This window comes from Schistocerca nitens, chromosome 1 (assembly GCF_023898315.1).
Source record: "Schistocerca nitens isolate TAMUIC-IGC-003100 chromosome 1, iqSchNite1.1, whole genome shotgun sequence".
Taxonomy (NCBI): domain Eukaryota; kingdom Metazoa; phylum Arthropoda; class Insecta; order Orthoptera; family Acrididae; genus Schistocerca; species Schistocerca nitens.
In genome coordinates this window covers 1,003,463,741-1,003,535,829 of record NC_064614.1, presented here as the reverse complement: position 1 = coordinate 1,003,535,829, position 72,089 = coordinate 1,003,463,741, and the positions used below count along the sequence as shown (strand labels likewise).

At 42.8% G+C, this 72,089-nt stretch overlaps 1 protein-coding gene across 1 annotated transcript; it reads left to right on the top strand.

Moving 5' to 3' along the window:
• The first annotated feature begins 14,114 nt into the window (after positions 1 to 14,114).
• Positions 14,115 to 71,291, top strand: LOC126195445 (transferrin). Its single transcript, XM_049934073.1, has 15 exons — positions 14,115 to 14,225; positions 27,677 to 27,770; positions 28,330 to 28,469; positions 30,190 to 30,323; positions 32,062 to 32,206; positions 35,356 to 35,513; positions 37,549 to 37,715; positions 39,455 to 39,612; positions 44,445 to 44,685; positions 51,547 to 51,701; positions 55,455 to 55,649; positions 55,737 to 55,865; positions 65,271 to 65,401; positions 67,700 to 67,843; positions 70,900 to 71,291. The coding sequence occupies exons 1-15, from the start codon at positions 14,135 to 14,137 to the stop codon at positions 71,011 to 71,013; spliced, it is 2,196 nt and encodes a 731-aa protein (XP_049790030.1). The 5' UTR covers positions 14,115 to 14,134; the 3' UTR covers positions 71,014 to 71,291.
• Positions 71,292 to 72,089: the final 798 nt, after the last annotated feature.

Genomic DNA, 72,089 nt, shown 5'->3' with positions numbered 1-72,089 from the left:
CCGCCAACAGTGGTGGATGTGGGGAGAGAGATGGCGGAGTTTTGAGAGCAGATGATCTGGACGTTTGTCCATCAGAGACAGTAAATTTGTAAGACTGGATGTCATGAACTGATACATATATTATGACTTTTGAACACTATTGAGGTAAATACATTGATTGTTATTTATCAAATGGTTCAAATGGCTCTGAGCACTATGGGACTTAAGTTCTGAGGTCATTAGTCCCCTCGAACTTAGAACTACTTAAACCCAACTAACCTAAGGACATCACAGACATCCATGCTCGAGGAAGGATTCGAACCTGCGACCGTAGCGGTCGCGCGGTTCCAGACTGTAGTGCCTAGAACCGCTCGGCCACTCCGGCCGGCTGTTCTTTATTAAAATCTTTCATTTGCTAACTATGCCTATCAGTAGTTAGTGACTTCAGTAGTTGGAGTCTTTTATTTAGCTGGCAGTATTGGCGCTCGCTCTATTGCAGTAATTTGAGTAACGAAGATTTTTGTGAGGTAAGTGATTCATGAAAGGTATAGGTTATTGTTAGTCAGGGCCATTCTTTTGTAGGGAATATTAAAAGTCAGATTGCGTTGCGCTAAAAATATTGTGTGTCAGTTTAGTGTTGATCAAAATAAGTAAAGAGAGTAATGTTTGAGTACTTTCAGTTTTGCTCAGCTGTTTGAAAAGCAAATAATGTAAGAGGTTTATCAGGACAGTCATTCATTAATTTTTGTAAGGGGATGTTTCACTAGAAACGACGGAGAGGCTCCGTCCCCGCCGCAGCCGCAGTGGTCCACAACCCCACGACGACTTTCGCAGTCTAATTCACCCCTCCGCCGCCCCCGGTGGACCCCCCCCCCCCCCCCCGGGAACGTCTCACACCAGACGAGTGTAACCCCTATGTTTGCGTGGTAGAGTAATGGTGGTGTACGCGTACGTGGAGAGCTTGTTTGCGCAGCAATTGCCGACATAGTGTAACTGAGGCGGAATAAGGGGAACCAGCCCGCATTCGCCGAGGCATATGGAAAACCGCTTAAAAACCATCCACAGAATGGGCGGTTTACCGGACCTCGACATAAGTCCGCCGGGCGGATTCGTGCCGGGGACCAGGCGCTCCTTCCCGCCCGGAAAGCCGTCCGTTAGATCGCACGGTCAACCAAATAAAACATGGACTCGAGATTCTGACGAGGAATAACTGTTGACAAAAGAAGTAATCAGTATGTTCCTCTTCCGTGGCAAATAATTTTACTCCAAAAATATTTTTATAATATTGATCTCGGACCAAGAACATCATGCGTTAAAAAAAGTTTTGGTACACTATGAAGAGTTGTAATAACAACTTAAAAGTTTGGTACGATATATCTCTGGACTAATTTCTCATCTATCTTTCGCTATTGAATGATTTGTCGAACAAGTCGGAGCAGTGGTTACCACATAAATCACTCATTCTGGATAAGCTGGATTCACATACCCGTCGCGCTATCCAAATTTCAACTTTTACTTCCAAATTCCCCTAACGTCTTCAAACGAATGGCGGATTGATTCCATCAAGAAGATCGCTCACAATTTTCCCTATCATTCTTGTCCAAACAAAGATTGTCCGTTTCTGGGAAACTTGACGTTAAGAGATCTTTCTGTTTCAAGATGGCTTGGAGCGCGACCTGCAAGTTCTGTAACAATTTTAAAGTTAGAAAAAAAGGTTATCATTTCATCGTCTCCTCCTCCTCCTTCAAAAAAATGGTTCAAATGGCTCTGAGCACTATGGGACCTAACATCTGACGTCATCAGTCCCCTAGAACTTAGAACTACTTAAACCGAGGCAGTATTCGAACCTGCGACCGTAGCGGTCGCGCGGCTCCAGACTGAAGCGCCTAGAACCGCTCGGCCGCACCGGCCGGCCCTCCTCCTTCATCCGTTATCTTATCCTTCTCCTGTTCCCATAATCGGCAGGATTTTGTTGTAAACATGTTAGCATTCGCATTTCGCGAAGCATTTTTATAAAATTGTATCTCACTTTCGTCTTACCATGAACAAAATGAAGGGAGCATCGAGTGTCCGGCCACCGCTTTCTGTTGGTGTTCCTTCATTCTAAATTACGAGAAATCAGTGAGGTTTTACACTTTATAGGACAGATGGATCGATAAATTTAGTTACTACACATACGGGAAAAAGTCTACTGAGTTGCAGGTGCCGATTTTAGAACTGCCGTCTTCATTTTGCAATCTGCGACTGAAACTATTCGACGACGTCAAACAGCTTATAGAATTTTGTATGATATCCAAAATAAATTCCATTGTGGAGTGCGACTGCTTCATTAGCTTTAACCTTAGATTGAAAACGCAATGGAACTTGATGCTCAAATACTTGGTACGAAAACTTGAACAGTTACTGTAATACCGCCAATAGCAGCTCAGAAGTCAGAAAGTCCGGCATTGTAACTTTACTGCATTATCATCGCAAACACTTGTTTTTGTAGTGCAACTACGTTTATTATAAACACATAACTGATAGAATTTCTAGGAAAAGGTGCTTACATTTAATCTGCCTGTTTTTCACGAATAACGTCATTTTAACTAGGAAAGAAACGTCTAGAAAAAGATCTTCAGCTGAAAATGACTGCTCTTGCAATATGTTGGTAGTAGCTCTCTGCGCTGACTCTGACCTCAAGGATCCATCTATAAACATCAGGTTATGTCACCGTCGTTTATGAAAGCCACCAGTAATAAGGTGTGCAGTATCTGCCTGAGCATAAAGCTCGATTACCTGTTTGACAAGGAAATGCCAATTTAAGTCTGAACTATGTCAACAACGACGAGTGAACGTTGACTGTACCTCTATGCTGTGTACTATACATAAATATAGTCTCCACCCTATAGAGCAGTAAGCAGTTTAAGTACATTATCAGCTGCGACTTGTAGTCTCCAGTTCAATTTTTTCTTCTTCGTGTAATTACTTCCTTAGTGCCCACGGCGTAGACACGCCGATAACTGGTCATAGTGGAGAGCTATACTACGTTTCATCATTAAGTGGGTTGAAAATAAGCTCTGCTGTTCATGTGGGATTTCTCTGTTTCTCCCGCACAGAAGACGAACCGTGTCTTATTATTGGAAGCGTATCGCTCGTAGCCAGTGGTTGGGAAGCTGTAATACAAATAAATGTTTCCTATAACTGTAGAGGCCGGCCGGAGTGGCCGTGCGGTTCTAGGCGCTACAGTCTGGAACCGCGTGACCGCTACGGTCGCAGTTTCAAATCCTGCCTCGGGCATGGATGTGTGTGATGTCCTTAGGTTAGATAGGTTTAAGTAGTTCTAAGTTCTAGGGGACTGATGACCACAGCAGTTAAGTCCCATAGTGCTCAGAGCCATTTGAACCATTTTTATAATTGTAGCACAAATACATATTTTGCACAACAGGCCAAATCAAGTCCAGGGTAGTGAATGAAAGTGGGACGGAGTCCAGCCGCAGAGGCAACGCAGAATGGAAAGAAAGATATGAAAAAAGAAAACGCAATTCGTAAATATTTCGAAAAACGCAAGCGATTCTGCTCAGAGTTCCTTTTAAATGAGACCGTTTACTTACTGCGTTAATTTCATTTCGGTCAAACTGAAGCTCTACTGAGCTGTAAAGATTCAAGTGATCAGAAATAAAGACTGCAAATCGGAAAATGGTAAGTTTGTTGCGGAGGGAGCTATTTCTTGTCCACTTTTTTTCCTTTCTTGAATCTTAGTTTCTGTGCTACTCTAAGTTAATATTTCACGGCAGCGTTTTCATCGTATTTGATACTACATACTTTATAATAAAGTGCGAATTAAAGATCTTCATAACAACAGTTTTTAACATCTACTACAAACTCCATGTGTTTATTACTTCATAACAGTGTGGACAAGACGAAGATTTATGTAGACATTCCGGGTAATTTCTTTCTACCGAGCGCGCTGACAATAACTCTCGGTCAGTAATGTTCACTTTTTTGCCGATACGCATTGCGTAGCAGTCAGACAGGAACAGGTTCCCAGCGCTTACCGGTACCTTCTTCGCAGTACTAGCCTGACTTCCTTAGTACATAACCAACATTCCTGCTTCTTTAGACACAAAGATGTTAATTATAAACACACAGGACCGACAGACTCCCTCCCTGGTGTACTGTATCAGTGGTTTAACAATTTTTGCACTCACAACTGAAAACGTAAGTTATCTGGTACCGGAATGTAAGAAAAATAATCAATACAGATAGCAAATAATTTCAGTCGTACGCCGCGCGGGATTAGCCGAGCGGTCTTGGCCCCGCAGTTCAATACTTTTTTGGTTGTTTCTATAAAAGTGCCCTGGTCCCGGCGGAGGTTCGAGTCTTCCCTCGGGCATAGGTGTGTGTGTGTACGTCCTTAGGATAATTTAGGTTAAGTAGTGTGTAAGCTTAGGGACTGATGACCTTAACAGTTAAGTCCCATAAGATTTCACACACATTTGAACATTTTTTTTCCAGTCGTAGGTAGCCCATCATCAGATCATTGTTATCTCCACTGATGATGCGCCGAGACGATGCGCTGAGCCTTTGTAAGTGCAAGGAGCACCTGTCGTCAACCTGAAGAATGGTGGGTATATCACTATGACCCCGAGATAAAGGAGCAAATCAAATAATCGAATCATGTGGTTTCACCTCCAATGACATGTTGGTGTCCCAACCATTATAGGTCAAGGTGATGCTGAGCGTTTTATGGTACTGCCTTGGCGAAGTGATCACAGGTTATGCTCGTAACGGTCAAACCGCCACAGGCGCGTACTACCAAAATCTCCTGACGAGGCTATGGGGGCCGTCAAGAGGAAGCGTCTCAGCCAACTGTACAAGAGTGTGTTTCTGCTCCACGACAACGTCCCAGCACAGTCTGCAGAGGACAAAGTCGCATACGCTTCTTCTTTGAGCTGTCAGATTTTATCTCATTCTTCGTATTCCCCTAACGCAGCACCCAGCGAACTCTTTGTCGTTCCTCGGATGAAGGAATCGTGGCAGGCATTTACAAAATGATGGGAGGTGATTTTCGAGGTATAGTGTTCCCCCATCAGCCAAAACTGCGGACAGCTACAACCAAGGTCTCTACCAAGTCTTCGTCGTTCGTAAAGATGTGCCAAATTGAACGGTGGATATGTAGAAGAGGAGTAACATCACCACCAAGCTTCATGGCCGCGGTCAGATTTTTTCGAGTTAAAAAGTAGAACTTCACGACCACTCATCGTTATTACATAGTTTTTGATGCACTGAAGTTCATACATCTCACTCAAATACGACACATAGCTCTTCTCCTTTCTTTCAATATGACGTAAAGTATCTTACAAGGAGACCGTCACACCTGTTAATCACCGGTTTTCATCAGTCAATAATTCTTCGTAGCGCCGCGCTGCCCACGGCAGCGGAGCGGGAAAGCTTTCATTTCGCTGAAGAGATTACACTTGAGCGCATTAACGCAATGAAGAGCCTCCCCTCTTAAACTCATCCACTCGTAAGACAAATGCTGTAGATACCGATCCTGAACAGGAAACAACCAGTTAAGCAGATCATCTTATCCCACACGCAAAATTCAACGCTAATAGAAATTCTCTCAGCCCTTTCGGCTATACAATGTAAGTACGGCCATAGAGTTTCTCAGTTTCGAAGCAAGTGTTATTATTTTGCTCCTTGAACTGCGTAAACATCATACGCTGTAGGTACCCCGAATAAACTTCACAGACTTGATAAATCTGCATCATCACTATCCATTAAATTTCACATTAACTTCTTACCTGGCTATATCTTAGTTTTTTCTTTTCTAGTCTCGTTTTGGATTTAAAAAATTGAAAATTTTTGAAAATGCACAACTTTTTCGTTGTGTCATCACATAAAGCAACAGTGATTGTCATGGAATGCATCGCAGATACACTAGACGACTCATGTGTCAGGATGTGCAGGAGAATAAATTCGGCAACGAAAAAAACCATGTACAAGAAATTTAAAGAAGTTCAGAATTTGAATCAAGTAATAGCTGACGTCACGTCAGAGGTGTCTTTCATAGTTCTTAGATAGGTTACATTAAAGATTCATGGGAAATTAGAAAATTTGATTTTTAAAAAATACCGTTTTGAATCAAACATCAAAAGCCATTGCGTGCGTGAAACAAAACGGAGCTGGAACTGTGAGCCTCGTGCCAAGGCAAGTAGTGCACGGCAGGTTACCAAGTAAGACCGAAAACAGTGCTACAGAACATGGTCGAAGAAACTCTTCTAGGAAAATAAAAAGAAATATTCAGCCACAACTACAAGAAAAAGAGGAAATGTAAATACTAGTGTCTTACGATTGTGTTAAGCTGGAATTTAAATAAATAAATTCGTCAGATCACAAAAGAACCATACTTGAAATTACAGTGCCAGAAAAAAAAAAAATGCAACACCCCATGACTGTTCAGTGGTATTTCGGTGTACTACATGCATACTAAGGGATTAAGATAGGTGTACTGACAAGACTGCCAGCAACACAACGACACTGTCAAGCATGGAAACCCTGGTGCCATGAAGAAGTCGACTGGAGGACGGAATGGCGGTCTGTTGTTGCCAGTTATCAGAGTGGGTTGTCTTTATGAGATTGACTTAGACCTGGTGGGCTGCCTATTCCGTAGTGCATTCGCCCAGAACACACAAATCCCATACCAGGCTTGATGGTGAGGAAGGCCAGTAGTCACAACTCGCGCTCACATGTGGTGTTTCTGCAGAGTTAAACAACCAACGCCAGCTACACTGCACAGGCTGCTAACCACGTACCACAGTCATTTCTTCGTAGGAAAGTGATGTGCTTTTTCAGCGGGCCATTGCACGTCCATGAGCGGCTGCTGCGAAGCAAGATTTCCTCGTTGTGTTAAACCACTGCCCTGCTCAGAAAGATCACCAGATCATTCACCAGCTGGACATGCATGGGACATGATGAAGTGGGAACTTAGTCGTTCCTCATAGCTTGCCAGAACCATTGCAACAAAAGGCGAAAGATGCTTCAGACAATCCATCGCAGGATGCCATTCGGCACCTTTATGATCATTTACATGCGAGAATTCAAGCCCGTGTTGCTGCCAGAGGGGGTACACTGTGCACAGATGCGACCGTTTCAATAGCCATTTGGTCTGAATTTGCCATCACGAGCTCCTACAATAATGAACTACATGCCAGATCAGTTTCCAACAAAATGGCCAGTGCGAGTGTTACATCTTTTTCTGAAAGTGTGTGATTATTGAACAAACGAGCTAATTCTGAACACTTACTAAGGAAAGAGATAATGGTTGAAAGTCACAAGCAGACAATGCCCAAGCAAAACTATGTGAAGGAAAATTTGTTTTTGCAAACGTTCACGTAATTTGAAAATGAAAAAAAGGAGGATTGAGGGTATTATGAGACAGAAGTCGAGCTCTAAAAGAGAAATTTGGAAATGTTGTTTAAGAGGTATTCGTTACGGAACTAAATTCCAAAACATTGTTGAGAGATTATTTTGTTATAAATGTCTTGAGTATTAATTTGTTTTCAAGAAACGTTTTTCACTATATGCGTTTCGCTTTAATGGTAAAGCATTACGTTTATTTGCCTTTCACATGTTGCTATGCAACTGTCAGCAGTGGCTGGAGTAGAAAATTTGATAGCAGAAATGAGTCACTAACGTGTGCGATTATCACCGGCCTCGGGGGCTTTTGCGTCTTCCCCGGAAACTGTCATTCAATATCGTCTTGGCTGCAAAAGTAGAAAACGTATCGTAAAATGTTCACAGCAATAGGCAATACTCGTATTTATGCGTGGTTGAGAAGTAGATTTTGGTAGGAAGTAAGTCGATTCCTGAAGAATCATTAACATTTTCCCGACAGTCAAAGTTTGAAACAATATCTTTGTGAATGGTGTACGTAATTTCTTAGAGTAGTGGTCATTGTGTAAAAGACTAAAAGTGTTTTTTATCTTGCTGCTCGTGCCGTGGATGCGCAACCTTTATAAAAACTCAGCAGAGGCATGATTGACTTTCTTAACGGGAACGTCTTCAGCTCTTACAATCCATTCTCGCTGAGCGCAACATCGGCAGCCAGCCTGAAGCGACCTCTTATGAAGTACCATGTCAGCGGGAACGAACGTAACGATTAACCATGTTTACGTCGACCAAAGTGAGCAACAACTGCAAGAATTAGGAATTCTATAAGAAGTACATTTCCTGACATAAAGAATTTAGGCGAATAGTACTAATAAAGAATCTGAATGTCAGGTACGGGAATATCAAAGATGCTGTTGTTTTGCTGGAGAGGGCATAAGAGTTAAAATATTTCGCATGACAGGCACTGCATACAGGTGGGCTGGTAGTAAGGGGGTGGAGGGGGGAGGAGGGGGGGAAAGGAGAAGAGTGAGGAGTGTAGTGAGTAACGGCGTGCTAGCGAAAGATACCGAGAGCGTGTGCTATAAAGACAAAAGTTAATTCATTTAAGTGTCTCAGAACATTCGGTCGTATCCTCTGATATCACTTCAATGGGGATCACACCATTATTCTCAATTCAATGCATCATTCAAGCTTCAAGACGAAATGATAGTCCATAGGTCTCCAGTCTGAACTTCCTTGGTATTTTAATATGTACAAAGACGAGTGTAAATATGTACTATCAAGGCTTCGTGTATGTGCAAAACGTGTGGGGCGATCCCTACTGCAACTCAGGTTTCTTGGCATCTCCTCGGATAGAACCATACGGCATTGGGAAAAGCATTGGTAAAGAAGTTCAACTAGGTAGAAAATATACAACACAAAATTTACAGATAACAATGAGATAAACTGTTAAATGTCGGAAACGTTACGTAACATCTCTTATTACAGAAGAAGTAGAAGAATGACGTCTGTTGTAATACTGGACAACGCTTACTGACAGAATATCCATCAGAAATGTGAAATAAGTTATTACCAACTGTAGGTACTGTATTTTAAGAGTGTTAATCTGTCTGCTGTTTTACTAAATTCAAGTGGTTCTGAGCACTGTGAGACTTAACATCTGAGGTCATCAGTCCCCTAGAACTTAGAACTACTTAAACCTAACTAACCTAAGGACATCACACACGTCCATACCCCAGACCGGATTCGAACCTGCGACCGTAGTGGTTGCGCGATTCCAGACTGAAGCGCCTAGAACCACTGGGCCACAGCGTCCGGCATTGTTTTACTAACAAAGATTAATAGATTCCACGATAAATTTACATTTTTCCTGAGTGTAGCAGGGTCCTTGTATAAGGCACACATCGGCACACAATGTACTCCAATGGGAAATGAAACGTGAACTGCGATTCTCCTCAGCTTTACTGTGTAAGTGGCACTCTGGAATATGTCTGAACAAAGGTCACTATATACTAGGAATTACCAAACACAAAGACAAACTACTTCTATTTTTGAAACAGTCCCTTCCTTGGAGCACTGGACACTTTCCGTGCAAATGGTTAATACTTTTGCGCGCTGTCTACAAATGTGAACACACACACCGCAGTCACATTAATGTGACCACCGCCTATGTTCAACGTCAACGTGCAATAACCACTCACGGATGGCACGTGGCAGCACTAGTAGCGGTCTCGGGGGACACGGAAAGCAGTGCAGTCGTTGAAACTTCCTGGCAGATTAAAACTGTGTGCCGGACCGAGACTCGAGCTCGGGACCTTTGCCTTTCGCGGGCAAGTGCTCTACCAAGTGAGCTACCCAAGCACGACTCACGTGCCGTCCTCACAGCTTCATTTCTGCCTGTACCTCGTCTCCTACCTTCCAAACTTTACAGAAGCTCTCCTGCGAACCTACAGCATTGAAGCTGTGAGGACGGGGCGTGAGTCGTGCTTGGGTAGCTCAGTTGGTAGAGCACTTGCCCGCGAAAGGCAAAGGTCCCGAGTTCGAGTCTCGGTCCGGCACACAGTTTTAATCTGCCAGGAAGTTTCATATCAGCGCACACTCCGCTGCAGAGTGAAAATTTCATTCCAGTGTAGTCGTTGTCGCAAAGTGGTTACGGAGCGATTCATCTGATGTCCAAAAGGATGTGATCATTGGCTTTCGGGTCAACGTGGAAGCATTTCCGAAATGGCTAAGTGCATAAACTGTCGGAGATGTGCCGGTGAACAGAGGTGTTACCGTCGAGCAACTAACCGCTCAGATGAACCAAAGGGCTACCAACAGTGTGCCCTCAATGACGGTTCAGCGAACGTTGCTGCGTAAGTGCACCTGCAGCAGGCACCTGGTTCACGGAAACTTACTGACTGCTGTTCACCTGCGACGAAAGCAGAAATCCGCACAGCAGTACCGCAATTGAACGTCCACTGAGTAACGACATTTGACCTTTTCAGATGAATCATGTTTTATGTTCCATCGGACAGACGGCCATGATGGTGATGGTGATTATGTTTGGTTTGTGGGGAGCTGAGCTGCACGGTTATGAGCGCCGTACAAAGTCCCAATATTGACACAATCCAATCTCTCCATGTTCACTAATGATGATGAAATGATGAGGACAACACAAACAGCCAGTCCTCAGGCAGAGAAAATGCCCAACCCGGCCAGGAATCGAACCCGGGACCCCGTGATCCAGAGGTAGGAATTGGCATGTACGGTGCGAAACACATAAAAGCAAACGCCCTGCATTAAAGATGGATCGTTATGATCTGGGGAATGTTTTCGTGACATTCCATAGGTGATCTCGTCCTTCTCGGAGGCACAATGGATCAACACAAGTATCTATCAATCCTTGGGGACCATGTACAGCCCTGCATGCACTTTGCTTTTCCTTGGCACATTGACATCTATCTTCATAACAATGCAACGTGTCACACGGCTCACAGTGTACGTGCGCGGTTTCAAGAGCACCAGGATAAGTTTACCGTACTACCTTGTCCACCAAACTCCCTGGACAGAAACCCAGTCGAGAATCTGTGGGACCTCCTCTATCGGGCTGTTCGCACCATGGGTCCTGAACCGAGAAATCTAGAGGAGATGCCATGGCGCTGGTGTCGGTATGGCGCCCCGTCCCTGTGGGCACCTTCCAAAACCTTATTGACTCTCTTCCTGCATGTCTTACGTTGCAAAAGGTGGTTATTCAGGCTTTTCACAAGTTGTCACATTAATGTGACTGGAAAGAGTATCAATAATCTCGCCACAGCTCGCAAAGACTGCTCAGATGTATTACGCTGTAATGACAAACTAATACCTTTCGCAAATACATACGGTCTACAGGTAATTGTTAGGGCGCGTGAGCTTCGTTATTCGTCAGTTACTGTGGCCATATTGGCCAACATGATTCACTTTGTCAAAATAAATATTTGTCGTATCCATGGCTCTAAACGTTCGTGGTTTCTAAAGTAGGCAATTTATCAGACACCTGCAAGTCCAAAGGAGTTTAGAGCTTCTGGATTCCAATGGCTGTTCAAGGCGTAGAGTTCACTGCTAATGTTCTCGGTAAAGTCTCCTAAAATTCACTGCTTTGTCAGATAATGTTGGGCGAAATCCAGTTTAAGGTCGATGATTTGAGTAGAGTTTTCCGAAAATCAGCGCATAGGCGTATCTATCTATCAATGAGCAAGCGACTCAGTTCGAATAAAGTCTCTAAAGGGACTATAGCCATATCAGTCTCAGCCGACAGGTATCAGGCTTCTTATTCTTCGCCGATTGTTCCTTGTCATGCCAGTATATACAGCCAGTTGCCACTTAAGGGTTGGCGTTTATGCTATTGAAATTCTGTGGCCCTGTGTTCTTCCTGCGCTCACACGACATTTATCCGGATGGAGGGACGTCGGGTGAGCCGTATGTCTGGGAATCGTGTATATTCTGTGTCATGACTTTCGTATTTTAACACCGTCTATAGTGTCTTTGGCGATGCACTTACGGGGAACAAGAGCGCGATTTGCTAAACTGCTTAAAAGCAACTGGGCAAGGTAGCAGATTTGAGGCAACATGTGCAGCCCCTCTCAAGCTAGCTCTCTGTGCGTATAGCTATACAGCTAGCCAATAAAAATTGAAATGAGAAATGGTTACCTCGTCACACTCCGTTTACGTCCGATATTTCTAATATAAATTGCATTATCAGTACTAATGGGACCACAGCGTAATGCTGTGATTGACCTCCACCTGAAGTATGAGGTCCTTTTAGACACAGTGATGACAGGAGTTCTTGTGAGCGTCTGCACCGATCCTTCAAGCCAACATCCTAAGATGGGAGTCCAATTGTTTATTAGTCTGAAGCAATTTACGTCTCTGATATTATAACATTTATGACACACGATAAACACACACAAGCAAGAAAGGCAATTCTACGCCAAACATCAGTTTCTTGCTTTGAATAATTAGTTAGCCATATCACTTCTCAGCCTGAAGTGAAAGATAATTTTGTGTTCATCACATTAATCTTTAATGTGTTCCCCATTTACATCACGTACTTCCTGGAATGTTTTACCACAGAGCAGGTACAATACTTGAAGCACGGTTTTGTAGACTTCTAAAATTTCTTTAAATGTGAAAATAAATTCAAGATATGATGTGCCAAATCTGGCGACCAGGACGGATGTTTTTGTTTCTCAAGTCCCTCTAGTTTCATCGTTTCCAAAGCTCCTTTGTGGACAGGTGATTTGTCCAGACGAAACTTAATTTGTTGAAGTTGTTGCAGCTCCAAGTTTTGTCCAATCTGTGCTGGAGGACTATGTCACGTGCTTGCATTATTGTTTTAGTCAATTCAAAGTAATCAGAAAGAGACATCCTGTATGCATCACAGGTAGTTCTGGTCATAGCGTATCTAGCAGATGAAAACCGATTTCGCCTTCTTTTCAAGGAAGTTTCTCCTTTTCTCACCTACAGATTTGATCGCTGTTTCCTTTCTGTCGTGGGGAGGTTGACGCGTATCTGATACAGAGTAACAAATCAGTATTCAAAATCAGTTGGATATATTATAAGGTTGTCCAACCGTTGCTAATAATGTTGTTTCGCATTTGTTTTTGGTGACAAGTCAATAAACATGTACCTATCATGCAGAATGCTTCCTCATCATTAATTCCACATGTAAAACATTTCATATTGATGTAAGACATCCTGTTCATAGCTGTTGAAAGTGAAGGGCCAGGTTTCTTATAAGTTTTCAGCAACTACGGATGAAATTTTATGACGATATGATGTTCTAGTTTATCCATTTGAGCGAAACATATACTACAATAATCAAAACACCACTTTGTTCGTGTGAACACGTTTGTGCCAGACCAAGACGCTGTACCTTGCCCTAAAACGACGAAAAACCTTTTTTAGGAAGCAAATGGAGTTGTTACAAACCCAAACTTGCATGATGATCTTCATAAAAAGCTCTGCTGTCATCTATGTGGAATTGGTAGTTAAATCGAGGATGCGGGTCTGCGATGTTGTCCATATGTCTGGGTGCTTATATTAATTGTAGTCCAATGGAGAAATAGCAGAAAGAAAGAATTTGAAAGGCAGTGGTTCAGGGCAGAGTTAATAAAGGAAAGAAAACATTTGCAGCAGCCTGCACGGATGTTTCAGCTGTTGATGGATGAAGCTTGCCAGTAGCAACAATTCACCCACAAAATGTAAGCCGACGTCAATTACTGTCGTTACGAACAGCAGCAGTCTCGTGTCTGTAACATGCGAAATCGTTAGAGACATCAGTTTGATTGCCGGCCGAAGTGGCCGTGCGGTTAAAGGCGCTGCAGTCTGGAACCGCAAGACCGCTACGGTCGCAGGTTCGAATCCTGCCTCGGGCATGGATGTTTGTGATGTCCTTAGGTTAGTTAGGTTTAACTAGTTCTAAGTTCTAGGGGACTAATGACCTCAGCAGTTGAGTCCCATAGTGCTCAGAGCCATCAGTTTGATTATAGAATCGGTTCTTCGGTGGATCCATTTAGAGTGCTCTGTATAATGAAGAGATGGTCGGTTCACAATGTGATTAATGGTTACACGGTGAGAGATAGTGGAACTGCATCACAGAACGTGTAGGGTGATGGCTGTCGGACAAAGAGGAAAAAGTCTGCAGCAGCCATCATCCGTTGATCGCCCGGCGTGCCCTCTGCGAGTGACGTCAGCGCTCTCGGCGCGACTATATAAGCGCTGCTCGCGGAGTCGCTGGCACACTACTCGGTGGTCCACCATGAAGACTGCTGCGTCGCTACCGCTGCTTCTCCTGGGACTGCTACTGCCCGCTGCACTCCACGCGGCGCCCACGGCCTCAGCGCGCAAATGTAAGTCGCTGCTATACACGCGGCTCTGACACTATCCAAACAAATTGCTCCTTTCCTGTGTTCAAGTTTACGCTGTTCTCTATACCGTTTGTCTCTGGACTTTTGACACGTCAACAAAACTACAGATACAGTGGACTGTGTGAAATATCGACAAAAGTATTTACTTAAGTATTTTATAAATAAGACAGCTTTAGAGCCTTCGGAAGTTCTCCTAGATCGAACGAGGTATCCTTGTAGAAATGTGTTTATGCGCTGGGCATGGGGAGTACTGTCTTTGAACTGTTTGAGGTAAAATACATATTAAGTTTCGCATAATGTAAAGTTTTTGTCAGTTGCAAGGAATGATATTCTACAAGAATAGCATGGAAGCGACGTGGGAAAGAGAAGAGATGAGATAGAAGAAAAAAGAGAAACAGATAGAGGTGATGAATGCTGAGAAAGGTGTTGAGTGTGGAACAGAGGTGCTGGTTTCTGCTGGACAGGAGGAAGAAGTTTAAATTACATTGGGATAGGCGATGATAGTCGAAGGGTTTCTAACCGTGTCTTTGGCTACGATGTAGAGTACTGAGTAGTTTGTTACCGGTACCACAGATGTGTGGATGAAATCGTGAAGGAGATGGAGGAATATTTTATGAACAGGTACAGACTAGCCGCTGAGTGAATGAGATCTTGTATTAGAGTTGTCGAATGAATATAGCTAAGTGGTAGGTGAGAAATGTTCGTGTTTGCTTCAGTGATTGAGAAGCTAATGAAGAAGGCACAGTCACAGTATGTGCAGCGTGCTCGCGTGACTACATAGAACATAAATGATCGTAAGAGGAACAACATAATAAATTAACTAAACGTTACATGCATATAGTCCGGGAACATTCTTAAGTTTTTAGAGTCGCCTACATCGCGGTGGTAGGTGTACGGCAAGACTAGAGACTGGATTAGTTTTTATTTCGTAAAGACAGACAACACATTATTATAGAAAGAACAACAAGTAGTTTCCTCCTCTGAGGAACCATTCTCATTTCTATAAAAATAAAAATAAAATATCTGGAGGGCGTCGAGCTAACATACTATTTTATTAGACATATGCCACTGCTCGAGTCCTGTCATCTGTAGAAAAATTATCTTAAAAGTATAACCCAAATGCAGATAGCAAATGAAAACTAAAACAGTAATTATATCAGAGAGCCAGGAAGTCTGTTTGCCAAATTAACTTTTATTCATGTCGAAGTGTTCAATACAAGAAGTCAGACCCCGTTGTTTCTTTGACATACACTTTTTGTGAGTTTAAAATTGGTGCTAACTGCAGTACCATCCGCCCTTAAAAATCCTTTTCCAGCGTTTACAGGAAATGTGTTTAACTGCTGCAGTAAATTCTAAGATTTTGTATCTTACTTATTTTCGTTCAGTAAGAGCGAGATTCGCATTACCAGTCCTCTGTTGCCCGTTGGAGCTTACTTGGACAAAATTAATGCGAAATTAGAAAGTAAGCGAATTTCAGTTATGCGAGAAAAGCATTAGGCCGCTTAAGCAGGAAAACGTGCACGATAGCTAAAAGATCTTACATAATTGTAGGTTGGAGGAACGCAATAGGTGCGGTTGGAATAAGCTACTAGTTAGCTCAACTGAAATTGGAGTGCTGCTGTAAAGTAGCGGAAAATACCGCGGTTGTCTGCAGAAAAAGTGGCTTTCCCTTCCACAGGCAACGTAATTACTCTGGTGACCTACTTCCACTATAAAAGATCACAAATGGTGCAAATGGCTCTGAGCACTATGGGACTCAACTGCTGAGGCCATTAGTCCCCTAGAACTTAGAACTAGTTAAACCTAACTAACCTAAGGACATCACAAACATCCATGCCCGAGGCAGGATTCGAACCTGCGACCGTAGCGGTCTTGCGGTTCCAGACTGCAGCGCCTTTAACCGCACGGCCACTTCGGCCGGCATAAAAGATCACATATTGGAGCTAGATTTTCGGCGTGGTTATTGGAAAGGTGGGTAGAATGGGGGTCTACTCGATTTGTTTAGTACGGAAATGAGGCAACTGCCAAAAGTGTTTCAGTATGATTATCAAGTACACTGCTCGCAGTATAGTCACGTACTCTTAATTAAGATGCATTATAGACACAAACTTGCCGACACGGCTTTACATGACGACCGGTGCAGCCAAGCCGCAATAAAGTGCGCTGGGAATCCCGGTTGGAACGTCTGCGTTGACAGTAAGGTGGGGCGGCCCTGCTATGATGCAGCAGCCGCAGGCAGTCCTTGGCGATCGGCTTGCTTTCTCTACTAGCAGCGCGGCGCGTCGCACCTGTTCCTCAATGCCACGGCGCGGTCGCGCAGCGGAAGGCCTTTCGAGCCAGAAGCTTCCCCATGGAAGTGTTGATTTGGCACATCAAGATGCTTCTGCTACACTCATGGGTATTCGTCCTCTACATGAGCGTTGGGGAGAGTGGGCGGGTCCTAAAGAATATTTTCGAATCACTGCCTGTTTCCTATCAAAACTTAAACTACCGAGTGTGGGTAAAAAGTTCTCGATTTACTAGCCGCGTAAAGCGGTTAAAACTCCAAAAGCTTTTGACCAATCACTCCTTAGCCATTTTCAAGCGGTGTTACAATTGTACCATTTGACAGTGGGCGAGGAGTGCTTTTGGGGTTTTAACTATTTGACACGGCTAGAAAACGGAAACTTTTTATGCAATGTTACCGCGTTACCGCCGCGAGACTCCGCGTTCTTACATGCTGCACTGTAGAAGTTTTCTTCACCTCGTGGAAGTTGCTGACTTTCACAAACATGTACCTGTGTTTTAATAGCTTTTTAAATAAAAAAATGCAACCTAGAAGGGCAATCATTGCAGCTTTCCCTATCTGGTCATGATATTCCTCCACTAAATTATCTCTAACCTCATCTTACAGTAGTTCTAGCGGAAAAATATGCAAACAATAAGGAAAGAATGAAATAAGTACAGAAGCAGAAATTCAAATAAATGTAACAGGGAAATGACCAGAGATGTAGGAACTTTGATATATTTATACCATTACATCATTTATTAGTTTCAACGTGGAAGGTCAATAAGTAAATCTTCATGTTCAGAGTGGTGTAAGGCAGCGCTACAGTTATTGCTACTTTACATTAAAGTGTTCATCAAAGAAGAGACGTATGAAGTGGAAGAAGAACTAAATGACCCTTCAAAGGCCTGTTGATTGAAAGGAAAATGAACAATGTATAGAATACTAATTAAGTGTAAATGGTAAATATTGAATCGTTCAACATAAAAGTTGGAGAAGAAGCTGTATTGCAAGTGGAGGAAAAACGCTCCTATCTTGTAATTAATATAATACAGGTTTGTGGTCGACGCGCAGGGGATATCAGAAATAGGCACGCAAAGTAGAATCCAACTGGAATCAAGCACTGACCTTAAATTGAGATAAAAATTGCTGAAAGTGGTCGTCTGAACTGTTTCATATTGGAATGAAGAGGCAATATTGGTTACAACTGGCAGCGACTTCACATCTTCATCGCGTCTTTTGCTAGTCCATGTAACCTTGGCGGGAACGCCTTGAAATTTCAGATTTCTAATAAGCTCTTAATCCTTTGACTATCAACGGGAAGACATGTTATAAGAGAACCAACTGAATTTGGTACTTGCTATTGCTATGTATCAGTGTCTCACTGGTAAAGGGAAACTTACTAATGCCTAGCAGAATTCATACACTGAAGAGCCAAAGAAACTGGTACACCTTCCTAATATCGTGTGGGGCCCCCCGCACGCAGAAGTGCCGAACACGGCGTGGCTTGGACTCGACTAATGTCTAAAGTAGTGCTGGAAATAATAACACCATGGATGCTGCAGGGCTGTCCACAAATCTGTAAGAGAACGAGGGGGTGGGGAGTCTGAACAGCAAATTGCAAGCATCCCAGATATACTCAAATAATGTTCATGTTGGGGAGTTTGGTGTATGCGGGAGTGTTTAAACTCAGAAGAGTGTTCCTGTAGCCACTCTGTAGCAATTCTCGACGTGTGGGGCGTCGCATTGTCATGCTGAAATTGAACAAGTCCGTCGGAATGAACAAGGGACATGAATGGAGGCAGGCGATCGACAGGTAGGTTATGCACGTACCACCTGTCAGAGTCGTATCTAGACGTATCAAGGCCCCATATCACACTGACTGCACACATCCCACATCATTACAGAGACTCAGCCAACTTGAACAGTCCCCTGCTGACATGCAGGGTTCATGGATTCATGAGCTTGTCTCCATACCCGTACTCATCCATCCGCTAGATATAATTTGAAACGACACTCGTCCGACCAGGCAACATGTTCCCAGTCATTAACAGCCCATTATCGGTGTTGACGGGCCCAGGCGAGGCGTAAAGCTTTGTGTCTTGCAGTCATCAAGGATATACGAGTAGGCCTTCTGCTCCGAAAGCCCATATGATGTTTTGTTGAATGGTTCGCACTCTGACGCTTCTTGATGGCCCAGCACTGAAATCGGCAGCAATTTGAGGAAGGGTTGCACTTCTGTCACGTTGAACGATTCTCTTCAAAAATGGTTCAAATGGCTCTGAGCACTATGCGACTTAACTTCTGAGGTCATCAGTCGCCTAGAACTTAGAACTAATTAAACCTAACTAACCTAAGGACATCACACACATCCATGCCCGAGGCAGGATTCGAACCTGCGACCGTAGCGGTCGCTCGGCTCAAGACTGCAGCGCCTAGAACCGCACGGCGATTCTCTTCAGTCGTCGATGGTCCTGTTCTTGGAGGATCTTTTTCTGCGGCAGCGATGTGGGAACTTTGATGTTTTACCGGATTCCTGATATTAACGGTACACTCGTGAAATGGTCGTACGTCAAAGCACCCACTTAGTCGCTACCTCGGAGATACTGTAGCCCATCGTTCATGCGCCGACTACAACATCACGCTCAAACCCACTTAAATGTTGATAACCTGCCTTTGTAACAGCAGTAACTGATCTAACAACTGCACCAAACACTTCTTGTCTTATATAAGCGTTACCGACTGCAGCATGAGCAGGTTGTGCTGGCCTCATGTTTCATTGTTAAACCTCGTCTCCGCATTGTCAGATCGAAGTAGTTCTCACCTGCAGATAGGCAAAACAGGGTGCCTTCTCTCCTTCCAGGACACATCGCGTCGATTACTTGCATCAACAAACTAATGCTTGCCATGTCACGAACAAAGACCATATTGAGCATCTGTAATGTGAGTTACAAACATGGGGAGATGCCATGTCGACGGATGTGTGTCTGTTTTCAGAATGTCTTATGGGTTTTCCGCAGTCGTCTTCTGAAACCCTGGTGGTACTTATGCATATGCTGTATGCCCCTGGGAGTACAACAGTGTTAACAGTCTCAACTGCGGACGTCTCCGTCCAGAAGACTGCTTCGGGAAATTCACACCAAAACTGGACTAATGAAGTTGAGAGTATGTAGTATGTATATTGACATGAACAGATTCTCGCAACACAGATAGAAATAAAAGACGATTTAATACCGCTCTGAAGAATGTTGACACAAAGAAATAGCAACATAAATGTGGAATTAGAATTTTCATGACACATAGTGCGTGAGTGTGATGAGCGGAAATTAGGACATCAGGAAGAAAATTAGGGAGAAGTGCGAAAGATGAACCCTGAAGTTGTTTCTGGCGCCACACACACACACACACACACACACACACACACACACACCTGTAGAAACAAAGTGACAGTTCTTCGATGTCTGAGGGCGTGTCCTTTCAACCGATCCCTTCTTTTAGTCAAGCTGTCCCGTAAATTTATTTTTTCCTCAATTTGATTGTCTTCCTGTGCATTTCTTTAGCATTCTTCTATAGCACCACATTTCGAAATCTTTTACTCTCTTCTTTTCTGAACTTTTTATTGTCCGTCATACTTCAATATATACATTAAAGGAAATACCCTCAGAAAAGACTTCTTAACACTTAAATTGAAATTATATGTTAAAAATACATCTCTTTTCAGATACGCTTTTCTTACTTTAGCTCGTCAGCACTTTGTATCCTCTATTTCGGTTATGTAGCCCAAACAATAAAACTCATCTATTTCTTTTAGTGCCTCATTTCGCATTCTAATTATCCCAACATCGCCTAACTTAATTAAAGTATATTCCATTAGCCTTATTTCACTTTGTTGATGTTGATCTTATGACCTCCTTGAAAGGTATGCTACTGTTTAAAATTATTATTTCTGTAAACGAATGTAAAGTGTCAGTATGAAAATGACGTACACTTTCCTAAAGTATCACTGAGGCTGCGAATGACTATGAGTAACACATCAGAACACGTTATTCTTACGGTCTTTTTAGATAATATCTGTACCTACTTTTTACATCAAATTTTAATTTTTAATGCACATTTTAGCTAAATTGCCGTTGCAGGACGTTATACCTTTAGATGGAATAAACAACTACGGTTAAGGAAGTTATGGCGCTCCTTCATTGCCAGAACCGCTGGACATAGACTTGCGAGTTTAGAGAATAATATCGTGCTTTGGAATGAAGTGAAGTGATCGTGTGGCATTGATGGCCGGGAGGCCCCATCCGGATTGCAAATCTTATTTCAGCTGACGCCATACTGGGCGAATTGTGTGTCTGTGATGATGAAATGATGATGAGGACAACACAACAGCCAGTCCACGAGCGCAGAAAATTTCCAAGCCGGCCGGAAACAAACCCGGGCCCGCTGCATGGAAGACAAACACGTTACCACTCAACTCTGCAGATGTAGCTCTGATATGAGGTAACGCACTCTGAGGGAGTGCGCTGTTCAAATCGCCATCCAAGCCACCCAGATTTGTGTTTTCCGAGGTTTTATTCAAATGTTCAAATGTGTGTGAAATCTTATGGGACTTAACTGCTAAGGTCATCAGTCCCTAAGCTTACACACTACTTAACCTAAATTATCCTAAGGACAAACACACACACCCATGCCCGAGGAAGGATTCGAACCTCCGCCGGGACCTGCCGCACAGTCTGTGACTGCAGCGCCCTAGACCGCTCGGCTAATCCCGCGCGGCTCCGAGGTTTTCCTAGACTGTTTAAGACGTATGCGGGCATAGTTCTTTTGAAAGGGGCACGGCAAATTTCTTTCCTCGTTCTTCCTATATCTGAGCTTGTGCTCTGTGTCTGATGACTTCGTTGTCGACAAGACGTTAAACCTTAATCTTCCATCCGCCCTTCCCTTCCGTTTTGGACGTCAGAGACGAATTCACGGATCTCCTCCGCCTCGCGAATGCACACAGAATTGGATTGCATCCACATGTGGAATTTTATGTGTTTTTATAACACTGCTAACGTATCTCCCTTATTTTGTAAGAACTTTCACCTAGAAGTTTCATATAAATACAAAATTATTTAGCTTTGTCGCAGGATTTTGTTTCGTGAGACGAGTCTGTAGCGGTTTTGTGTAGACCTGTGCTGACCCCTCTTGCATATCGTATCTCGGTTGTTGCCACGGTACAATGATATAACGCCGTCCTGACCCTCACCGTGACCGTGGAAGATAAGGGGCTGCCCCTTGGCCTGTGTACAACAGACCTCGCCCAGCCGCATGCTTTGCTGTGTCTGGCCGTCTTTTCAGTGATGAACAAGGACAGCCATATCATCACCGCGCCTACGCTACCTAGACGGCGATACATGTGGATGGCGCTATTGCGAGGAGACGAGCAGTTGCGAGAGAATTACCTGAGAGGAACATCGTAAAGTCTTGAATCGCTATTTCTGATCGCATATGTCACTCTTTGGCTCTAGAGGGAACAGTAGAGAGTTAAAACTATAGCGGAAAACAGAGATCGGAATATATCTAGCAAATCAGTGAGAACGTAGTGTTACGTGCTTCTCTGAGACGAAGCGAGTGGGACAAGAGAGGAATTCGTAGCGGATCGTATCAAACCAGCCAGAAGACTGATGACGAAGAAAAGGCCACAAAGGAAAAGTAGAAGATGGAATATCTGACTGGTATGGATCGTCTTCTTGGGGTGTTGAAACTGGTTCCAAAAGTCATCGAAGTGTTATAGATGATACAGGTGATATCATGAGGATCCAACAGAAGACAGCAGCCTAGTCTGGAGATGCTACGCAGCAGCGAAGTAAGACTACTAAGGGTTACCTGTGAGACAACCAGTTATTGTCACTGTTCTTTTGGAACTGCGCGACCGCTACAGTCGCAGGTCTGAATCCTGCCTCGGGCATGGATGTGTGTGATGTCCTTAGGTTAGTTAGGTTTAAGTAGTTCTAAGTTCTAGGGGACTGATGACCACAGATGTTAAGTCCCACAGTGCTCAGAGTCATTTGAACCATTTGAACCACTGTTCTTTGCGACAGTTACTAACAATAAAATGTTGCAAAATTTAATAGCTTTCTGTAATGTAAAGAAAGGAAAATGTAAATACAAAAATAAATTTCATAATCAAATCGGAAAAACACCCAAACCGAATTTGAACAAGTACTATTATTCAGGACTCAGCTAATAGGAAATAAACGAAATTTTTAATAAGAAGTGTTCTAAGTGTCTGTCTCTATCATTATGGTTCACATGTCGCGCTCCGTCGATGTTACCTGACATTCTGCAAAATCTTTCACACAGCTCATACTGACTGAGCCGTAGACTTACTCACATGGTGTACGTATATTGCCATTCAATGTCCATGTAATTCACAGTACGCGTTGGCCTCCGAATTTTTTAAGCCCTGTAAAGTAGAGTTGCCATCAACCCTAAGACTGGTTTGAATACACCAGTGCTTGTGGCCTTGCCTTCGTCCGATCTTTGAGCTGACTTACCTGGCTAGTTTAGGGGGACATACAGTTTAGCAAGGACGCAGAACCATGATTTTAATATCACTGAATGTGGTCTTTGTATTTCACTTCCCATCCAGGATTTATTCCTCCTTGCATCTTCTACTACATCGAAATTTTGCAGTATTGTTTTGCAACATCATAAACAGGGTGATCAAAAAGTCAGTATAAATTTGAAAACTGAATAAATCACGCAATAATGTTGATAGAGAGGTATACATTGACACACATGCTTGGAATGACATGGGGTTTTATTAGAACCAAAAAAATACTAAAGTTCAAAAATTGTCCGACAGATGCCGCTTCATCTGATCAGAATAGCAAAAATTAGCATAACAAAGTAAGACAAGATGATGTTCTTTACAGGAAATGCTCAATGTCCACCATCATTCCTCAGCAATAGCTGTAGTCGAGGAATAATGTTGTGAACAGCACTGTAAAGCATGTCCGGAGTTATGGTGAGGCATTGGCGTCGGATGTTGTCTTTCAGCATCCCTTGAGATGTCGGTCGATCACGATACACTTGCGACTTCAGGTAACCCCAAAGCCAATAATCGCACGGACTGAGGTCTGGGGACCTGGGAGGCCAAGCATGACGAAAGTGGCGGCTGAGCACACGATCATCACCAAACGACGCGTGTAAGAGATATTTCACGCGTCTAGCAATATGGGGTGGTTCTAATTCCAAGCATGTGTGTCAATTTTTACCTCTCTATCTACATTATTCCGTGGTTTATGAAGTTTTCAAATTTATACTGACTTTTTGATCACCCGGTATAATTCGAACTGTGATGGGAATGGTTATCGATCGCATGTCACTTTAGTAACTAATTCCTCTATCTTCAACGTCTGAATCTGTCTGAAGAAGAAATGAGGTAATGGAATTTTAACTTCAACGCTTCGCCGATGTTGAGGTCTTTCGGGAAGCAAATTAGTTCAGTCAGGGCTTGAAAGCAATTGACCGTTAAACTGACTTTATTCAGAGAACATACGAGACAACTGTACCATGATGGTTGGACAGGTATTTAAAATCCTCATCGCTCGAGGACGAATCAAGTTTTCTTACACTGCCCCAGCTAGTCCGCTTGAAAAGAAACGAGCGTCTTAAGCAAGTTGACTTTCTTTTATGTGTTGTATTACGAAGATTCATTCGTTTAGTTTAAAGCTATATTAAGTGTCACTTTTATCAGGAAAACCTCGTATGTTGAACATATTTAAATATGTCACATTTATCTCTGTCTGCAGCTAATTTAATTCCGCTTGGAAATTAATGCTTGATGTTAAGAGTGTCGTTTTTCCTTGCCGTCATAAGCATGAGCTGTATTGATTTCCTGCCAGCGAAGCAGAAAATTTGTTGATGCGAACGTATCAGATGCTGCTGTGCCCATTTGCGGATTGACAGGCTAATTAATTTACGCTAGATATGGCCTTGACGTGGCCGGCCATGAACTTCGAGGTCGCGGGGCAGACGGCACATGAAACCGTCTGGACTGATGTCGGATCACAATTTGCAGCATCTCGCTTTCCATACACTCTGGAGTAGCTCGGTCGTTTGGGTGCCTTTTTTTTTTTGCCCTTTCGGTACGGTACGCTGGTATTCGCGATGCGTTTTTTTATTTGTATTCAGGCTCATTGTTTAGAAGTCTCATTCAACTTTTGTAACCATATTAATAAATATTTTCTACATCATCACATACATGTTCGGTTCCAAATGCGTAGAACACTTGCACAGTAGCGATACATCTAAAGCCGGCCGGAGTTTCCGAGCGGTTCTAGGCGCTACAGTCTGGAACCGCGCTACCGCTACGGTCGCAGGTTCGAATCCTGCCTCGGGCATGGATGTGTGTGATGTCCTTAGGTTAGTTAGGTTTAAGTAGTTCTAAGTTCTATGGGACTGATGACCATAGAAGTTAAGTCCCATAGTTCTCAGAGCCATTTGAACCATTTGATACATCTAAAATTCACGCTCCTATTCGTAAAAAATTCTGCGGCTGTTTCGCTCGAATTCTGTTTGTTGACAGAAGTTTGTAACAGTTATGTAAAGGATATTGTTAATAAGTTTACGCTGAAAGCCTATAATAATTTTTTCAGACGAATTGTGAAATCCCCCGATTTCATGTTAAAGGATACCGAGTAGTGCAGACACGAAGCAACGGCTGACTATGGTGTGTAGAAACAACAGTGTTGCTGCTATTATATACTGATAAACTGATGCTGGCTTAGTCACTCTCATTTATTGCTGTGGCTTCATGGAACGTAGTCTGAGACTGCACTTCAAGCCTCAGTGTTACTTAACAATCTATGACAGGCATAATTATTGCAGACATACAATTTTTACGTGATCCAAACGTTTAAGGGCACTGATTATTCTAGAGAAAGTCTTGATCGTTTCCATCACAAATTATAATATTTTACTTTTTGTTGTTGAGTTGTGTTAGGATACAGTGTTGCTAAAAACGTAGTGGCATTAGCATCACGTCTCAATAGCGGGTTGCCTGTCTCTACTAAGAATGGGAAAGGCCTACAGATGTTTGAGTAAAGAATTCCGTGCAAAACATACCATAAAATAAAATACAGTTTTATCCTAGTGTGACCACAGGGTACGACACGAGGGCTCTGAGTAGTGTACAGGGGACGTTTCGTTGGGTTTACGTCAAGCAGTTTCATCACATTAATTCCGTGAGTAACTAACTTTGTCCAACAACGTCACCATCTCTACGAGAAGTTTTGCACATCTCTAGACAGCAGTTTCTTCGTATTTCTCGACAGTGCAGACCGTTATTGTGATTTAATTTCTGCAGCTCTTTCGATATAATTTTATAATAAGGAAGAATTTGTAGTTAGATTGAATTATATTTTCATTTTAGTGACTTCATGTCTTTCGCTAGCTGTCAACCTTCTATGGAGTCTACCTTAAAAGTGTTCCAACGTTAATTAGCCATGACCACAAAAAACTGATTTCTGTTAAATATGCTCTACTAAGAGAAAAGTAAATTATGTCCCACGTAACAAACAAGTGAAGTAACTACTAGTAAAAGGGTTACCTAAGAATGGTATTTTACGAGATGCTTTGCTTAGTTCACTTCACTTGCCGTGGAAACACAGTGCGTCAACAAATACCGTTTCTAAAATATATTTTCTTTTACCTATAGATTTTGTGTGTTCGATAAATCAACTAATTCGGTGAGACATGTCTACGTGCAGAGTATTCCAGTCAGAAAGCAGCAGTGATTTGTGACAGATTGTGTTCCAGATATTTAAGTATGTGGCAAAAAGTTTTATATTTGCTCAAAATGTAAATTAAACAAATAATTATTTCTGAAAGGTACTGTTACGGACCTGACTAACCGACATGATTGAGTTCTATTTCCATCGCAGTATTTTACTATGATTGCAGAATAGTAAATAAGAACTAGGAGGAAGCGCCCTTCTCGTAAGACTTTGGTTTTGTATGATACTCTGATACGTTTGAGTTCAGTTGCGCCATTCTCAGTTCGTTGTTTTTATTGCTGTGTTACAATGTGTATCTTAAAAAAAATTGTGTGCATGGTTTTCCCTGGAAAAGAAATACTGTAATTTTCACGAAAAACTAAAGCCATAAAATTAGTAGAAGGCATACAGTTAGAAGTTTTTTTAGTTTTTCACATGTGCCTTAAAAGTTTGAACAATAAATATTTTTTAGATAAAATTAGAGTTTCATCTCACACCTTATGTCGTTCTCCGCATTCTGTGCTTGCATTGAACCAAAAGGCATATTAAAGTAAAGTTCCCATGAGTAAAGCTAATAATTTCATTTATCAGAGAAAAATAATCTATATGCCATTGCACAGTTGGCAAATTATTCAGGTCAGGACGGAATTTTTATTAAGTAACAAACAGGGCCAAAATGAGTAAAGCTATCTAGAATGACAATTTTATGCCATTGCACTGCGGCTGAGTTGAATATATGTTTTATTATCGGCTAAACGGGAAGGAGTGCACGAGCTAAGTTCACAGACGCAGTCAGATGCAGGTTGGTGACTTTCATTTATTTTTACCACTAAACTTTCTTGCAGTCAGATGTGTATTTTGAGTATTAATTTTCCAACAATATTTTCATGCAGTCAGATAAAGTTCAGTTCAGTTAAATGCGCAGTCAGATGCAAGCTTTATTAAAGACTAAAGCAGTCACATGCAGTTCAGTCTAGTTTAAATAGAGAATTTTTATTAACAACACTTTCACAGTGTAACGAATAAAAATGAGAATCCACACAACATAGCACAGTAGTGCCGAAACATCCTTAAAAAAAAAGGAAACAAATTTGCTGTCTGTTCTTCCTACAGATTTCTGCAGTGCATAAATTTGTGATTAAGACGCTTCATTGTTGGAAATGGCATATTCTCTTTGTGTAACATCCTCACAACTACCACCACCACATTCTCTCTCTCTTTTTCTTTCTTTCACTTATTCACTTTATCACTCTGTCTATCTCGCAGTGTGTCCAGCGACCAGATGAAAATATTGCAAGTAACACGATTACTAATGGATCTAGGCTGTTGGTGAAAATATGTACCACCTAACTGAAAATGTTTTTTTTTCTAAATACTGATTCGGGATGTGTTTCTTATTCTTACAGACAAAATATGCGTTCCGGAGATCGTGCTGAACGAATGTAACAACCTGGCGAAGCAGGATGGCGTTCATCTGACTTGTGTACCCGCAAGGGACAGGTACGTATCCATGCGAACTGTTTATGTGGAAAATGCTATGTTTTTGACGTCTTATCCATGTTTATCTGGTGCGTCTGCTTTCCACACGAGCCCAACTGCATTACATCGTAAAATAAACATTTCTTCCTTATTTTAAGAGCTGCCTAGTCAAAATTCACTAAGAAAACCAAGGCAGAAAAAATGAAGGTTAATTATAGCGGAAATTTTTCATGTAAATTTTCAGCGAAGAGAACTAATTGCTTCGTTTGAAGACCTTCAACCAATTAATAACTAAACTGTGAAAAAAAGTAAATCTGATAACAGTAGTTTGTGAATGTTGTTATTTCTCCATTCTCTCGAATTTTTTTTCCCTCAACTTTTATTGTCTCGATAACGATATGAAGACAGGATGGTCACACCATAAACTGGAGGCAGCACCAGAAAAGCATTTCTAGGAATCCCTCACCTAAACTGGCAACCACGAGCTAGACCATCTCGAATTTAAATTATAAGTTCATTGTCGTTCTGCAAATTTTTGGCTCCTCTGGAATGATGTCTAACTGGACGGCTCGTGCTGCAGGCTGGAGTGCCTGGACAAGGTCCACACCCACAAGGCAGACTTCGTGCCCGTCGACCCTGAGGACATGTACATCGCCGCCAACAATGGTGACAACCACTTCGCTGTCTTCAAGGAAATTCGTACCAAGGAAGAACCTAACGGTAAGCAACCTTACTGACCTGCGACCTTTCTAAAGCTACTCCGCCACGTAGCTTTGATTCTCAGGTCACACCGAGCGTCGCGTCGTGTTCATGAATAAAAACCAATAGGTGCGAGATACCAGGCTAAAGTAATGGATAAAAACCTAAGTGCTAGCTATTTCTGATTCATAATCTTAAATCAAAAGTTTTAAGATAGACCTGTTGTTCCGAAAAGTCTCAACGTAAAAAAGAACTGATGTACAGTATTCAATTACTTACTTCGTAGTCTAAATAGCATAATTCATTTTTGGAAGTAAGCGCAATATTACATTAAATTTTTCTCTCCTGTTTTGTGTCTAATTCTACGATGATTCATCTGTAAGTGAGTTTTCTCTGGTATTTTATATGTGACATTTTCCGCCGAAAAATAGCAACCCAGTAAGCGTTGAGTTAAATGAAGAATGATTTCAGTTTTTATTTAGTTTTACGCGCTAACGGGAGTGTGTATTGTAAATTATTGGCACTTAAATTGAATTAGTAGCTCGATTCATAATAAATATTCCTCTATGTCAGTAAGCCACCAACTTTTTTCGATAAAGAGTTTAACTGGTTTCATAACAGTTTTTCGTGTGCGCAGGGTACGTCGCAACGGACTGAAGTTGCTGATGGAGTTAATTCGTCAATAGCGAGCATCATAGAAGTAGAAATATCGTAACATGTGTTTGGATACTTTCATTTAACCAAAGTACATGAGGTTCCGGTGAGATTTACAATTTTATTTATTTATAAATGTTGGTACATTCCGGTAATGGCAAAAAGAAAAAAAAATATCCGCAGAAAGATGGATATGTTAACAAGGAATATAAGATAAAATGTTAGGAAATCTTGCGAAACAATTCGATAGGGAAACATGGACGATAAATTTTTAAAGACAGGAAGAGAAGCATTTGGAATGCGATGTTCCAGAAAATGTTGAAGATTAAATGGGTAAATCTGGTAGCCGTGAAGAAGTACCGCATCGGGTAGGAGAGAGAGGACCTTTATGGCACGACTTCTCTAAAATAATGAATAGGTCGATTGGAAACATCCTGAGGTATCGAGGAATAGATAGGTTGATGTGAGAGGAAATGTAAATGATAACAATTGTAGATGGTGACCAAAACTCGATTACAGTAAACATTTGAAAAGAATGACTGTTCCGGTAGCAATGCGTAGATGCGATTGCGAAGAATAGATAACTGTGGAGAATATATCAACTCAGTGTTTTTAGTGCCAACACTGTAACACGAAATGAGCCGACTGTGCCAGATTTTCCTGATCTCGTTAAATAATGTTAGTGGACCGAACAGTCTATTATCTTCTGTACTAGTTATTTCACCGTTTGTTCCAGTTTTTACCTTGGCCAAACTAAGTCTCCTGTTCGTTGTCACAGGTATTGGTTGCAGAAAATATACCACTTTAATCTGAAGAAAATTTCGTGGATTATTGCTCAACGTATTTTGCGTATTCACTGTAGAAAATTATTTCACAATTCTGTGTAGTCAAATAATAATGCAGACTCTCTGGTGTCTTGAAGGGAGTTAATTCTTGTACGTGGTATCGTTGCATGTGCTCTTCAGTTTATATCTCCCAGAGTGTGAATAACGAGCCACTGAGGGCGCACTCGCTTGCTGGACCTCTGGGGAACCCACTTGAGAACATTAGTGGGCGACATGTCCTCATTGCCGTCGGTTTGTTGCAGAGGAGTTCCGATACGAGGCCGTGGCCGTAATCCACAAGAACCAGCCACTGAGGAGCGTGCAGGACCTGCGAGGACTCAAGTCCTGCCACACAGGGGTTGGCCGCAACGTCGGCTACAAGATCCCGCTCACCAAGGTACGGTAGCTGCTGCTGCTGCAGCTAGCTGTAGCGAGCGCTCCTCCGTAGACAAGGAGCTAACTGTTTTTGTTACCGTTTTAATGAGGCACTGCCTAGCATAGTTTTTAAGTCGTCGCACACACGCATACATACAAATACACTCACTCACACGTTAAAAGCATTTTTGACTGGTGGTGTTTTACTGTCAATTTACAATTACAGAACAAGAAAGTTTACTTTGAACTTCAGTTATCTTACAAAACCTTTAAAGTATCATTAGTAAAATATTATTCACTTTAGTTATGTGTAAGCAATAAGTTGTTTTTAACATGGTACCTAATTCAATACGCGTGAATGTTACGATACATGCCTTAATTTATACAACAGAAACTTTATTTCTTGATTTACTTTTCCTATCCTCTAAGTAAACCACATCAGAATGAAAATGAGGGTTAATGTTAACGCAATAGTTCAATGGGCGCAACGTTATGAGAGCTAGTATGTTCCTACCTTCCACCGAACTACCTCATTCTTGGAGTAGGAAGGGAAACCAAGGTTAAGTAGGGATTCCCATACCTCAGAAACTCGGTGTTTGTTGTAGATATAGAAACCGTTGTGACAGAAGGTCATTTCGACCATTGAAGTTTAAAAAAAAATAAAGAGGTGATGCAGTTCCAACTCCCCATGTGCAAACCTAGGAACTTCGAGATTGGTAGTATGAAAGGCCGTCAGCCACCAAGCGAACTGTAGTTGCAAATAGTGATTTGTGGATGCAAAATTTTAGTAATGGATTTTGATTCACACGCTCTACAATATTTTATTTTGCTTCGTTTCCAAGTACCAGAAATTTATTACCAGGTAATGATTATTCGAAATTCTGTTACAATGAAAAGAACTTGAGTTATTTATTTAATAATACACTTAGTTTAGCGAGTCGAACACGACCTTCAGGTTGTATCCTACATCTAACCAAGCATTCATAAAGATTCTGTTAACAGTTAACATTTACGTGTGTATAGTACATGAATAACGCATAATAATAACAATAATAATAATAATAATGAACGTTGACATTCCTGTAATGTCATATCTATTACCACTGAATTAAGTTAATTTCTTGTCTAATGCAAATAACGGTATATTAACCAAAAGAGTGGTAGCAGTAAGGAAAGGAATGAAATGTGGAGAAGAAATTATCTTTTCCGGGAAGAAGTGAGACGTAACCGAGTTAGCGGATGAGGTGGAATAAAAAGGAATCGAAAGCGAAATGGAAAGGAACGAGGAAAGCTTGGAGAGAGATGGCAATGTGTAAGGTACGGGATAGCTGTTAGCCAGAAGGATTATGATAACAGGAAAACCTTTGACCTTATCTTGAGAGGAGTGTGGTTTGGATGAGACGCAGACTACCGTCTGGTAAAGCTGAAATGGAGGTGGAGATGGAAAATGATTGAAACCTACACAAAACTACATACAACATGCTGAAAGTATACAATCTTGTATTTCAATCGTGCAATGACGACAAGTAACCTATAATGTTAAGCTCCTTTGTACACATGCCTTGTCCTAACAGGGAGCTAATATAAGGTCACTTTTTACAATCAGTCGATATGCGAGCCTGTTTCTCTGCTATTGTCAAGCGAGATATGGGACTGCTATAGGAATTAGTTGGTTGAGTAGCCGTACCATCCTTCTTTCCCATAATAACGTACTATATTTTGATTACACGACGTACTGACCGCGACACCTGTTGTTGCAGCTGAGCAACTTGCACGTGATCGGCGCCATGAACGACAAGTCGCTGACGGCGCGCGAGAACGAACTGCGGGAACTGTCCAACCTGTTCAGCAAGGCGTGCCTCGTGGGCAAGTGGTCTGCCGATCCGGAACTCAACAAACGTCTCAGTGAGTGTTCAAGGCTGCTGCCTCTACCAGCCGCACACAGCGAACATTCACTGCTTGCGTTTAGTTTCCCACCTCGTACTCCTGTCTAATTCCTATTCTTCTTGTTTGAAAGTTACTCACTTTTACCTTTAGCCATTTTACTTCCTTTTGCTATTCTATTCTTTTTGCTATACATTTGACAACATTTATTCGTGAACATTCCCCATCATCTTCTTTCGTCACCTCCTCTTTTCTTCCAAACGCCTTTCTTGCAAAGTTCTTGTAACTTCATACACTCTTAAAAACTCTGAAGTTTTACTTTTGTGATCCAGATAATCATATTATGTTGTTCATTCGTTTCTTAAAATCTCCACCCACGAATGCGTTCAGTTGTTTTTGAATAAAAACATTTCATCTCCTGCTCACTGAAGGAACTGATTCTTTTCATCCCATTTCTGGCAACCATTGTTGCTAAAAACCTATTTTATATCAGTTTTTCTTGTCTTCCTCGCTTCCCGTGAAGCCCTTCCGATTATCAACATACTGTTTCCTTAAATATAGATGCTATAAATTTTTAAACGTAAAATGTATATTACTTCTGTGGGTGTTTACCCTCATAGAATTAGTATGAACAATAGTATTATCACAGTATTTTTGTGCCCTTAGAGTGTGAAATAGCTCGAAAATCAGATCTCATTTAACCTGACCGCTGCTGGTTTCGATTTGGAGAACGTCACAGACTTTTCAAACGTCGACTCAAATCCGTTACGTACCGACCACCTACTATTATTATCGTTGCTTCCTGTTTTTGTAAGCCGCGTATGATAAATCCGAAAGTCACTTTCAGCATTAGAAAAGATTTTGGAGTTAATCCAAGATTGAACACTAATTCCTTGTTCCAGAGACTGCCACTATCCACTAAGTAAGCAAATCAATGGTTATACTCTATATCTGTTATTTTTGTTTTATTTGTCGGAGAATAAGCCTTGAAACTACAGTGGAAGCTACAGTGAAAATCCCAAGAAGCTTTGCATAGACGTATCGGATAGAGTCTCCAGTACGCCCGTCGACCGCTCCACGTCCCTCTTTTTAGTTCTGAGCACACAGTGAGTGCTTAAAAATACGTAGACAATAGTGTGTTCTGCTAAGTATGAGTGCTTGTGCGTGATTTTGCCCGATTCCATGCAGCCCACGCAACGTAACTGTCACTCATTTCCTTCTTCGTGACAATTCTCGGCAGCACACTGCAGTGGCATTCAGGACGCTCCTGCACCAATTCCGATGGAAAGTGATCGATCACTCTCCGTACATCCTGGACGTGGCTCCGTGTGATTTTCATCTCTGCTCACATGAGCCGCTGGCTGTGAAGATAACATTTTTGCACAGACACCAAGCTGCAGATCAGCGTAGAGAATTGGTAGGAAGCACAGGCGGCTGCCATCTACGGCGAGGTTATTGGAAAGTTGGTACAATGCTACCACAAATGTCTCAGTCGTAGAGGCGATTATGTAGATAAGTAGCTGGAAGTTGTAGCTAACTGTTACAAGTAAGACATTTTTGATTTTACAGTGGTGTCTATTTCGCGACAGATCTGACCTTACTTTCCGAATAGACCTCTAGATCGTGCAGTGAGAGCACTTTCAGTGTAGTCCATACTTTGTCTTGTGTTTGTGACAACTGCTTCATTAAGTGATGTTGCTGGTCAGATAATTTTCCTACATATTTATGCAAGTGTGACGCCGTAATATTTTCAATAAAACACCCATCTTAAGTTGACTATTGCCATGATGAGTCTTAAAGTGAAACCTAATTTCAGAATCTCCAATTGACGAATTGCCTGTTTACTTTCGTCTATTAATCTTCGGCCGACGTTTGTTTAATGGTTTTTCTGACGTTTCGCCAACACGAACAGGGTGAGTTGCAAATAAGTGGTGAATTTTTAGCAGTAGCAGTGATTAATGTTAGTGAAGCATCACAAAAAAATGTTGGCTGTAGATCCTGATACGAGAAACAATCAGTGTAACAAACCGCCACAAAAGCCTCAATAGTTTTGTATTCGTCATATACTCCTGTACTCTCTGATGGAAACTATGACCTGGAGTTCAGACCGCACATTCTACTCTTATACGCTGCAGGTTGCCTATACAGGAGAAAGTAGGCGCTCCGACAATGGCAAAGTCCGATCTCGCTATTTGAGTGTTCTCTCTTGCATATGAAGAAGACAGGTCTCACTTGCAAATACGTCTGCGCAAAACACATGGTCACGAACGCTCATAAAGCGACTATCTCAATTTCACCTGGAATGGATTTATAATATTTAAGCACGCTTCGTGGGAATATGCTTATTTCGATATGTTGTTGTTGTTGTGGTCTTCAGTCCTGAGACTGGTTTGATGCAGCTCTCCATGCTACTCTGTCCTCTGCAAGCTTCTTCATCTCCCAGTACCTACTGCAACCTACATCCTTCTGAATCTGCTTGGTGTATTCATCTCTTGGTCTCCCTCTCCCTCTACGATTCTTACCCTCCCACCGAGCGAGGTGGCGCAGTGGTTAGACACTGGACTCGCATTCGGGAGGACGACGGTTCAATCCCGCGTCCGGCCATCCTGATTTAGGTTTTCCGTGATTTCCCTAAATCGCTCCAGGCAAATGCCGGGATGGTTCCTTTCAAAGGGCACGGCCGACTTCCTTCCCCGTCCTTCCCTAATCCGATGAGACCGATGACCTCGCTGTCTGGTCTCCTTCCCCAAACCAACCAACAAGCCAACCAATCTTACCCTCCATGCTGCCCTCCAATACTAAATTGGTGATCCCTTGATACTTCAGAACATGTCCTACCAACCGATCCCTTCTTCTAGTCAAGTTGTGCCACAAGCTCCTACTCTCCCCAATTCTATTCAATACCTCCTCATTAGTTATGTGATCTACCCATCCAATCTTCAGCATTCTTCTGTAGCACCACATATTTCGATATGTGTCCTACACGAAAGATATCCATAACACAGGAATTGAAGAAACGCTCTTATTATGTCAATCAGTTGCCTACCAAACATTTCTTTGTTTAATTTTGTAAGTTGCTCGCTTAAGTACTCTAATAATAAACTAAACTGTTTAGAAGCTAACGATTTAATTTTTTCATTGTGGTTCAATGGAGCGTTATTGCCTTGCAGAGAAGCAGTACTCCAATCTGTGCGGCCTGTGCGAGCACCCGGACATCTGCGACTACCCGGACTACTACTCCGGTTACGACGGCGCTCTGCGATGCCTGTCCGACAACGGCGGCGAGGTGGCCTGGACGAAGGTGTACTACGTCAAGAAGCACTTTGGGGTGAGTCAGCACTGGAAGTGGAGCCTCCTAAGGGCAGCATCTACTGCCGAAGAGAGCTCTTGCTAGAAGCGCTGTCAGTGTTATGGTAGTCTGGAATTAGTTACGGCCTTTCCCGCAGTTAACTGCCCTATGGCTTTCTTGTAGAGCTGCAGACAACACAGGAAATTACCGTAGTGAATATACTGAAAGCTTCAGCCTACTTAAGACCTATTTTAAAATTCTGATACAGAATACAGATTCACATTCTCATACAAACTGCACTTCTATTACTAATGGTAGTGTCCCACTTCCTTTAAGCGAAAGATAAGCTTAGTTGATGATAGCTGTAAACTCTGAATTATTGTCAACATAAAGATCATACCGGATCGTTGTGAGAGTGATTTGGCAACACTGTAACCATCTGTATGAGGAGAGTAGAACAATGGTTATGAGGTAGCAGGCGAGGGCTCGGAGAATGTCCACTAAATCTTGATGAATGTCACCCAAAATCACAAAAACACATTACGATAAATAAAATATTTTTCTCTGTAGGATCGATGTAATTTTCTTAATTACTTGTAATTCTCCATTCTTCGTAGGTACATCTTCGAATTATCTTCAAGTTTCTTTTTGAAAAGCATCAGTAACAAATATTACTTTTTAGAATGAAAGTCTTGCTTTTGGTGGAACACATGCTTTTATGAAATCGACAGAAATGCAGTTGAAAAGTACTATCGGCTTTAAGTCACTGTATCGTCTGATTCAGTTGGTAAGAGCATAGTTTTTAAACCTCAGCGGAGCTCATAGTTTCAATATTTCAAGACTTCGTATTTCTGTTTATGTTGTGAAGAAGGAAATATTCTGGAACAATTTACGTTGAAGGTCAGTATTGTTGCTGATTATCGGTAACTATCGTTGATGTGAAAAAATCTGCGAGACGTCTTCATAGACGTGTAAGAAACAATACGAAATCTCATTTATACGATATCTAAATAGTAATAAAATGCAACACGTGCTAATTCATAGAGAAAGTACTGGCTGAGCTAAAGCCTAATAACAGACAGTTTTATCCGGAAGAAATCGTTGTTCACAAGGTACTTGACAATTCTTCTTCAAGATGTATTTATGAAATTAAGGAAAAAAGCAAACGTTCTGCAGATGATGTACAAGCAGAAATTTTCGTTTGCTTTGTTACTGAATGGTCGTATCAGTTAGGTGGCGGTGAATTTCCTATAAATGTAGAGTTCTGCAATCTAGACTTCCTAAGTATCCGGTAGTCAGCAACAATACTGACCTTCGACGTACACTGTTCAAGAATATTTCCTTCTTCACAACATAAACAGAATTACGAAATCTTGAAATACAGAAACTATGAGCTCCTCTGGAGTTTCGAAAGCTATGCTCTTACCAACTGAATTGCATAGCCGCACCTAACATAAGGAAGCGAAGACAGACATAACACATCAAGTGTATGGACTTTAACCAGCTGTATCCGGGCACTATTCAATCAACAGTTTCTTCGAATGGACCAGCTACACAGAGAAAAACTTCAAAATAGAGAGCCGAGAATCAAATTTTCATAGTTTCACTAAGGAACTATTGCCGAGGCAACATCTGCTATTTTCCGTATAAAAAGCTCAAAATTCACTTTCTATTGCAGTCTTGAAACGCAAATTGATGTAGAACCATGTCAGCAGGAGAAAATACTATTTTCTCTTTCGGGGATACAGAATGCTCAGCTGTAGCTGATGTCTACAAAATCATCTACATCGATTTCGATCCAAACATGGGACAGTACATTTTGTAATTCCCATAGAGCAAATAAAACCAGTAAGTAAATCATTTGTGTGATGCCTTGTATTCCCTTCAAGCAAGGGACGGGCCCAAACTTGACCTATTGACAGAGGTCCGACAGTATGTCAGTGTTGAGTATTGTCTAAAGGAAAATAGACCCTCAACATCACAAAGAACAAGGAACACAGACACTGAATACCACCTGCAGACAACTGCGTTGCAGATGCCGGATCTTTTACACGGGAACGCTCTTGTGTTGCAGATCGAGATCGGCGGCGATCCGACAGTGGTGGTCAATCAGACTGGCTACAACCCCAATGACTACGCGTACTTCTGCCCAGACGGCACCAGGAAGCCCATCCTGGGCAGGGCGTGCCGCTGGGCTGCCAGGCCGTGGCAGGGGTACCTCGCCAGTGACGACTTGCTCAAGTGAGTATCCCTCCACCCTTGTTCGGCAACTACCCCAAACTTCTCACCTTTGCTCCCTCTCTATGCTACTGAAAATTGCTTGTATTTAGTACTGTAGTCTGTAGTACTCTAGGGTAAATAGCAAAATATTCATATATTCCTTATAAATAGTGTATGTTGTTGTTGTGGACTTCAGTCCTGAAACTGGTTTGCTGCAGCTCTCCATGCTACTCTATCCTGTGCAAACTTCTTCATCTCCCAGTACCTACTGCAACCTACGTCCTTCTGAATCTGTTTAGTGTATTCATCCCTTGGTCTCTACGATTTTTACCCTCCACGCTGCCCTCCAATGCTAAATTGGTGATCCCTTGATGCCTCAGAATATGCCCCACCAACCGATTTCTTCTTCTAGTCAGATTGTGCCACAAATTTCTCTTCTCTCCGATTCTATACAGTACCTCTTCAGTACCTCTTCATTTGTTATGTGATCTACCCATCTCATCTTCAGCATTCTTCTGTAGGACCACATTTCGAAAGCTTCTATTCTCTTCTTGGGTAAACTATTTATCGTCCACGTTTCACTTCCATACATGGCCTCACCCCATACAAATACTTTCAGAAACGACTTCCTGGCACTTACATCTATACTCGATGTTAACAAATTTCTCTTCTTCAGAAACGCTTTCCTTGCCATTGCCAGTCTACATTTTATATCCTCTCTACTTCGACCATCATCAGTTATTTTGCTCCCCAAATAGCAAAACTCATTTACTACTTTAAGCGTCTCCCTTCCTAATATAATTCCTGCAGCATCACCCGACTTAATTCGACTACATTCCATTATCCTCGTTTTGCTCTTGTTGATGGTCATCTTATATCCTTCCTTCAAGACACTGTCCATTCCGTTCAGCTGCTCTTCCAGGTCCTTTGCTGTCTCTGACAGAATTACAATGTCATCGGCGAACCTCAAAGTTTTTATTTCTTCTCCATGGTTTTTAATACCTAATCCGGATTTTTCTTTTGTTTCCTTTACTGCTTGCTCAATATATAGATTGAATAACATCGCGGATAGGCTACAACCCTGTCTCACTCCCTTCCCAACCACTGTTTTCATTTCATGCTCCTCTACTCTTATAACTGCCGGCCAGAGTGGCCGTGCGGTTAAAGGCGCTACAGTCTGGAACCGAGCGACCGCTACGGTCGCAGGTTCGAATCCTGCCTCGGGCATGGATGTGTGTGATGTCCTTAGGTTAGTTAGGTTTAAGTAGTTCTAAGTTCTAGGCGACTGATGACCTAAGCAGTTGAGTCGCATAGTGCTCAGAGCCATTTGAACCATTTTTTACTCTTATAACTGCCATATTCCGAGATATTGTGCAGAGGTCTAATGAATTTTTTTGAGAAACCAAACGTTTTGTCCCCATCTGCGGAGAACATTTACAAGAGAGGTTGCAGGTTCTAAGGACGTCCGATAGTTTTTTAAACTGTAATATATTTAACTATATTACTCGTTTATATAGTTCTCTTCATCCTAAAGGAATCAGTAGTAGGCCAGACAGCAAACCAGGCCTTCACAGAACCTACAGCTTGTCTTGAAGTGCTGCTCCGTAGATAGGACGATACTTTCAGTATCTCAAAGAAATCATTGGACCACGGCACAATAGCCGTGCACATTGCAATAGAGTGAAGCAGTTTTTATAACTAGCAATAAGGGATCAGTTGCCTTTAGTCGCTGAGAAAACGTCGCTGTGTGTGATTTACAGTGAGGTCCCACAGCTGAGACAACAGCTGAAGCTGGCCAACACGCTGGGCGAGCAACAGGACGCGACCTGGCTGAACAAGGTGCTGCTCATCCTCAAGGACAAGACGGTCGCCGTGGACAACGCTCAGCCCATCAGCCCGCAGGCGTACCTCAACAAAGGTCAGTACCGTTGGGGGTCGATGGCGTGTTCATCGATCGTGTGGCATAACCCAGTCGCGGGTTACTTTTGCAGATAATTTGATTATTAGCGTTCCTACATAGCACATCTATCTCTCGAGTTTGATACATGTCTGTCATGTCTTGGTACGCTCTTAGAAACAACAGCGCAGCAGTTTAACGCTTAACTCCTATTCACGGGCGACCCTATCGAAGATACGGTCATCTCAAGTAGAGGAGGCGCTGTGGAAGAAGTACCGCACTCTCATTACGGAGGAGTTCGAGCTCTCACGCTGATTTTATGTTTCCCTAAATGTTTCCGTAAATGGAAATGCCGTGCGACCAGGGCCTCCCGTCGGGTAGACCGTTCGCCTGGTGCAAGTTTCTCGAGTTGGCGTCACTTCCGCGACTTGCGTATCGATGGGGATGAAATGATGATGATAAGAACAACACAATACCCAGCCCCTGAGCGGAGAAAATCTCCGATCCAGCCGAGGATCGAACCCGGGCCTTTAGGTATGACATTCCGGCGAGCTGACCATTTAGCTACCAGGGGCGGACATTTCCGCATATTATTGTAACAGAACGCCTTGATAGTTCCCGATGTTTGGTTCCGTCCACGTACGTTTCTGTCCTGTGACGTACCTCTAAAGACCTCGTCGTTGACGGGTAGTCGAGCCGTAATTTTCCGTCAAGATATGTTATCCTTCTTTTGCATAAATGTCAATAGTCAGACGCTAGAATAGCTCCTTAAGCAAGCAAGGCCTGCAAGGGGGTATCCCATATCTACGTCACAGTAAGCTAGCGCGCCTCCCTAATGATTTCCATGCCTATCAGAAGCTTAAATCCTTCCTTCACCTTCTCCCATAACATTTTTACATCGTCCGAAACGGTATATCAACTTTCTTACGGAGTGTAGCATCACCTTCGCGTTCTTTTTTGCTTGCAGAACAGAGTGCGGAATGGTACGCCGTGAAAATAAGTTTCACTTAAATTTTGTTGTCAGAAACTGAGGACCTATTTTCGCCTCTGTGTGTCAGTTTTACGACGTTCTTATATATTCTTATTAACGTTTATAAAAACTCTGAAACGATGTAGACGACGCTGAGACAAGTAATTTAATGTAGGACACATAGGACCGCATATGTCAGGAAATACGCCAAAAGTGGTTGACAAATGTTGAACGCGTGACGTCGTCAGGTTACGTACCTCACCGCACGTGCAGCAGTTGGGTTTGTCGATTCTACTCCAGCCGTTAGAGCGGCAAGACTCCGTTTGGCTACTCTGTTTACGTTCTTGTAGTATCTGATACGGTAGTGCTGGTGGCACTGGTAATGCAAGACTACGACCCATAGTGCTCAGAGCCATTTGCAAGACTACGATGGCTACTACGCAAACAGAGTAGCCAAGAGTAGCAATGAGCAACGCGCAGGCCCTGTATCAGCGGGAGTAGGAGCGACAAACCCAACCGCTGCACGTGCGGCGAGGTAATCGACTGGTGATGTCAGGGGTTCAACATTTTTCATCCACTTCTGGGGTATTTCCTGACATTTGCGGTCCCACGTACCTCATATTAAATTATTTGTCTCAGAATCATCTATGTCGCTTCGGCGTTTTCACACGTTAATAAGCATCAACCAATACACCACTGCTAATATTCATCAAAACACTCGCATCAGTAGTCTACACTAACCTTCCTATGAAAACTACATAATGTAAAATATTTGAATGGGTACAAAATACTCCCCTTTCAATCAAGAATAAAATCAAGAGCTGTATAAATAATACACTCAGCTGCAGTAAGAAGGAATCAAATTGAAGAACGAACCTACAATATCCATCACAGACCAAATACGTTAAAGTTAACGAAATAAGTGACCACTGACGATTCCAAACAAATTTAGCAGAAAAATGTCTTTGTAAAAAAGCTTGAAACATTCCGTAAGTTGGTGTCTTAAAGTGATAAAAAAGGAAATGTCTTAGTAACTGGTTTTGTGATGAACTTCTGTCACTTTTGTTTCAGGGCGATCAGTTGTTATTATGCAGTTTTTTTATTTTGCTTGAGCGTGGAGACGAATGTCGGAGAGATAGTTACAAATACAAGGTGACACACGGGAGACGGGTGGTTTTTAATGAAATCATCAGCCCACCTTAAAATTAATGCATGTTTATTTACACAAAATCAAAGCTCCTTATTTGCCATTTTAGTTAACAAAGTTATATGAGAAAAATAATGTCGTCAAGGTGATGTCCATCATTTCGAATGCAGGACTCAAGTCTCTTCTCAAAATCCTCCATCACACGGACTAAAATCTCTGCAGGGATGGCAGCAATTTCTTGAATGATTGCATTCTTCAACTCGCCCAAATTTCGTGGTTTTTGGTTATAGACACAGTTCTTAAGGTTCCCCCACAGAAAAAAGTCACATACTGACAAGTCGGGAGACCTGGGAGGCCAAGGAACATTGCCAAAACGTGAGATAATCCGGCTAGGAAACATGCGTCTAAGAACTGTCATTGAAGTGTTTGCGGTGTGCCATGTTGCCCCATCCTGCTGGAAGCAAACGCGTTTTAAAGGAATTCGTCATCTTCTTAGTTCTGGTTTCAAGAATGTTTCAAGCATACGAATGTAACGAACCAAATTAACAGTAACTGTGGCCCCGTTCTCTTCAAAAAAATAAGGTCCAATAGTGCCAACAGAGCCAAGAGCACACCAGACTGTTACTTTTTCTGAGTGTAGAGGATGCTGGTGGATAAGGTGTGGATACTCTGGAGCCCAGTAACGTAAGTTTTGCTTATTCACGGTCCCGCTTCATCGCTCATCAACAAAATTTCATTTTCATTCGATCCCAAAATCACTTGCATTCTGTAAGCGAAGTCTTCTCGTACAGCAAAATCAGTTTCCTTAAGTTGATGGACAATGAACATTTTGTAGGGATGGAATTTTAATTCTTTATGCAAAATTCGTCTAACCGATTCACGATTGACTCGTAACTCACTAGCATGACGTCTAGCTGACCGTCCTGGGCTTCTGACTGCGGCTTGCCTTACCCTTTCAACATTTTCTGGTGTCGTTACTCTGCGTCTCGAGCCAGGATGCTTCTTATCCAGTATGTTTCCAGTTGATCTGAAGTTTTCCATCCTTCTGAGGATTGTGTTACGGCTCGGAACGGCTCCATGTCGACTGACATTAAACTGCGCACGAGCCAGTCGCTGCATAGCAATAATAGACTCACCACTTTTCACGAAACTGTCATAGACAAACACTCGACGTTGTAAGTCCCACTGCTCCATAGTGAATGAGTAAATGAAATGGCGTCTTAAGTGGATCAGAACTATCCCCACCACGACCACCTCCCACCACCGCACCCTCAGTACTACTCAGTTCAAAACCGTCCGCCTCCCGTGTGTCACCCTGTATATCGTTCTTAACTATCAATGAAGACATTATTTTTAAACGTCGCCTAGTTTTGCAAATAGTAATGATCAAGAAAAGATATTGGGGTAGAAGAACAGCTGTTGTTCAAGGAAAATATATTCAGTCCTGCTCAAGCTTCTTAGAGCTGGATGTTACAGTTACTGCACACACTTGCAAGTATAAACGCCTGCACTTGCCCCCCTCTCCGCGCTCTCCCAAAAAGAAACTATGTTTCGCATGGTATAGAACACTTCTGGAGCATTCCAGAATGAGATTTTCACTCTGCAGCGGAGAGTGCGCCGATATGAAATTTCCTGGCAGGTTAGAACTATGTGCTGGACCGAGACTCGAACTCCTGACATTTGCCTTCCACTGACAAGTGCTCTACCAAGGAAGAACCCTAAGGAAATGCAATCCGAAAACGAAGGAAGTAGGTTACAGTACGCTTGTTCGCCCACTGCTTGAATACTGCTCAACAGTGTGGGATCCGTACCAGATAGTGTTGATAGAAAAGATAGAGAAGATCCGACGGAGAGCAGCGCGCTTCGTTACAGGATCATTTAGTAATCGCGAAAGCGTTACGGAGATGATAGATAAACTCCAGTGGAAGACTCTGCAGGAGAGACGCTCAGTAGCTCGGTACGGGCTTTTGTTGAAGTTTCGAGAACATACCTTCACCGAAGAGTCAAGCAGTATATTGCTCCCTCCTACGTATATCTCGCGAAGAGGCCATGAGGATAAAATCAGAGAGATTAGAGCCCACACAGAAGCATACCGACAATCCTTCTTTCCACGAACACTACGAGACTGGAATAGAAGGGAGAACCGATAGAGGTACTCAAGGTACCCTCCGCCAGACACCGTCAGGTGGCTTGCGGAGTATGGATGTAGATGTAGATGTAGATGTAGATGTAGAGAAGTTATGTGAAGTTTGGAAAGTAGGAGATGAGGTAATGGCGGAAGTAAAGCTGGGAGGACGGTTCGTGGGTCGTGTTTGGGTAGCTCAATCGGTAGAGCACTTGCTCGCGATAGGCGAAGGTTCCCAGTACGAGTCTCGGTCCGACACACAGTTCTTATCTGCCAGAAAGTTCCAACTCTGGTCTTTTAGATCGGTTCCAAACTGAGAAAATGTATTGTGGTTAACGGGCTGCGTCCGCGTGTTGATTGTGGTTTTAGATAGCAACAAGCAGCAGTGTGTGTGTGTGTGTGTGTGTGTGTGTGTGTGTGTGAGAGAGAGAGAGAGAGAGAGAGAGAGAGTTGATGCAGATTGAGAAACAGGAACAAAAATAGAAGAGAAATTAGTTTTTGGGAGTGAAGAGCAGAGAGGCGCGGCGCCTCCGGGCTCAGAGTCCTTGGCAGAGGCGCTGTTGTGTCTGCCCGCCCACTGACCGCCCTGACAGTGTGTTCCCCTGCTGCAGCCAACTACTCGGACGTGATCGGGCGCAACTTCGGGCCCGACGACCCCGTCAGGTTCTGCGTGACGTCCACGGCGGGGCTGGCCAAGTGCCGGTCGCTGAGCGCCGGCGCCTTCTCGCGGGACATCCGGCCCAAGCTGGGCTGCGTCGCCAAGGGCAACGTGCGCGAGTGTCTGGCTGCCATCCGCGAGGGCGAGGCCGACGTCATCAGCCTGGACGGCGGCGAGGCCCTCACCGCTGTCAGGTGAGACCACGCCACAGCCATGAGATACACAATGTAACGTCAGCGCCGGGGTCCTGCTGTGATAAACTGCCACCCCAGTCATACTGAACCCTCTGCGGTTATAGTCTATGGCATTTTATACCATTCCTGAATAACAAACTGTTCCAGGAGCGACGTCTTATTTCAGTGAGCACTTTTCAGTTACTTTGCGTTATCATCTTAGCAATTGGTATACGTTAAAAGTTTATCGAGAAACCGTTAAAAACAACAAAATACTGTTACGGGTCTTAATAACATATTATCTCTTCAGTACAGACACCCATTACGTTACTCATCCGATGAGATTAATACACTCCAACTGCAAACATCGCACAATGGAATGTATATACGTATGTTTGTAGTATAGTATGTTACAATGCATCAAGCAAACGGCCTAATAAGGGAAAACGTAAAACCCTGCCTTGGGAATAATTTATTTAATTTATTTGTTTATTCATCCAGGAATCATCACACACTGACATAGGATTTGTCATCATAATACAATAAAACAGATGTGATAATAATATCAAATTACATAGAATACGCAAGAATATTTCTACGGGGATAGAACGAATGGCTGACCATGGTCTTCCCGAGAGTATCATCCAGGCATTTGCCTGAAATGACAACCAAGGGAAACCCAACTTACGGTCGCCAGACAGAGAAACTACATCTTTGCAAACATTAATGAACCGTATTTTATTTTCAAAGAATATTCTTAAGAATTTATTTTATTTACTAGCGATTCATCAACAACATTAACACATTTAATCACACTATGTAACATGAAGTAGTTGCCAGGGAGTAACTGATGAAATCATAACCAAATTTCTTTTAACAAATGGGAATTTCATTGCAACCCTTGTTCACAGTACGAGCAGTCTTTAGCGGCTCGCCATCTCACAAGTGTTCATGACGTCGCCTTTCCGGCTTAGATCTTTTTAATATGTGACTTGTAAGTACTGCATCTTTTCGAGTCAGGACAAACTTTAATTTTATTAATGTACTATATACCTAATGTTTTAGTACAGTTTCTCTAATTCTGAAGACGACGCTCATAGTAACGTCGAAACCAGGTCAATTTTGACTTAATATTTGTGACCGAGGGCTTATTTGTTACAATATAACTCTGAGACGGTCACTGAACCTTAGCAGCTATGTTCAAAGTTTTATGGAAGAAGGTTGTTTAAGCGGAAGAGACCTGGAGCCATCGGAAGGTTTCAGATTGATTGTATAATGATGTGACGGAGACTTAGGAACCAGATTTTAAATTTTTAGACATTTACAGGGGCAGAGATGGACTCTGACCACAGTTTGTTGATTATGAGCTGTAGATTAAAACTAAAGAAATTGGCAAAAATGTAGGAAATTTAGAAGATCTGAGTTGGATAAGTTGAAGGAACCAGAGCCTGTTGCGAGTTTCAGAGGCAACACTGGGAAACGACTGACTAGAACATGAGAAAGGAATACAGTAGGAGACTAATGGGTAGTTTTAAGAGATGAAATAGTGAAGACAGCAGTGGATCAAATAGGTAAAAAGACAAGGCCTGTTAGAAATACTTGGATAACACTAGAGATATTGACTTAAGTTGATGGAAGGAGAAAATATAAAAATGCAGTGAATGAAGCAGTCGGAAGAGAATACAAACGTCTAAAAAAATGAGAGTGACGGGAAATGCAAAATGGCTAAACGGGAATAGCTAGAGGACAAATGTAAGGATAGCATGTATCACTAGAGGAAGGGTAGATACTGCCTGTAGGAAAATTAAAGAGATCTATAGAGGAAAGAGAAACAGCTGTATGAAGACTAAGACATCAGATGGAAAACCAGTCCTAAACAAAGAAGGGAAGTTGAAAGGCGAGGAAGTGTACAGAGGGTCTATATAAGGGAGATGAACTTGTAGGCAGTATCATAGAACTGGAAGAGAACAGAGATGAACAGTAGATGGGAAACATGATACTGCAAGAAGAATTTGACACAGCACTGAAAGATCTAACTCGAAACAACGCCTCCGGAGCAGACGGGATTCCGTCAGACCTATTGATAGCATAGGGAGAGCCAGCCATGACAAAACTCTTTCGTCTGGTGTATAAGATGTGTGAGATAGGCGAAATACCCTCATACTTCAAAGAAGAATGTAATAATTCCAAATCCAAAGAAAGCTGGTGCTGGCAGGTGTGAGTATTATCGAACCTTCAGTTTAGTAAGTCATGTTTACAAAATGCTAAAACAAATTCCTTACAGAAGAATGGAAAAACTTGTAGAAGCCGACCTCGCGGAAGATCAGTTTGGATTCCCGAGAAATGTGAGCATACGTGAGACAATACTGACCCTATGACTTATCCTAGAAGACAGTTTAAGGAAAGGCAAAACTACGTTTAGAGCATCTGTAGACATAGAGAAAGGTTTTTTTTTCAATGTTCACTGTAGTATTTTCTTTGAAATTGTGAAGGTGGCAGGGGTAAAATACCATGAGCCACTTTTACAAGAGTCGAGGGGCGTGAAAAGGAACCAGTGATTGAGACGGGAGTGAGCCAGAGTTTTAGCCTATCCTCGATATTATTCAATCTGTACATTGAGCAAGCAGTAAAGGAAAGCAAAGAAAAACTTGGAGAAGGAATTAAAGTTCAGGAAGAAGAAATAAAACTTTGACGTTTGCCGATGACGTTGTAGTACTGTTAGAGACAACAAAGAACTTGGAAGAGCAGTGGAGCGGAATGGACAGTGTACTGAAAGGTGAATATAAGTTAACGCCAACAAAAGAAAAACGCGGATAATAGAATGCAGTCGAATTAAATCAAGTGATGCTGAAGCAATTAGATTAGAAAATGAGACACTTAAAGTAGTAGGTGAGTTTTGCTGTCTGGGCAGTAAAATAATGGCGGCTGAAGTAGGATGAAAAACGTAGACTGGGAATTGCAGGAAAAGCGTTTCTGAATAAAAGGAATTTGATAACATCAAATACAGATTTAATACTAGGAAGTCTTTTCTGAAAGTATTTGTCTGTAGTGTAGCCATGTAAGGAAGTAAAACATGGACGATAAACAGTTTAGACAAGAAGAAAATAGAAGCTTTTGAAATGCGGTTCTACAGAGAATGCTGAAGATTACATGGGTAGAACAGATAAATAACGAGGAGATACTGAGTACAATTGAGGAGAAAAGAAATTTGTGGTACAACCTGACTAGAAGAAGGGATCGATTGGTAGGACACATTCTGAGACATCAAGGGATCACCAATTTAGTATTGGACGGAACTGTGAGGGGTAAGAGTCGTAGAGGTAGACCAAGAGATGAATATAGTTAGCAGATTCAAAAGGAGGTTATAAAATAAATAAAATAAAATAAAATAAAATAAAATATTAATTATTTAATTAATGTATGATGTTGATTAGGATGTAATTGATATTTCCTATCTGGAACTTGGACGTTTAATTATTCGGTATCAGACGCTTGACAATGGCTATTTGGTAAAGGCAATGTTACTCTTAGTTGACCGTGAAATAAAACTGAAATAATCGGACTTCGTAATTAAATCGTTTCCAAAGACTGCTGCGGTAGATACGGACTCATAATCTAATCTCAATATTACAATGATTTGCCAGCCATGCCAATACGTCGTACAGAGGTGATTGTCTACTAAACATAAAAAAGTTACACAGTTAGTTAAATCAGATATATTCAATGAAATAGCCTACAGTTCATAATCCTACTTACTTTTATAAATATAAAGTCTTTTCAGAATCGAGTGCCTAGTGTGGTTGCAACTCGCAGTATTCTTCTATAACATGAAAATATGGTGGCGGTGTGCCAGACAATAAAATAAAATACGTGCTTCTCGCACCACTTCTACCAGAGCTCTCTCTTTTAATCAAACATAAGAGTAACGTAATTCCTTTTTTGTTTTATCAGCGACATAGCGCTGCAGTTGTGTGCCATAGGCTTTATTTATTTGTCACTGATTATTTAATTAATATCTCGCGTTTCCGCGGAAACTCACGCTCGGCGTGCAAATGTGCCTTTATAAGGTGAGTTGGAGTAGTTATACGGAGATGAATAGGATTGCACAGGATAGAGCAGCATGGAGAGCTGTATCAATCCAGCCTTCGAACTGACGACCACAACAACAACATACCCACTAGTAAATTTATTTTTTCTTCCGCTATTTGTATCAGTTACACTTGTAAGTGTTAAGATCTTTTTTTTTCTGATATATCTACCTGGAGTGTAGCGTTCTAGGTAACTGAAATGTGGACGTAAACAGTTTATATAGGAAGAAAATAACTTTTCAGACTTATTGCTACAGAAGAAAGCTGAAAATTAGACGGCTGGATAGGACAACTATTGCACAGGCACTGAATCAATTTAAGAAAAATAGAAACTTATGGTATAACGAAAACGAGGTATCGGTTATAAGGCACATCCTGTTGCATCAAGGAATTGTCATCACGAACCGTGCACAGTCATGCCGTTCCATCTTCGAAAGATAATGGAGGTCCGTAGAGGAAATGTCAGGCCAGTTTACTAAACTCACTTGCCTTAAACCTAGACTGCAGTTTCCATCGCAATGTTATTCTCCAAGTTTCATTTTCAAAAATGCTGATAAAAACTTCCAGGAAATACACATAACATAGTTAGTGCACAACTATATGAGGTGCCCTAAATGAGATACTTCAGTCTGGCCTACATGGTATAATAGAGCGGAATTAAATTCAGCTACCTGCTACGTAACGCACACTGGTCATCTCGACGTACGTATCTTCCTGTGGGCGCTTTGTCGGTACAAAAACCAGAAGGCGTGTGCAAGTGTTATGGATAAACGTTTCTTTCATTTACTGGACCACGTGATACCGCTCAGAGTTTCTGAACTGTAAAATGTGGTGACCTTGTCGTACACAATCGTATATCATTAGGATAACAGCATAACAGAAGTGGTGTCTCCGTGAACACAATTTGATGCTACTTTAATGGTGCAAGAGATTGCACTGAACACATTGACTATTCCGTGGGACTTTAAATCTTGATGGTTGTAAACATCTTAACAGGAGATCCAAAGCACGCGGGAGCCTGGATCAGTTTGGGAGAGTTCCATTTAAAGGCGACCACAAGAATGTGGCGTATTTCCTGGAGCCACTAAACAAAGCGAAATTTCAGAGGCTTCTTCTGTCGTAAATACGGCGAGAGACTGCCCACAGACGTAAATACTTCTTCCAGTGAAATACTGCTGTTTACCGACTCTCCACGTACGACCGTTGAACATTAATTTAAATCTTTAGCGGGCGGAGGAGTGTTTGGGGAAGTTCTTGGTCAACAGCCCGCAATCGTCGAACCGTGATTTATATTCACATTTACTCTTTGTGAAAAAATTAGTTAAATCCATTGGGATTCCGTTTGTACTCGTATTACACCACATCCTCAGGCGGCTAAACTGCAGTATGTCACCATTTTAAGTTTCTGTATTGATACCATTAGACATGACATACAGTTTGCTCTTGATTTTTATCGTTGGTAGTTGAAAATATGCAGTCGGTGTTGAAGTTAAGAAAATGGTTATTGCGGAAGGATATAAACACATTTTACGGCCTTGTGTACCTTGAAAGCCGGCCGCTGTGACCGAGCGGCTCTAGGCGCTTCAGTCCGGAACCGCGCTGCTGCTATGGTCGCAGGTTCGAATCCTGCCTGGGGCATGGATGTGTGTGATGTCCTTAGGTTAGTTAGGTTTAAGTATTTGTAAGTCTAGGGGACTGATGACCTCAGGTGTTTTAAGTCCCATAGTGCTTAGAGCCATTTGAACCATTTTTTTTGTACCTTGAACAGTTCGGATACCAGGATTGTATGCTTCACCATTGCAGTGCACCTCGTCATAAGGCCACATTTGTGAGACAATGGCTTGTGGACAACAACGTTCTTGAAATGGAATGGCTTACTCAAAGTCCCTACTTGAACCCGATGAAACGCCTTTGGGATGAGCTAGAACATCAACTTTCCTCCAGACCACAGCGTACAGCACCACTACCTTAACTAGTTTCAGCTTTTGAGGAAAATGGGCTGCCATTCATCCACACTGAAAGGTCCCAGAAAAGTACAAGCAGTGGTAAAGGCGAAGGGTAGTCACACCCCATGTTAATGTCCATTAATAGGGGTGCGTCTACTTTTGATCAAGTTGTGTATACTATCACCTTGCTTTTAATCTTTAGCACATTGTTCGAGTACTTTTGTGAAAATCTTCAAAGCCAACATTAACGAGCTCTATATCACTGCACTCGACCTTTGAGAAGCTTGCTAATGATAGATAGCAAAAGTATATCCTTCCATTAAAAACGTTCTTCGTTCAATATCTCTGTGCTACACGACTTAAGAGTGTTATGCTTATAAGAAAATTGCCCAAAATCACATATCATTATCATTATCTTGAACCTCTCACGAAATAAAAGTGAAGCAAGTTTCAGGAGATGCAAATTGTGTAAATCAAAAAATGAGAATAACGAGCCGACGGTTAAGCGATTTTCAGGACAATAAAGATACTACCTGAATTGCATAATATGACAGAAACTAGCCGGGGAGAAAAGAACGAAATTGTAGAAAGAGATCATGGCTAAAGTAATAGCGCTATGACGACCTCATGGCAAATCAACAGACGGTTGTGCAAGTAACGTGCCAAATACATTTTAGAACATTTCCGGTAATTACGTGGTTACTTGGGGATTATGTCCACAAATCAGCGTTTGACTTTAACGTCTTTTAAATAATATTTGTGTTGTAACACCTGAAGAAGTGGCAGTGGGTATAGCCGGAGAAAGCGCGCTGCTTCTGTCTGACGGCTCCCGTTCGTTGTTTGTGCAGGCAGTACGACCTGAAGCCGATCCTGAGCGAGGTGTACGGCCCTCTGCAGGACGTGTACTACGCCGTGGCGGTCATCAAGAAGAATTCCAACTACCAGAGCTTCTCGGACCTTCGGGGCGCCAAGTCCTGCCACACCGGAATCGGCCGCACTGCAGGTCAGTTTCTCTCGTCGAGACACTCGGTTAGTTCCGGTGAAAGCGTCGCTTCAGGCTCTGTGCTTATTCACAGATGGATGCGTGAGACACAGGGAATATTACCATATCTCCAGCTCTTAATACGATGTTTTCCCGGCTTTCCACCATTATCTACGAAAATACATCAGCCAGTAGCAACTACGTTCCGCAAGTGTCCAGGACTAAATTTTAATTGCATTTGTTTGTAGCGTACACGTTTAGTCGCCACAGTAACTTACAACTAACTTGGGAATTGTATAATTACACTAATGTACCGGGTGATTTTAAACTGTATCTGCTCACAGATGTCTAGTGTGGAGTATAATTATCATAAGACAGCAATAACTTGGTAGATATTCTAATGCGTTAATTTAGGAACGATTTACCCTGGAAAAAAATTAGTTTGAATTTTGGCCACTAGATGCAAGAAAGACATATAGAAATATTTCCATTTTTAATGAATTAGGAACGGGACGCGGACAGATAAAGGTCAAACAATTGAGAAAGGCATAATGATTATTTTATTATTAACCACCACTTATAAGACTGTATGAAAGTCGGGGACGTCGACGAGATGCTGCATCCATAAAACGACGCGATCAAAGTTGCTCTCAGCAATTCCGGTGAAATCTGAGCAAAGTGTCCCGTGTGAGTATGGTAGCCTTCAGTTCAGGTAGAGACCGAACGTGTCCATGGTAAACGCGTTGTTTTATATATCCCCATACCCGAAAGTCACATGGCTCCACAGCAGGTGCTCTTGCCGGCCATGCATTTGGAAAACTTCTGGAGATAACCGTTCTTAGCAGTCTGCATTAAGCAGATCTTTCACTGGGTGAGCGACATTAGGTGTCGCCCCAACTTGGTTTTCACACAGCTACGCTCTTCGAAAATAGGAATCACATGCTCTACAAGGAGGTCTCGATAACTTGCAGGCGTCACGGTACATCTGACAAGCTCTCTGGGCGCATTCCTTTCAAAGGAGAACGGACCGAGAATAAAGGTGCTTGTGAATGGATACCATAGAGTCACATACGGCAAGTGCATGAATCTTCAAGCACAACATGCTGTTTAAAAATACACCGATATTCGGCAGTTCTGCATTTTCACTGCACCGTGCAGTGTAAAATGTGCCTCGTCAGTCCGTAGAATATTGCGTGACCATATGTCATCAACTTCGATCCATGCCAGAAACCGGAGAGCAAATTCAGAACGTTGCTGCGGATCACGAGGTTTCAGTTGCTACACCGTCTGGATCTTGTACAAGTACCAGTGTAAAATAAACTGAAAAGCTTTCCGCACTGTTAACCATGGGATGTACAATTCTCGTGACATTTTTCGAGCACTAGCACACGTGCTGCATGGTCATTTATAGCAACAGCAACCTCGGCAATAACTTCCACCTGGATAGGACCACTTACTCGTGTAGGTGCCACACCAAGCTTACCACTGTTTTCGAATTTCATTATCATTATTGTTTAAAAACAGTCTTGGTTGCAGTTTTAGTTTTTTATTTTTCAACGACGCGTTTCGCCTTATTTAGGCATCTTCAGGTCATCTTTTCTAGAAGGACGCGAGAGGGACCAAGATCTGCATAACGCGCTCCCGTTCACAGGAGCGAGTAACAGAGTCAGATGGGGGCTCAGGTAGTAAGCATGATGCTTATGCTTGCATTATGCTTACTACCTGTGCCCCCATCTTACTCTGTTCCTCGCGCCTGTGAACGGGAACGCGTAATGCAGATCTTAGTGCCTCTCGCGGCAGTCTAGAAAAGATAACCTGAAGATGCCTAAATAAGGTGAAACGCGTCGTTGAAAAATAAAAAAACTAAAACTGCAACCAAAACTGTTTTTAACCAATACTGTTAAGCACTGGTTTGCTGTATGCCACATATTGATCGGAAGAATTTCAAATGGTTCTGAGCACTATGGGACTCAACTGCTGAGGTCATTAGTCCCCTAGAACTTAGAACTAGTTAAACCTAACTAACCTAAGGACATCACAAACATCCATGCCCGAGGCAGGATTCGAACCTGCGACCGTAGCGGTCTTGCGGTTCCAGACTGCAGCGCCTTTAACCGCACGGCCACTGCGGCCGGCTCGAAGAATTTCATTATCATCTTCTTTAAACCATTTAATGAAGTCGAGCCTCTCCTTAGCACTGTAGTAATTGCTGCAGTTCACATAAAACAGTTTCACCAAGAGTGCACGGTCTCTGTTCTCGATAGCCGTACTGTTTGCCCACTTATGGCTTGTCAAATGACTGCATGGATGTTATACAGTCATACATATAAGCAGTGTACATCTCCAGATTTGAACCTGGTGCCCAAAATTGTAACTAATTTTTTTATCCAGCGTAAATCGGTTCCGCATTAACGCATTAGTATAGCTACCAAGTTTCGCTGCTATACGATGATTACAGCTGACACTGGACCTCTGCGAGTAGTTGGACTTTAATTATAACCATCCGGTTTTATCGACTGTTCACTGCGTTTCTTTAAAGATTCTACTGTGCTTTTATTATTATTATTATTATCGTATGCATCAATGACAGTAATACACATTTAGCAAAATAAAGAAATATATATAAAAATGAACATGTGAAATTATATGTAGTACACGAGTCACGAGTTTTAAAACGGCTCAGACTACACTCGGACGTTGATGGACTCGATCCAGCGGAGTGCCTCGTGGGATGCTTGATGGATCTTCTCAATGCCACCAGGGAAGCGTTTGATTGGACAGTCATTCACAATGTGGCTCATTGTTTGGGTGTCACCAAAGTCACAAACACTGCCACTTGAAAAGACCCACTTGTGGATGTTGTATTTGCACCTACCCTCTCCGATATCTGTTTAACTGCACCCACACCTCCCTTGGTTGGTGGAAGCCCGGAACTGGAACTGTTGGATTGTCTACAAGTTCGTGGTTTCGGGTTCTTGTAGCTTGCCACTCACGTTTCCACTCTGCGTCCTGGTCGAATCCTGTGGATAGCGTTTGGACTCCCACTTCATGTGCTGGTCTTCTAGATTTGAGGCGTTTCCTGGGCAGTGATAGCAAATCGTCATGAAGAGGGATCGAGTTGTTTGCTGACAGAGGTTGTAAAGAGCAGCCTTTCGACGGAGGTCTGGTGGACAGATGTTTGAGCGCACTGGTAGCCAGCAAGTAGGTGTAGGCCGGACTGTAGCACTAATTACTCTCATAACTGAGTTCAGTTGGACGTCTACTTTCGCTACGTGGGTGCTTCGGAACCAAACTGGTTCACAGTATTCTGCTGCAGAGTATACCAGTGCAAGGGATGCTCCTCGGAGGACTGATGTGGTTGCTCCCCATGTACTGCCTGCCAGCTTTCTCACAAGGTTCACTCGTGTTTCTATCTTCTTGGCCAAGTTGGAAAGGTGTTCAGAGTGACTCCCAGGTATTTTGGGCTTTCGTTGTATCTGACTGTGCCAAGAGGGCCGAACTGTGGACTGATATTTGCTGATGAAAGGCGATTAGAGAGGTGGAACAGGCTTACCTCAGTTTTAGAAACATTTGGTCTCTGTGCTTTTGGAGAGTGGCTGAGCTGATACACAGATAGGATAGTAGGATATGAGACGGAGAGATGGACACCTTCTGATCACTAGGAAGACTGGTGACTGAAACGAAAAAGAGGCGCTTCTTGTCGGTTGTTAAGGACCACGTCCCTCTAGCCGCCCGCCCTGCTACTGCTAACCCGTGGTGGGTGTTGGTGCGCAGGCTGGGTGGTGCCGCTCTACACGCTGCTGCGCCTGGGTCTGGTGCAGCGCAACGAGTGCCCGGCAGCCAAGGCCGTCTCCGACTTCTTCTCGGGCGGCAGCTGCGCGCCCGGCGCCCTGCTCTCCGACAACAACCCGACCGGCCAGAACCCCAGCAAGCTGTGCGACCTCTGCGTCGGCAACGCCGCCAAGAACGGTACGTGGCAGTCCCGCTACGCCAGACTCCTGCCACTGCGACCGTGACAACCTCTCCCGTGTGTCACAACGGTTGTTTTTCTTGCAGACGTTTCTACCAAGTGCTACCCTGACGTCGGCGAGGACTACTTTGGCTATACTGGGGCCTTCCGCTGCCTGGCAGCCGGCGCTGGAGACGTCGCCTTTGTGAAGCATTCCACAGTCTTCAACAACACCGGTAAGATTCTCGCAGCGCTAGCACTATTGCACTCCTTTTACAACGGACAAATGTCGATTTGTTTCTCGATATATACTAAAATATTGTAAGTGGTATTTTACCTGGCCTTTCGATATAACTAATTCAAATTACTTTAGTGCTATAATCAGTCATCCGGTTGTTGTCATCGACTGCGTCAGAGAATGAATGAGACGAAGCCACGTAGGCACAGAACTAATGCAGTCCGAGACATTTTCAGACGTGTTCGCAAAATGCTCTGTCATTTGTTCCCATACCCCAAACGCATTGATATCTAATATACACTACTGGCCATTGACATTGCTACACCAAGATGAAATGCAGATGATAAACGGATATTCATTGGACAAATATATTATACTAGAACTGACATGTGATAACATTTTCACGCAATTTGGGTGCATAGATCCTGAGAAATCAGTACCCAGAGCAACCACCTCTGGACGTAATAACGACCATGATACGCCTGGGTATTGAGTCAAACAGAGCTTGGATGGCGTATACAGATACAGCTGCCCATACAACTTCAAAAGGATACCACAGTTCATCAAGAGTAGTGACTGGCGTATTGTGACGAACCAGTTGCTCGGCCACCATTGACCAGACGTTTTCAATTGATGAAAGATCTGGAGAATGTACTGGCCAGGGCAGCAGTCGAACATTTTCTGTATCCAGAAAGGCCCATACTTGATCTGCAACATTCGGTCGTGCATTATCTTGCTGAAATGTAGGGTTTCGCAGGGATCGAATGGAGGGTAGAGCCACGGGTCGTAACACATCTGAAATGTAGCGTCCACAGTTCAAAGTGACGTCAATGCGAACAAGAGGTGACCGAGACGTGTAACCAATGGCACCCCATACCATCACGCCAGGTGATACGCCAGTATGGCGATGATGAATACACGCTTCCAATGTGCGTTCACCGCGATGTCGCCAAACACCGATGCGACCATCATGATGCTGTACACGGAACCTGGATTCATCCGAAAAAATGACGTTTTGCCATCGGTGCACCCAAATTCGTCGTTGAGTACACCATCGCAGGCGCTCCTGTCTGTGATGCAGCGTCAAGGGTAACCGCAGGCATGGTCTCCGAGCTGATAGTCCATGCTGCTGCAAACGTCATCTAACTGTTCGTGCAGATGGTTATTGTCTTGCAAACGTCCCCATCTGTTGACTCAGGGATCGAGACGTGGCTGCACGATCCGTTACAGCCATGCTGATAAGATGCCTGTCATCTCGACTGCTAGTGATACGAGGCCGTTGAGATCCAGCACGGCGTTCCGTATTACTCTCCTGAACCCACCGATTCCATATTCTGCTAACAGTCATTGGATCTCGGCCAACGCATGCAGGAATGTCGCGATACGATAAACCGCAATCGTGATAGGCTACAATTCGACCTTTATCAAAGTCTTAAACGTGATGGTACACATTTCTCCTCCTTACACGAGGCATCACAACAACGTTTCACCAGGCAACGTCGGTCAACTGCTGTTTGTGTATGAGAAATCGGTTGGAAACTTTCTTCATGTCAGCACGATGTAGATGTCGCCACCGGCGGCAACCTTGTGTGAATGCTCTGAAAAGCTAATCATTTGCATATCACAGCATCTTCTTCCTGTCGGTTAAATTTCGCGTCTGTAACACGTCGTCTTCGTGGTGTAGCAATTTTAATGGCCAGTAGAGTATTTTTCAATTCTTTCGCATTAAAAGGTCAGCATGAGTGTCCTCTTGCACTTGCCAGGTCGTTAAACACTTTCGTGCCACGTCTTTCTTGCCCAACTTCCCTCCTCTCATGTGACTGCCTGCACGGCGTATCCTATTCTCCTGCCATCAAGCACCATTGCAGCTGAGTTTCTGCAGAATTATTTGTTATTCTTCTTATCTTGTTATCTCTGTTAATACATATCGTTAAACTGGATATCGAACTAGATTATTTTGCTCCACGCTGTCGACGAATATTTAAAATTCCATTACACAAACGTTTCGTTTGCACTGAGAAACAAGGCGACGTTTCTCGCCGACTCAGAGCACACATGCATTTTGTTTGGTTGAATGTAACTATGCTCTGCAAAAGCTAATTTGCAATTATTTGACGAACCACCAGAGAAAATGTATCTGGTGACTCTTCAAATGGTTCAAATGGCTCTGAGCTCTATGGTACTTAAAATCTGAGGTCATCAGTCCCCTAGAACTTAGAACTACTTAAACCTAAGTAACATAAGGACATCACACACATCCATGCCCGAGGCAGGATTCGAACCTGCGACCGTAGCAGTCGCGCGGTTCGGGACTGAAGGTGACTCTTCGACAAACGCTCTGCAAAATGAGTACTGCCGTATTCACCGGACTCGATTCCAGGTCACAGCGTACATTCCTTTCATGGGTAGGCCTGAGTAACCACTCGAGTAAATAGGCTTTGGTAATGCCAAACAAGCTATGAAGAACCGCTGAGTCTAAAGACTTGCATCATTTGACAACATTATTCGTGAGTTTTTTCCACAGTGGGGTGGAATGCGCTATGTCAACAGCATATGGTACGTGTATGGTAGAATTTTTTTCTTTGTTATTCAGAAAAAGTACGTATGTAAGAGGTTTTTATCCATAATCTGGATATCCCTCACTTACATGAAACAATGCTTGATATTTCAAATTGAAACTATATTTCTCTTAATACTTTTCTCTTTTTTCCTTTGCCGTATAGTTCAAATCCTGTTACCAATAGTACAGCTCGATCTGTGGCTTGGGCACGCAAAGTGGATAATCTCGTTATCGCTGATGCGCCATGCCACAAAAAGCGTTGACTGACTGGTCGCAACTGATACGTCATCCTTAATGACCTGTACGCCGACAGGACTTTGCTTCTTTCTGTAGCGTTCTAAAGTTATGTGCCAGTAGTGACTGTAATGAGAGGACAGGAGAACGATGTCAGTTTCTAAACTACATATTATTCGTATGTTGTCATTAATCAAACCTACAAGGAGAGTCCTCAAGTGTTGTGGCTGGGACTGGCTGGAGGCTGGCGGTCGACACACGTGCTGCCTGGAGCTCGGATGGGCCACCGTGTTTACCGCCGGTGTGCAGAACGCTCCGCTCGTTGGGCTAACCGTACCCTAGTAAATATTTTCGCCTCCGCTACACTCCGCTTTTATCTCCCCTGTCATAAAAAGTTGACGTAATTGCTCTATCTTTAGGTCCACCCGGCAGAGACTAAAGACAATGTCGAAGATTCCCTCGGGTTACCGTCTCTGGTGAGCAGTGCACTAGTATAAATTTCGGGAATAAATATGAAGTCCCTTCGCAGGCAGCACTTTCTGTTGTTTTAGAACACTGTGAATCCGCAGTGGGCTGTAATCCACATCCGGTGGTTACCCAGAATTTGTTATGCCGTCTGAATGACAGCCTTGGAACTACTCGAACGAAAAGTAGCAGTTTCATGGTTTGGCAAGAGTACAATGGCGGGAGAGACATGTGCTGGGCCCATGTCCGAATGAGACCACATTGTAAAGGATGATACAACGGCCTGTTGACACACACGGTCCTCTGGACCTGATCGAGGCTTTCTTTAAATGTGTTCTTATCTCTCGATTCAAAAGACCATAATAACGTTATGAGTAGTTCATTAATATTACACAGACTTCTACTTCGTCCCAACTTCTGCTAGCATTTATTTGTAGTTTATTTTAGGAGGACTCACCAGAAGTTAGAAGAAAATCTCGCACACATGCAACTATCAAGTTTCACTGCCTGCGTGAGCCATCTGCAGAAGTCGAGATCTCACTGATTACAGGTTGAAGCAAACATTTGTTGACGTGTCTCCATTATGCAACCGAACACTTGTCATGGTAACTGAGACTGACTTCTTTAAGTTAGTGGTACCTTAGTGAAATCAAGAACAGTGGACCTTATTTTGCAGCAAGAAAGAGTAATCGATACCTATAGACAAAGGCAATCTTGTAAAGGTTTTTGTGCTATGTGGTGTCGTCATTTACGAGAGTGGTTCCATATTTTTTCTATACTCACCACACTTAGGTTTGGAATAGGAAAATAATACCTCTTTCACCGTTGACTGCGAACTTAACTGTAGCCCCAAATAAAAATATAATGCACAGGTAACACTATCTGATCAAAAGTATCCGGAAAATGATTTACTAGTTCGTGGCGCCCTCCATCGGTAATGCTGGAATTCAGTGTGATGTTGGCCCACCCTTAGCCTTGTTGACAGCTTCCACTCCCGCAGGCATACATTTAATCAGATGCTGGAAGGTTTCTTGGGGAATGGCAGCCCATTCTTCACGGAGAGCTGCACTGAGGAGAGGTATCGATGTCGATCGGTGAGGCCAGGAACGAAGTCGGCGTTTCAAAACATCCCAAAGGTGTTCTATAGGATTCAGGTCAGGACTCTATACAGGCCAGTCCATTACAGGGATGTTATTGTCGTGTAACCACTCCGCCACAGGCCGTGCATTATGAACAGGTGCTCGATCGTGTTGAAAGATGCAACAGCCATCCCCGAATTGCTCTTCAGCAGTGTGAAGCAAGAAGCTGCTTAAAACAGCATTGTAGGTCTCTACTGTGATAGTGCCACGCAAAACGACAAGGGGTGCTAGCCACCTCCATGAAAAACACGACCACACCCTAACACTGCCGCCTTCGAATGTTACTGTTGGCACTACACACGCTGGCAGATGACGTTCACCGGGCATTCGCCATACCCACATCCTGCCATCGGGTCGCCATATTGTGTACCGTAATTCGTCACTCCACACAAGGTTTTTCCACTGTTCAGTCGTCCAATGATTACGCTCCTTACAACAAGCTAGGCGTCGTTTGGAATTTACCGGCGTGATGTGTGGCTTATGAGTAGCTGCTCGACCATGAAAATCCAACTTTTCTCACCTCCCACCTAACTGTCATAGTACTTGCAGTGGATCCTGATGCAGGTTGGAATTCCTCTGTGATAGATGTCTGCCTATTACACATTACGACCCTCTTCAACTGTCGGCAGCCTCTGTTAGTCAGCACACGAGGTCTGACTGTACGCTTTTGTGCTGTCCCTTCACGTTTCCACTTCACTATCACATCGGAAACAGTGAACCTAAAGGTGTTTAGAAGAGTGGAAATCTCGCCTATAGACGTATGACTCAAGTGACACCCAATCACGTGGCCATGTTCGAAGTCCGTGAGTTCCGCGGAGCGCCCCATTCTGCTCTCTCGCGATGTCTAATGCCTAATATGAAAAACGTATGTTTTTGGGGCTGTCCGGATACTTCTGATCACGTAGTGTACTTTAAAAGATCTAGTAACTCCTACGTAAATAAGACGGAAAGTGAAATTGTTGTCTTGTATATACAACGCTACCAGTTCGGTGAAATCGGGAGGAGATGAATAAGGTGTATTGAATAATTTAACATGAAAAAGCTGTTGTAATGTGTTTAATAAATTTTTCAGGTTGAAGCCAGAATGATTACCATTTTCACTCTGGTAACTGATGAGTCGTAGGAATTAGAAAACTGAAATCACGGAAGAAAGGTTTGGAACTGCCTGTAGTTATAGATGCTTTCATCACACGCTGGTTCTCGTTACGCTGTTTTTATAGTAGAAAAATGTGGAATACTTAAAACTTAAACCACATTACTTATATATGATTTACTCAGTCGGGTCTATATTCTTCTGTACAAGAACATAGGTCTTAAAACTTGTCATTTATATAAAACGTTATATCGCCATTATCTTCTTGTGAAATATCACGTAACGCGATCGGCAAACATGAGGCGTTCTTCTGATGCGCTCAGCACTAGTGGTTGTTGATTATGTGATACCGTGACCCACTAACTTTCTTATGCATAGCGCTGGAGGCATGTGCTATTGACCTGTACGTAAGTAAGCATCTGTCACTCATATTGGCGCCTGCGTGAAGCACTGCGTGGGAGAGCGCACTCTCTCTTGTGTGTGATTAACTGCGTTGAGTTGGTGCGAAAAACATTGCGGTGGAGCAAGCTTAGTGGAGAGAACTTTCTGTGCATACCTGTATACACCCACCAGACGAACATAAGAACACTACTGTGAATTCAGAACAACGACGGTTCGGTGATTTTGTCCGCAACTCTATTGCTTTTAAATGCTCCAGATTTCTGAAGAAGTTTTGCAGTTCGTATCTGACATAAACTCGTACTAAAGCGGCTGTTTATAATCAGCTTAAAGCGCGCTTTCCTTTGAATTCATAAATATCTTGCCAACAGCCATATTGTAAAAGTGTTTGCCGACTAGGAAAATAAACAAAAAGTTAGATTCAGAACTTTAAAAAATTCACATAAGTGATTAGTTTCTTTAGAGTGTGCTCTTGCAGAAGTGTAATTTTATGTCTTTGAACAGCCGGCCGGGGTGGCCGAGCGGTTATAGGCGCTACAGTCTGGAACCGCGCGACCACTACGGTCGCAGGTTCGAATCCTGCCTCGGGCATGGATGTGTGTGATGTCCTTAGGTTAGTTAGGTTTAAGTAGTTCTACGTTCTGGGGGACTGATGACCTGAGCAGTTAAGCCCCTTAGTGGGACCATTTGAACCATTTTTTTGTCTTTGAACAAATCGTAATATAGCCTCTTACTTCATTACTTCAGTTTAGACCGAATTCAATGTTGTCAACAACTATTTTAAGACGTATTTCACACAACTACACAGACGAAAAGAGTGTTACACCGTGAAGTACCAGTCCAGCATTTATTAAATTTTATGCGGATGCTCATCACATATAAGTTATTAAATGATCAAATTTTCGGGACATTCGGAACATGTATCTATCGTCAACTTCAGAATTAGGTGTGACCGATAGGTGCGAATAAACTCTTGTACTTTTTGTAGCGTGAAAGGAAAGAGCCCTGAATGTCATCATGAGGAATTTCTTGCCATGTCTCAAGCACGTGGCGTGTCGATTATGAGGATTGCTAGTTAGCACCAGCGTGATGTTATACATTCAGTGATCCGTATATTTCTCAAGGCTTTTGTGTTATGTTGTGTTGCACTGCTTTGCTGGAATAGCCATTTGTGTATTGTGTATTTTGTGGGGACCTATAAACGACGGAGAGGCTTTGTCCCCGCCATAGCCCTCAGTGGTTTACAGACGAGGTGTTTGGGAGGTAGAGTAATTATGGTGTACACGTATGTGGAGACAGTGTTTGCTCAGCAACCGCCGACATAGTGGAACTGAGGCATAATAAGGGGAACCAGTCCGCATTCGTCGAGGCAGATGGAAAACCACCTTGAAAACCATTCACAGGCTGGCCGGCACACCGGACCTCGACACTAATCCGCTGGGCGGATTCGGGCCGGGGACTGGCAAGCCTTCTCGCTCGGGAAACGTTAAGATCGCACGGCTAGCCGGGCGGGCAATATACCATTTGGTAACCGGGACGTGAAGAATATGAGAACAGGATTTACCATTCTTGCCACATACTGGCGAGCATTCAGCCTGCAACAGTTACGGAATCAGTCACGTTGTCATATCAAACAGATTGTCAAACTGCGGTATCAAGGTCTCAAGAATCGCTCCTTCGTGCGACCTTTCACCAGGTCGTCGAGATACGATGGCGTCGATCCGACCGCCACAGAGGTGAGACTCATCGCTAAAGACCACAGAATGATAACTTACAGTAACGTTACGCTCACTCCAACAGCCATCACGTTCACACACCATTCATCATATAGAGGAATGGCAATTTTTCGTACTGAAAATAACCTCGCATAAGAATGAAATTTTAATCAATTTATGCCACAAGCATAGAAGAACAATATCCGTTTGATAGCGTTCGATCAAGGTATTCCAGTATGACGCTCAGAATAAGGTGACGGCTGATTTTCTCCCACAATCTGGTCAACAAATGTCGCACTCAGCACTAATCGTCCTTTTTTCCTTGCAATAACGCAAGTACACTACTGACCATTAAAATTGCTACACCACGAAGATGACGTGCTACAGACCGGAAATTTAACCGACAGGAAGAAGATGCTGTGATATGCAAATGATTAGCTTTTCAGAGCATTCACACAAGGTTGCCGCCGGTGGCAACACCTACATCGTGCTGACATGAGGAATGTTTCCAACAGATTTCTCATACACGAACAGGAGTTGACCGACATTGCCTGGTGAAACGTTGTTGTGATGCCTCGTGTAAGGAGGAGAAATGTGTACCATCACGTTTAAGACTTTGATAAAGGTCGGATTGTAGCCTATCGCGATTGCGGTTTATCGTATCGAAACATTGCTGCTCGCGTTGGTCGAGATCCAATGACTGTTAGCAGAATATAGAATCGGTGGGCTCAGGAGGGTAATACGGAACGCCGTGCTGGATCCCAACGGCCTCGTGCCACTAGCAGTCGAGATGACAGGCATCTTATCCGCATGGCTGTAACGGATCGTGCAGCCACGTCTCGATCCCTGAGTGAACAGATGGGGACGTTTGCAAGATAACAAGCATCTGCACGAACAGTTCGATGATGTTTGCAGCAGCACGGACTATCAGTACGGAGATCATGGCTGCGGATACCCTTGACGCTGCATCACAGACAGGAGCGCCTGCGATGGTGTACTGAACGACAAACCTGGGTGCACGAATGGCAAAACGTCATTTTTTCGGATGAATCCAGGTTCTGTTTACAGCATCATGATGGTCGCATCCGTGTTTGGCGACTTCGCGGTGAACGCACATTGGAAGCGTGTATTCGTCATCGCCATACTGGCGTATCATCCATCCGGCGTGATGGTATGGGGTGCCATTGGTTACACGTCTCGGTCACCTCTTGTTCGCATTGACGGCACTTTGAACAGTGGACGTTACATTTCAGATGTGTTGACCCGTGGCTGTACCCTTCATTCCATCCCTGCGAAACTCTACATTTCAGCAGGATAATGCACGACCGGACGTTGCAGGTCCTGTACGGCCAGCACATTCTCCAGATCTCTCACCAATTGAAAACGTCTGGTCAATGGCGGCCGAGCAACTGGCTCGTCACAATACGCCAGTCACTACTCTTGATGAACTGTGGTATCGTGTTGAAGCTGCATGGGCAGCTGTACCTGTACACGCCATGCAAGCTCTGTTTGACTCAATGCCCAGGCGTATCAAGGCCGTTATTACGGCCAGAGGTGATTGTCCCGAGTACTGATTTCTCAGGATCTATGCACCCAAATTGCGTGAAAATGTTATCACATGTCAGTTCTAGTGTAATATATTTGTCCAATGAATACCCATGTATCATCTGCATTTCTTCTTGGAGTAGCAGGTTTAATGGCCAGTAGTGTATATGTCTGGAGCTAGTTATATGTATCAAATAACCACTTGCTTGCACCAGTAGTAAGACTCCGCATGACGACGCGCCACGTTTTGCAGACGGACACAACTCGGAGGCGTGGGCCCGCGACCTCAAGTCCGGCGACTACGAGCTGCTGTGCCCCGACGGCGGCAGGAAGCCTCTGGACCAGTTCGAGTCCTGCAACCTGGCTGCGGTCCCGGGACACCTGGTGAGTGCGACGCTCTGCTGCTTCACCCCTACACTGCTCATTACGCCACGACTACAGGGGTTATAAGTCAGTGCTCTCATATGTCGTTTATTGACGAACTGTTTTCGACGGAGTCGTGACAACTCGAGTATGAGACCTTCGGATGTGCACTCTCCTATTACGTACTGACACAGCCAACGGTTAAGAACCTATACGGGCTACTGAGAAGACATACCCGTCGAAACTGGTTCAGTCAATAATATATGCGAGAACTGGTCGATAACCTCTGTAGTGACATTTTATTGTCCTCACTGGTGCTCTGTACTAAGAACATGGAAAATCTAAAGAAATTATTACGTTACTTTTCGACAGTACATTCTGTCATTATAAGTCAAATAGAAGCGGACAAACTATAAATAACTTCGCTGCAAACGTCGCCTAGCGACTTGAAAGGCAAATGTGGTACATTATTGTCTAATCACTTTGTCTGTAATTTTGAATGCGATAGGGTCCGCAGCTGCGATATATTTTTTAAAGACTTCTTGATGCCTTCAGCTGCCATTCTCTTTATTTCGTGTACGTTTGTACAATTTCAGCGTTAGGCCATTTTCAAGTATCTAAAAACGGAAGTATCATTGGATACATTAGTGACACTTGTGATTTTGATGTAGGAACAAGTCATATCTGTAGGTATACTAGGAGCATTATAACTTACTTTATGGGTGATTTTTTTAGTAGTAGATTATGCCATGTACTTCGTTGCTCCTATGACATCATGTTGTGCTCATAAAATAAATCCGAGATGTTCATGCTACTTTAGGAGCACGTTACTTTCGAGCATATGTTGCAAAACCCATGTTTTAACGTGCTTAACACTAGGGAGATTATAATTATTTTACAGAAATTTGCTGCATAAGGGGGGTAGGACGTCAAACGGGCCGACTTGGAGCAGGGGAGGCACCACAGGTCATTTTATTTTCTACTGTCTATACTTTTAAAAATAAATTCATAAAACTTTGTCAGAATGACCAGGAAGGATTCAGGATTCACACTCATAGCAGTGGAAGTGCAAAAACATAAAAAAATAATTTTTTTTTGAGATATGAAATTTCATCATTTTTTCACTTATTGTTCGCTGCATTTGTTGCTATAGGTACATTTTTCTTCACAAGTGAGAGAGATTCTTTGATGAATTTTGCACAGCATACAAACCATACTTACAGGTGTATGAAACTCTAGAATTTTCTAAATCTATTAAAAACTGTGGTAAAAATTGAGATAATAAATTACAAAATTTGATTTTTTTCTAAACATAAAGTTTAAAACGTAACAGCTCATTCATTTTTTCGTAAATTAAATAGATTCTAGAGTTTCAGACACCTGTAAGTATGGTTTGTATGCTGTGCAAAATTCATCGAACAGTCTCTCTTACTTATGAAGAAAAGTGTACCTATAGCAACAAATGAAACCAATAGTAAGTGAAAAATGATGAAATTTCACATGTAAAAAACTTATTTTGATATGTTTTTGAACTTCCGCTGCTACGAGTGTGAATCCTGAATCCTTCCTGGTCATGCTGACAAAGTTTTATGCATTTACTTGTAAACGTATAAACAGTGGAAATTAAAATGTCCTCTGGTGCCTCTCCTGCTCCAAGTCAGCCCGTTTGACGTCCTACCCCCCTTAACCTGCATATGCTTTTGTTCTCAGTTATATTTAATTATCGTTCATCATTGGTGTAAATATGACTGTAATTCCTTTAAAATGACTTTTAAATATTTGTTCTGTTATAATAAAAAAAATGATTAAGAATAGTTCCAGTTTCAAATGAATTTTCAATCACGACCGTTTTAAGCCCTCGATGAGGGCATTTTTAACTGGTGACGAACATTAGTATGGGGACCTTCGTTAAAAACGTCTCTGCACAGAATTAGGTTTGTTACAGTTTGAACGTAGCTTCACTGAAGTTTGAAACCGGTCTTAGGTGATTAAATAAAAATGACAGGTCCTGATTTCGTTTTCACTGCGATTTTTTATGTTATTTCCTCCCAGTACATTTGCCTAAATAACCATGAAATAGGAGCTCATACATATTCTTTTCTAGTCGTTTTTCCCCACGCGTTCTTCACAAACCGAACTTGAAAGTTTAGAAATGATTGCAGTATCCGATATTTGTTACGTCCCATTTTTCACGTCCCACGTCATCAGGTACCTGGATGAATCCAGATGTTGATGTAGGACTTCGACGTGATGCGTCACGCCCAGCTGTCGGCCGTGAGGCACGCAGTGTTACAGACGCTCCCCTATTCTCTCCCGCAGGTGGTGACCAGTAAGACGAAGAACGAGCACCAGCTGGAGGCCATCCGGCAGGCGCTGCTGGCCGCCGCCAACCTCTACTCCAGCAAGCCGGAACTCTTCCGCCTCTTCGGCCCGTACGAAGGCAAGCACGACCTGCTCTTCAAGGTAAGTGCGCTCATATGATCACGGTTGCAATAATACGCTATTTTAAATCACACGATGAATAAATAACAACTTCGTAAATTGTAAAGATAGGATAATATTAGCTGGCTTGACGACTTACGCATTCTTCATCTCAGAGCAGCAATTGCACTCGATGTCCTCAATGCTTGTTGGAAAATTCCAGTGTCTGTCTACCCAAACAGTTTTTTTTTCATCCAAAGCTCCCTGTAGTAGCATGGAAGCTGTTCCCTGACGTCTTACCACATGTTCAATCATACTGTTCCTTCTCCTTGTCAGTGTTTTCCACACGTTCCTCTACTCGTAGATTCTGTGGAGAACCACCTAATTTCTTATGAGCTCTCCTAATGTTCAACATCCTTCTATACCACCACATCTCAAACTCTTCAAGTCTCGTATTTAAGGTGTCCATTTTGATACAATTCAATACTTTAAATTATATTCTGAGAAATTTCTTCCTGCCTGCGTCTCATACTGGCACACTTCTTTTGACCAAAAATGATTATTACTCATGCAAAAAGCGTTACGACAAGGAAAAATATTTACTAACATTAGTTAGCCCGCCGCTCGTGGTCTCGCGGTAGCGTTCTCGCTTCCCGAGCACGGGGTCCCGGGTTCGATTCCCGTCGGGGTCAGGGATTTTCACCTGCCCCGAGATGACTGGATGTTGTTGTGTCGTCTTGATCATCATCATTCATCCCCAGGAAGACAACGGCAAACCACCCCCATTAGGAACTTGCCTAGTACAGCGGAGAGGGTCTCCCGCATCGTTCCCCCTACGCTCTGTCAAGAAGCATGGGACTTCATTTCCAACATTAGTTAAAGGAATTTTAAATAACAACTAAATAATGAGTACCAATTAAACTAAGCAACGGCTTATATACATGAAGGTTTTCCCATGGTTCACAGAGAACTTACAGCTTCAACTACACTATTTACACTTTTGGGCAATATCTCCACACAGGAAGACTCTCACCAACACTCCCATTCACCCAAATGATTCACATTTTGTACACAGGCTCATTGGAATGATGCGTAGTAGTATCCCAAATTCATGTGATTGTGCGCTGTCCTTGGTCAGTTTAAGGATGTTTATGTGGATCAAAGTAAATTAGTTACACGAAAACGCTCGGGAAGTTTCACTCAGCTCTGTAAATGTGAAGCTCTTCTTAGATTAATAAACTTTACAATATTACAAATGCCGCGTTGGTAGCCGTCGTCGCTGACGCCTGTATGTTAGCGTCAGACTCACCGGTTGCCGTTTGAATGACGGTGTTGGATTTTCTAATCGAGCGTGGTCATTTGCACTCACGTACACTCAAAGACCGTGATCATTGCAGATCTGCACACAGAGTCACGTAATAAGCAGGGTAAGCCCAAATTCGAAATTGAAACTACTATAAACCAGAAGAAATTCCAAGTTATGTGTATAAAATGTAAACAGTACCGCCCAGAACTTATTCAAGTCCAAGATAAGTCGCAGAACAGAATCGGAAGTAGCGAGATCTTAACACGAAATGAAGTGTTGGGCCCTCACGCAGCGTTAAACACAATCGAGGGCGACGGGCTCCACCCACGTCATCTGCACCAGCACTGGCGTGCGCGCAGTACCAGATGAGCGTTTGATCGGCTAGGTGGTGTAAGGTTTCTGAAGACCAGGCTTTTCGGCGTTAATCTAGATTCACTTCCCGACTCTTCCCTAGTCCCTCATGTGGCTTGGGTATATTACACTGTTCGTGATGATTCTCTGTGAGGTGAAGACGAAAACCCAGCGGCCATTCGGTACCCTTTGCCCCGTTTTCACTCTTCCCCTACCCGTAATAGAACAAGTGAAACAATCATGGGCTATCGGACCTTCCTCATCTGCCCATAAAACCAAGTACCCTCTACAATTAACTGTGACTTGCAGATGTAAACAGGGATATCCGCTTGATCTCTTAAAAATCAGGGCAGGAAATTGCTCATTAACATCCTAAGATGCCGTATTCTATTCCCAGAACACTCGTAATATTTATTGTTTAATATTTTTCATTAATTAATTTGTAGATAGTCACAGAATGTTTACGCCAGTGATAGCATGAGAATATGTCCTCCGTTTCTAATGGAGAAGATATCAATGGTGCACTGACAACCAAAATCAGTCAGTAGCATGTACAGCATTCTGAGTGAATACAACACGACTTACATTGCAAGGCGTTGGGGCCCAGGAGTTTCTTTTCATCTTTATTGTTTTTTCAGACCCTCGTCCCTCACAGTTAAGAGTGGGCTGGAAGTGGATAGCGTTCTCACACTTCAACCATGCATTATACACACTGACAGCATAGATTTTCGTTAGAAAACACAAAATTCAGTGAAGATGAAATGTGAGAAGACTATGAAGTGCGTTGTCTCATGATATGTGGAAAGGTGAGAATTTTGTTGAGATCAAGATTGATGCAAATGGTGACCTCAAATGGAAGATTGTATGTAGGGGTGATAATAATTATGAAATATATGCTAAAACATTGACATACATTATTTGATGGTGAGTGAGGATAATATTGTGAGAGCTCCTGGTGACTGTGGAATAGAAATTTTGATGTAGATATTAGGTGTATATTGATTTGTGTGTGTGTGGAGAAACTGTCGAATTGCGCGTTGTTTGTGTGGATTGTTAAAGAATTGCGATCGAGCAGGAATGAAGACTGGAAGCTTCAATGGTTGAGGTGAGTAAGAAAGATGTGGGTAACAGGCAGAGAGAGTCCCAACGGTCGTTAGGGATCAGAGGGAGGGGAATGTTCTCTGATGCCGCCTCCCTGAGTCTGGGAGAGCGGTATGTCAAGTGGGTTGGTTAAAGAACAGTGGATAGGCAGTCAAATTGTACCTGGTTGTAGCAATAGGTCTGTGAGAGAGGGGAGGAGGAAACTGTCCGTGTGTACACGGGTTGCTCTTTCCTTACTTTAGACATTTCAGTTTGCACTAGCAAGTCTTTGTGCGATTGTTTTCACTGCAACACAGAGAACTACCCTCGCTGACGAAGTGCGTTCTACCTCTCTTTCCAGGACTCTGCAACCGGCCTGAAACCAGTGTACGAAGAATCTCAGGCGCTGCGCGACTACGAGCAGGTGCAGGCCACCACCCGGGCTTGCGAGTCTACAGCCGCCAAGAAGTCCTGAAGTCCTGAAGTCAACACGACGGGAAGCTTCAGCCCCTTCAGTTTGCGCGCGCCGGCGCTAGTCGCGTGCGCCTCTTTAGCATAGTGATTGCGCACAAGTCTGATTTCTGTATCTGTGATATCGAAACGCATCGCAAGCACCAATACAATCGTGTCATCTCTTCTCATTATGCGAAATTCTCATTGCTTCATATCTCACTGACTTAGAATAAACACACCAAGCTGGAAATAAATGTTTCGTGCTACCATGCTTGTATTAATAAACAAAAGATACCACTACCTCGCTGTTGTTTTTTCTTATCCTCTTCTCACCATCTTCTTTATAGAACTCCAGTAAAAGACAACAAATTTTATTTACGATTTGACACTTCCGTAAATATCCTAACTACAGAATTTTTTTTTCTGGTCACTGGATGACTTACTTGTACACAAGCAAACTAATTTGATTGGCTTCTAACTAAAAATATTCAACAGTTTTTTCTACTTTAGAAAGATATCTTAATTTTTTGTATTTGAACCACTGCACTAATTTGTTATATTTCGCTATGCTGACTGCGGTATCAAAATGGTTTTGTTAACCTATATCGGACAAATTAAGCATGTATACATAAAAGAAACTATGGCTGTTACAATGTGTCAGGGTGATGTGTGAAGCTGTCACTTTCCAGACAGGTACGGCTAGCTGTCCATTGACTTCTATAGGAGACCATTGAGAGTAAACTTTCAGACGTGACTTACATAATTTAGGCAACCAAAGTAAATGTTGACAGAATCATACACCTATTTCAGAATTTTAAAATAAGGATAACGACTGTTTCCGACAGAAATGTCTTACGTCTAATACAAGTCATGCCAAAAATATGGCTGAACGCACTAGGAAAGTAGGTTTCTGAAGGGTGAAAATACAGAACTCTTGTTTTCACTCACCTATACTTCAGACACATTTACAAAATGTGTAAATAGGAAACTGATCATAATCGTTCTCCTAAATTACTTAATTACTTTTTGCAATGGTTTGAAAATAAACTTTGTGTTTGAAGAAACTTGTCACATAGAGATTTGAGTGCGCTTAAAGGC

Bases quoted from the DNA above. Each gene is read 5' to 3' on its own strand.
- LOC126195445 (XM_049934073.1), top strand. From the start codon at position 14,135: ATGAAGACTGCTGCGTCGCTACCGCTGCTTCTCCTGGGACTGCTACTG. The intron at 14,226-27,676 runs GTAAGTCGCTGC...TTATTCTTACAG, and splicing joins CACGGCCTCAGCGCGCAAAT to ACAAAATATGCGTTCCGGAG. The intron at 27,771-28,329 runs GTACGTATCCAT...CTCGTGCTGCAG, and splicing joins TGTGTACCCGCAAGGGACAG to GCTGGAGTGCCTGGACAAGG.